The sequence below is a fragment of the Balaenoptera acutorostrata genome, chromosome 11 (genome assembly GCF_949987535.1).
Source record: "Balaenoptera acutorostrata chromosome 11, mBalAcu1.1, whole genome shotgun sequence".
NCBI lineage: Eukaryota > Metazoa > Chordata > Mammalia > Artiodactyla > Balaenopteridae > Balaenoptera > Balaenoptera acutorostrata.
In genome coordinates this window covers 96,702,967-96,771,260 of record NC_080074.1, presented here as the reverse complement: position 1 = coordinate 96,771,260, position 68,294 = coordinate 96,702,967, and the positions used below count along the sequence as shown (strand labels likewise).

Below are 68,294 nucleotides of genomic sequence, written 5' to 3'. Positions count from 1 at the left end.
CTTAATCCATTCCCTGGCTGGTAGTTGTATTTTACAGAACCTTTCTTAATAGCCTTGCTTTAGAATGGAAGGTGCCTTGTGAATAGAGTCTGTGCTATATTTAATTTTGCATTACTGTGGACATGATGATGATGATGTAGAATCCTTTGCAACGATACTTGAACTTTATAAAAACCAGTGTGCCCCTACCCCTTGCCTCGGGTACATGCACTCCATGCCTGAAATATTGCCTGATTTAGTTCTTTACTCAAAAGCTACTATGTCTTAAGTCCAAAAACTACTAGTCCCTGTTGTTCTTCAAGTGTGATTCATGGCATAAGAACGCTATGATTTGTATTGCTCAGCAAAATCAAAAAGGCTTGTGGGTTGCACTTGGACAGCATGAGCTTAGTCCTCTGAGTCATGAGCCCATGAAGTCTGTGAACACTTGGGAACCAGGATGAGGGTCAGAGGCAGCATCTGATTGTACTTAGCTAGTCGAGAGAGAGAGACAGAGACAGAGACAGAGAGACAGGGAGAGAGGAGAAGAAGAAGAAGAAGAAGAAGGAGAAGGAGAAGGAGAAGGAGGAGAAGGAGAAGGAGAAGGAGAAGAAGGAGGGGGAGGGGGAGGGGGAGGAGGAGGAGGAGAAGAAGAAGAAGAAGGAGAAGAAGAAGAAGGAGGGGGAGGGGGAGGAGGAGGGGAGGAGGAGGGGAGGGGAGGGGAGGGGGAGGGGAAGGGAGGGGTGGGGGAGGGGAGGGGAGGGGGAGGGGGAGGAGAAGGAGGAGGAGGAGAAGAAGAAGAAGAAGGAAGAAGGAGAAGAAGAAGAAGAGGAGGAGGAAGGGGGAGGAGAGGGGAGGGGGAGGACCAGGGCTGTGGAGAGGGGAGAAAGTGTGGAAGTGGGGGTGAGGAGATGGGGAGAGAGGGTTGAAAGGCAGGAGGAAGGGTTGTAACATCAACCAAATAATGGCAAAATAATGAAGAAAAAAGCATTGTAAGGTGAAATAAAAGTTAAGGACTTAAGAATCAGAAATTCAGGAAAACATTAAGCTCCAGTTCCCAGAGTGTCATGAACTGTCTGTGATATGGGGCAGATGGGTTTGACCTCATCGCAGAACGTCCTATGAAGAATGGCTATTTTTCCCTCTAAGTTCCCAGAAGTTCCCTGAATCATGGAAGAGGGGGATGGTGTGAGGAGAAGCAGCCTCTGAAGGCACAGACCCTGGCATGTGGTTCTTCTGATTGCCTTGACCCTCCCCTCCCTCCCCCCCTCTCCTCCCCACCCCCTTCAAAGGCACTGGCTGGGGCCTCTGTCCCCTCCTTTTCCTGACACACCACACCTGGAGGCAGTGACACACCAAACCAGAACCCGTTTATTTTCCCCAGGTCACTGGGGTGTATGCGTGCGTGCGTGTGTGTGAGTTTTGCATTTAATTCTAGGAGAAAACAAGAGGATAGGGGGAAAAAGAGTTCTTGGGAATACCCTGGGGGTCCAGTGGTTAGGATGGTTAGGACTTTCACCAAGGCCTGGGTTTGATCCCTGGTCGGGGAACTAAGATCCCGCAAGCCACATGGCATGGCAAAAAAAAAAAAAAAAAAAAAAAAAAAAAATTGGCCTTGGTTTAAAAAGAAAAAAAAATTGTTCTTTATCAAGTCCACATAAGGGATAAACGGAAGAGTTTTCATGCTCTGCAAATACGTTTTCCAGCGGCCTGTGGGAGTCTCTGAAATCCCAGTACGTGTGTGAGGTGTCCGCCTGTGTAAGCACATGTGCACTGCAGCCCCCAGCCCTCCCCCCGGCAATACACGTATCTACCCTTGCCTATAGCCACAGATCAGATGGAACCGTAAGGTACGGAGAGCCTTTCCCACAAGCGTGACGAAACGATTATCCTTGATCCCGGTCGCTGCCTGTATGCATACATATTATCACGCCAAAGAAAACATATTTCCATTCAAATCAGTAGCAGATCAGAAGGTTGCTGAGTGCGTAGCTGAGAAGGGATGCATGCCAACCACTGTCCCTTACTCAGGGTGCATGACCCATCCCTGGGACCTTGGTCTCCACAATCTCACGTACCCTAAGGGTTGGGTCACAACCAGACAGCATTACCCCACTTTCTCCAGCTTCCCAGACCCCTGCTTTTCTCAGAGTGTCCCATCAGCCAGAAATGCATTCCAGTCTGAAAAAACCTTTCCATATACAGCGAAGAAATTTGAGCATATAACCTAAATACCTAGCCGAGGTTAATCCCAAGTAGGTTTTCACGAGATGGTTCGGTTTGGGCCTAAAGCCTTAAGTAGGGCCTTCTAATCAGTTCACCTATTGGGGCACTTAGAAGTGGTGCAAATAATTTAAGGCACACAGGGGTAAATGGACACTGCTGTGCATTGTCCCACATAGCCAGTCTGGGTCTCTGGCCTCCCCAAACCCTGCCTGCTGCCCCAGTGCCTAGGGAATCAACATTTTGCCACCCTTGTCATCCATTCCACTCAATGCCTCTCTCTCCTGTCTGGTTCTGACCCTTCCGGGTAGAGTTCTTTTTTTTTTTTTCTGACTTGGAAATAAGTTGTTTTTTTTTAACATCTTTATTGGAGTATAATTGCTTTACAATGGTGTGTTCGTTTCTGCTTTATAACAAAGTGAATCAGTTATACATATACTGATATGTTCCCATATCTCTTCCCTCTTGCATCTCCCTCCCTCCCACTCTCCCTATCCCACCCCTCTAGGTGGTCACAAAGCACCGAGCTGATCTCCCTGTGCTATGCGGCTGCTTCCCACTAGCTATTTTACGTTTGGTAGTGTATATATGTCCATGCCACTCTCTCACTTCGGCCCAGCTTCCCCTTCCCCCTCCCCATATCCTCAAGTCCATTCTCTAGTAGGTCTGTGTCTTTATTCCCGGCCGTGCCGCGCAGCATGCGGGATCTTAGTTCCCCGACCAGGGATCGAACCCGTGCCCCCTGCAGTGGAGGCGTGGAGTCTTAACCACTGGACCGCCAGGGAAGTCCCCGAGTTCTTAATGTTTCAATCACTCATTTCTGAGACAAGTTTCTCCATCAGTTCTTCCCTCGAGGGGGCCCAGCTCTACACGCCTCTCACTGGAGTCTCCCTGCCCCCGCCGCTGCAGCTCTTCCCCTTCACAACATTTGCATCTCAGCTCAAATGTCACCTCCTTAATGAGGCCTCCCACCTCCAGTCTATTTAATGCTGGTCTCCCCTAGCAGCTGGTCTTCCGAGTCATCAGTCTGTTTGCTTCAGAGCGCTTATAATTTGCAATTACATTTCTGTGTTGGTTTACTTGCGTTTCTCCCACTATTCTGAATGTTTTAGAAAGACAGAAAATTGTTTTGTTTCCTCCTGTAGCCCCAGGGCCTAGCACAGTGCCCGCGCAGGTAGGAGAATTTATTGCAGGAACCAATAAATTTGGGGGGAGAAAGGAAATTCTTTTGTTTGTCACAGGCTAATTAGGATTACGGCACCTCCCACAGAGAGCACCACAGTCAGATTCCCTCTTGTTTGCTCTGGTGTCTTCCGGTGTCATTTATCTTTAAATAATTGTGATGAATTTCAGCTGATCAACCATCCGATTTTTTTTGTTTGTTTCCGTACAAGAACACTTAACTCCAATGTGATACAAGCTATTCACAAGCCTGAGCCTCGGAGGAAGGAAAGGAAATTCTTTACTTTTTGGGCTGAGTGCATTTCATCACGTCCACGTTTTATTTCCCTGAGGCTTTTCTTTGTCAAGCTTGGGAAAGTGCTGTTTCCTAGGAGAACTACATAAGAACAAACTTCAAATATGAGAAAAGAGAAAAGCAGCCCCCAAGGCAAAAGTCAAAGAAGCATTTTAGATTGATTCCCCCCTCCCCAGCCCCGCCAAGATCGATGGCAATCTTTTTTGTTTCAAGTGCATTCCTTTTCTAAACTGACTTGAACAAAATGGATGAACAAGGACCTTTCAGACTGTATAAACCAAACTGGAAATAGATGAGAGTGTCAGCAAAGAGGCTCGGAAAGGATTTATCTTCCTAAATCTCAAGGCAGTAAGCTGCTTCTGGCAACATTTTCTCTTAGGAAAACTGGGTGAGTGTGTCCTGGGTTGGGACTGGATGGGAGTGGGTGAGGGTCAGCAGGGATGCGGCAGGCGTGGGGTCAGAGTGAGCTGAACATTACACGGGACAAGGGGAGAGAAGAAGATGCAACCTGGATGCTGAATGTTCCTAGGGACAGGACTGACTCATAAAATCTTTCCATTGATTATGCCATATCAAGCCAATCACTTTCTGCCTTCTCGGGCCAAATTGGAAAAGCCCAGGCAGACTTTGCTCCAAACCAGAGCAAAGAGGAAGCCGTCTCTTGTCAGCAAAGCAGCACTTCCCAAACTCATGCTATCTTAAGAGTCACATGGGAACTTGTTAAAAAGGCAGAGTCCCAGGGCCCTCTCTGGAGGTTCTGATTTAATAGGTCCGGATCCAGGTATGAGAAGTTATATTTGTAACAAGTATCCCAGATGATTCTTCTGATTGGGCAGGTTTGGGGAAAGGCGTTGGAGAGTTAGCTACGTTTGTCCTCATTTTCTAATCCACCAATCTTCCAGGCAAGCCCCAGCAGCTGCCTTCCCCACCTTTGAACTCAAATCCAGAGGAAGACTCTCCGTCTGCTCTCTTGTTTTGGAGCTATAGTGTGATTCTGCAAACAGGGCTCCGGTTCCGTCCCTGGAGGGATCTTGGTGGAGACCTCCCAGCGTTAAAGGTGGAAGTGGCAATGGAAGCAACTGGAAGCAACGGCATCAGGAGGGAATCCCCTTAGGGATGGAGTAGGCTTCTCCACCACTAGGCATTCTGGGGCCCTTTCCTCATGCTCCCCGTAAAAGCACATCTCCTCTCACAACACCCGCCTCCACCTCTAAGCTCATCCCCGAAACTCTCTGTTTCTGGTGGCGCTCCACAGCCTTGGATTCAGATGACTGTGCATTTCCACTTCCAACTCAACCGGTTCAACACAACTCATCTGCTGCCCTCTCCATTTCCAGATCTGTTTCTCCTCCTGGACCCTCCACCTGGGGTCACCTCTTTTACAAACTCCTCCGCCGAGTTACCCAGGTCAGGATCCTGGCAACTTCCTCTTCCTCATTCTGTACATCGAAACCTAAATATCTGTTTAACCGCAGTGGTTTGCAAGCCTGGCTGCAAAACAGAAACATCTGGAAAGATTTAAGCACATACCCATGCCTGGGCTCCACTCCCAGAAATTCTGATTTAAATTGGTCTGTGGTGAGGTCAGGCCATGGAGAGCTCTTAAAACTTCCTAAGTAATTCTAACATCAGCCAGGGTTCCCTCTCCAGCCGCCGTCCCACCCTTTCCCACCAGGCAAATCTGATCCATCCACAGGGCTGGGGCCAGGGTGGGGAGAGCGGAGCTCTTACCTCCGGCACAAAATTCAAGGGAGCGCCAAAACCCTCAGTCATCAAGACAAATTACAATATTTAAAAGAACCAAAATTAGTGCAAAAAGTCCATGATCAACAACACAGAGACATTTTATAAAAAACAGGCTGTCACGGTTTGTTTGTTTCACGACCCTGCGTTATTTCGCAACAGAAACAATTTTTTCCAATCAGGCTGCGGTTCCCGGGCTGGTGTGCCTGTCAGGTCCCTCCCAGGGGGTTTATGAGGGTTGACAAAGGCGTGTAAACAGATTGTGCAATGAAGGGCTCTAGATATTTTTTGACTGGAGAGCTTTTGTTAACTTTTTCCATTAGGTTCAAAATGTGGGAGGATTTGTTGATAAGCATGCTCAGGGGTACACATGCCTCTGCCCCAGCTTCCAGGCTGAACGGCCGCTCCTTTCCGTGTCCTTTACACCCACATCCAGATTCCTGCTTTTGGGATATAAGCCCGGTGTGAGCCGAGGAAGCCCAGTTCTCCAGCCTCATCTCTTACTGCTTTCCGCTTTGTGTGTTTCTGCTCTGGCAATAATGAATGCCTTGCAGTTCTCCAATACGCCTTGGTTTTCTTTGCAGCTATGCCTTTGCACTGACATGTTTTCTGCCCTGCAAATCTGGGTCATTGCAGTCAGTTGCATAGTTGTTGTTGATTTCTGCACTGCGCCAAGACACCTGGCTGAGATGGTGAGTGGGGTTGGAATTCAGCCTTGCTCTGCTTACCAAGCTCCGTGCCCTTAGCATAGGCTGCATCCCTGGGGGCTGCGGGCATGTTTTCTGATTCATCCACCAAGAGGGGGCACGTTTTTCTAACTTAAACAAAGACGCCCTGTTAGCGGCTGCTCAGAGTATCATTCCCAACGTCATCTGCCCCATGAATTCCTACCTACCTCCCATGTAAGACAGAGCTCAAGCTTTGACCTCTATTGGGAAGTCTTTCTTGCCCTCGGTCTCTGAGACAGAGTGACTCTAAGTTACCACCTTGCCCTCTGCATGCTTTTATGACGGCAGCTGTCCCAGTGAAGTGTAATTATGTGAACAGCTGTAAAGCCACATGCCTGGCAGAGAGGTCTGGCCTATATCAGTTAAATTCAGGATGGTTTTTCTTTAATCTAAGGATGCCTTTGTAGAACACTGGAAGAACAAGTGGTAAAGTAAAATATTCAGACAAGTACCTCCTTGTTTTACGTTAAGGTACCAGACAATTTGTTCAGTGGCTACGACAGTCAGTCAGGCTGGGCTGGGCAGGCGGAGGTAACAACCCCAAATCTGGGCAGCTTACAATAAGAAAGTTCTATTTCTTGCTCACACCGTATGTTCATCATGGAACCCAGATGGGTGCAGCAGCCACTGTTTGAAGCTCTGCTTGCCACATGGTGGAGGAAAAAAGTTCTTGACCTTGTTGGACCAACAATTAATTGCTTCTGCCTGGAATCAGCTTTGGAAATGACATCATTTCTGCTCCGACTTATTGGCCAGAATTAATGTCGTGGTCCCACCCAACCTCAAAAGGGACAAAAAGTGCCATCCTACCATGGGCCTGGACGGCAGGAGAGTTTGGAAACATTTGGCAAATAGCACTGCTGACTCCCAGAGCTGACATTTTCCATAAAATGGACTGACTTTTCTTATTTCCTAAATAGCCATTTCTACCAGTTGTTTTGGCCTTCACAAAAATGCATTATCAACAGCAGGACATGGCAATAACAACTATAGCTAAAGCACAGTCTTTTTTGGAAAACCTTCAGTGACATCTCGGTCCATAAATAAGGATTCTTTGGAGGTATGTGTCTATTTTATTTTATAGTTCAGATTGTATTGTACAAAACAGCCGAGTGATGGTGGCCCAAGGGCAGTTTTAGATTCTTAGTATCTTAAGAATAAATAAATAAATAAATAGTCTAATCCATCCAATAGATCAAATGAGATAGACAGTGGATGTGAAAACCATCTGTAAATTGTAAGATGCTAAAAAATAAAAACGCATTATTATTAGCCTAATGCACCAGTCAACCCAAATCTTTATGTTCTAAGATCTCCTCCTGCTATAGGTATCTTCTCATTTCTTTTCCATAGATTTTCATTTGCTTTTAAAACAAACCCCTAATAAGAACAGAACCACAGAAAACATTCTTTCAGTCTGAATCAGCTATATATTCAAAACAAAAATTGGAAAGCTCAGTTTTTCCAGAAACAAATTGCCCTGGGAATGATGCCACTGAATTAGACATTAAGGAATTTAAAGATGAGTTGAAGATGAAGTCTATACAAGTTTCTTCTGCATGCAGATAAAGTCCAGGTGGAAACTACATCCAAACGTTCCCTTTGTAGCATATATTTTAAAAAGCCCAGCCCCCCTCCTTATACGCAGGTGGAAGACGTACAAAGCCTTCAACTCCTAATAACAATAATTAAGGGGTGAATTTCAAAAAGGAATTTTAAAAGCACAATGTGCTCCCTTAGTGTGTTTATATCATATAAAGAACATGTAACAGTTAAGAAGTGTCAGTTCTATAAATTGAAATATATATGCAATACCATAATTTGTATCTTTTCTTTGTCTGTGTTTTACACCTTTTTAAATGGATAGCTTCTTCTCTTCTGCTTCACAGCATGGACTCCATTATCCTACAGTTAGTGGACAGTAATGGATGGCAACTGAAATTCCTACCAGTTTAGTTTATCTTGAATCCTGTGATGACAAAGAACTTGTGACTCCAGAATTTGTGACTGTAATCATGTGAAAATCCTGTTGAAATGAAAAATTACGTTAACCTCCAATTAAAGAATTTATGTGTAAAAATGTGAATAAATCTCAGATCAAAAATCAAACATTTAGATGTGAATTGGGTTTCTCTAAGAACGTAGAAAAGTCAATATAATCCTCTAAATTTTCACATTAAAAAAAAGTCTGCCCAGAGGACTCTTTTCCAAACCCAGACTTGATTTAACCACATCCTAAATATGGTTCAAGTTCTAATAGTTTCACTATCTTTAGAAAAATCCAGGGACTTCCCTGGCAGTCCAGTGGTTAAGACTCCACGCTCCCAGTGCAGGGGGCCCGGGTTTGATCCCTGGTTGGGGAACTAGATCCCACATGCTGCGTGGCGTGGCCAGAATTGGGTTCTTACTATCTAAAACCTTGGTCAAGTGGCTTAATCTCCCTGATCCTCAATTTCTTCATCTGCAAAATGACAACATGCCTTGCAAGTGTGTACCTTGCCTATGCATAAATATTAAACAAAAAAATCCAGAAAGATAGCAGATGGTATTTCCAAAGTGTACTTGGTAGTTCTTTGAGTGATGGATGAGATCAGTAGTAGAAATTCATCCTTGAACTCACCTCTCTGATCTGACAGTTTGACCATCCTAGCAACCCAATCCCTCTGATTTTCCTGAGACATTCTTTTTTTTAAAAATAAATTTATTTATTTATTATTTATTTATTGGTTGCACTGGGTCTTTGTTGCTGCACGCCGGCTTTCTCTAGTTGCGGCGAGCGGGGGCTACTCTTCATTGTGGTGCATGGGCTTCTCACTGTGGTGGCTTCTCTTGTTGTGGAGCACAGGCTCTAGGCTTGTGGGCTTCAGTAGTTGTGGTTCGCGGGCTCAGTAGTTGTGGCTCGTGGGCTCTAGCGCGCAGGCTCAGTAGTTGTGGCGCACGGGCTTAGTTGCTCCGCGGCATGTGGGATCTTCCTGGACCAGGACTCGAACCCATGTCCTCTGCATTGGCAGGCGGATTCGTAACCAACCACTGCACCAGCAGGGAAGCCCCCTGAGACATTCTTGAAGGCAGTCCAGGAAAGGCATTCTAATAATGCTTTAAGTAATGGTGATCTTTATGCCTCCTGAGGTAGTCACTTTGAAGTCCTTTGAATAAATAAGTTCTGATATATGTTAAAATGCAAACATAATTCTAACTAATCTATCTTTGAAGAGTAGCAAACATGATCTCTCACTGGAGACCAGAGGCTTAAAACTGGTCTTAGCCATTTAGACATTTTAAACAACTCCCAGGGACTTCCCTGGTGGTCTAGTGGTTGAGAATCTGTCTTGTAATGCAGGGGATGCTGGTTTGATCCCTGGTTGGGAAACTAGGATCCCACATGCCATGGGGCAACTAAGCCTGCGTGCCACAAGTAGAAGCTCGTGTATCGCAACAAAGTTAAGAGCCCTCGTGCCACAACAAAAGATCCCGCGTGCCGCAACTAAGACCCAACACAGCCAAAATAAGTAAATAAATAAATATTTTTTAAAAAAAGACATTTTAAACAACTCCAAGAAAAAGTCTTTCTTTACTCAGATGTCAAGCTTGACTTCTCAGAAGTTAAGGATGTTCACTCCCATTTAATGTTAACTGAGAAGCACTTCTTTCAGACGCAAAATACAGAGGCTTTTGTACCAAGGAAGAAAAAACAAGATTTTCTAGTTTATGTCTCATGAATTGTGTACTTTTGAAATAGATGATTAGGCTTATTCAGAGAAAGATGCTACAGAGGTATCTTGTTTACCATCTGAGTTTGAAAAAAAAAAAGAGACTTTTATTCTGCCATAAGTTAAGTAAGGCTTGGTGTGTGACAGCCCTATGTCTCCATGTCATCAGAGAAAGTTTCTGGGAAAAGGTAGATTCGGAACTGATTGCGGAAGGAGGAAAAGAAGGATAAGAAGGCATGAATCTGGCCAATGTGAAGTAGATATAATCCTAGGAAAAGCGAGCATTTCTTTAAAGGAAGAAAGAAGAAGGAATAATGGGTAGAGAGAATGAGGAAACTTGAACCTGACCAGACCACAGGTTGAAATAAAGCATAAGTAAAAGACCCTTTAAGCTTATGGAGAGATCATGGAATTTAATGTAGAGAGAAACAAATCTTTGATCCTCTGGATCAGGAAAAAAATTCATCAAGATGAAGGATATATTAATTCCACCTGGGCAGGTATTTCATTAGCACCATGCTCTACTGAGCAAACCAGCCATGCTCTACCAGGAAGGCGTTTTATTTTATTTTATCTTATTTTATTTATTTATTTAATTTATTTTTTTGGCCACACCGCGTGGCATGCAGGATCTTAGTTCCCTGACCAGAGATTGAACCCGGGCCCCCTGCAGTGGAAGCGTGGAGTTCTAACTATTGGACCACCAGGGAATTCCCTCCAGCAGGAAGGTATTTTGTAATGAATTTTTTCATTGATACCCTTTCTTTTGGTAAATGAATAAAATCAGAAAAATAAAATCAGAAGAGGATGATCTAAAATACTTAAGTGAATAAACAGCTTTTGCATTCAGTAAATGAGTTTAGATCTTCAGATACTCCATGTTGAATTGAGTAATTGAGTAATTGAGTATAATATGCATATCATAAATAGTTTTCTTAAAATTTATTTATTTTATTTACTTACTTTTGGCTGAGTTTGGTCTTCACCGCTGTGCATGGGCTCTCTCCAGTTGCAGCGAGTGGGGGCTACTCTTTGTTGCAGTGTGCGGGCTTCTCATTGCGGTGGCTTCTCTTGTTGCAGAGCACGGGCCCCAGGTGCATGGGCTTCAGTAGTTGTGCTTCGCGGGCTCAGCAGCTGTGGCACATGGGCTTAGTTGCTCCGTGGCATGTGGGATCTTCCCAGACCAGGGCTTGAACCAATGCCCCCCGCATTGGCAGGTGGATTCGCAACCACTGTGCCACCAGGAAAGCCCCATAGTTTTGTCTATTTTTTTAAGTGGTTCCTCATGGATCCCAACTTAGAAGACTATTGAGGTTTTTAGCTTTACATGAATTGCTGCATAAACTCAAAAGAAATGAATTGGTATTTTCACTAAAATATTCTATAATTTCATAAAATTATGTTTTCCTGGATTAATCTCTCCGAGTAGGTCACTCATCGTGCATGCTATACCTTCCCTAGCTGCCCAGAGGATAATTCCCTGCCCACAGCATCTCACTGAGGGAGCAGACATATACAATCAAGTCTGCACCGCAAGACCAAGCCGCACATAGCTGAATGGACCAATGGTGGGTACTGGATCCAAGGGCAGCCAATCCACAGGCTAAATGTAAATGAAGAGGCTGGCCAAGGCAAAGGAGTACCCAATCAGAGACAATGGTGATCAGCTGGACCAAGCAGACTCCCTCTCAGGAATCTGAATTATGACATATGGGGAGAGAATAAGTCAGCGGCTAGTGGGTGGATGGACGTGTGAAGATACCACAAAAGGAAATAGTGAGGAAAGTATCAAAGTGGCTGAGGGGGATTGTGGGGCTGGGGCAGGAGACAACAGGGTCCACCCAACACCTGACAGTATTCCATCTCCACGAAGCCGGCTGCTGTTGTGGGTTCCCGGAGAGAGTTTTCGCTCCCTCCTCCCACATGTAACCTTACAACTCCATTCCTGAAACAGCCTGAATGAGATACTTTGCAACCTTACAATCCCCCAAATCTAACTAGTATTAATGCACGGTCCAAAATTTGATAAAATTGTGCTGTAAACCTCGGAGGCAATTTGGTACAAAGAGGTTCGATTTTACCTTTACTGATTTTAGGGAAAACATTTTGGGAAACAATATTAGCCATCCTATATGACTTTAATAGGTTTATTGACATTTGTCAGCTGACTTAAACACCTCTCACCTACAAAACTGAACAAAACAAAATTATGTTGAATGTGTCATTGTCATCATTTTGGGGATAAAAACTAGGAGATCAGTGATGATGTTTTCCCTCCAGAGAAGATGGAAGCTTGCATGGCTTGCTGTTCTCTCTCACATTAGGTTTCTTATGTGGTTTGTTGAATAGTATGCCACCTAATCAGTAGGTCAGAGTCTTAATGTTTAAACATTTTCTATTTTTTTATTACCAATAAGGGCAGAAGGTCAAACTCTTTGGTCGTTCACCTAGGTGCTTGCTTGTGCTGAGAACATTGCTCAGGGCACAGATTTGAAAAAGGAGCAGGTAATCTGAGTGCAGCAGAAAAATATATGAAATTGCTGGAACATTGTGTAGAGGGTGAGCCCTTGAACAGCAGCTGGGAACCTGGATTCTAGTCGGTTCTGCCCCTAACAAGCCATATTATCCTGGGCAAGTCCCTTTCCTTGTCTGTAAAAGGAGGTGTAACAGAGGAAGAACAGAACTAACACCATGTTGAAACTGCCTCTCTCATTCTTTAGCCTGTGTATTCCATTACTTTAGCCTTGCACATCAAGAGTTAAACATTAGAAATGTTGCTTGTACCCAAATAGTTCATTACACTCCTGAAGAAAGTTTCTATCCCACGGACTGGATCTGGATTAGTTATGGCTATTACTTATAGATAAGTTACCTTTCAGCCTAGAAACCTTGTAACTAAGCAGAGATAAGAATGGGAAAGTAAAAATAACTGCTAACAACTTGAAGTTTTGCAGAAGCCTCGTGATCCAGCCTACGTGAGCAAGCAGAAGAACAAAGTTATGCTTGCCTTGAAGGCCAGGTGGCTCCAAGAAGCCTGCAATCCACCTTTATCCTTTAATCTTGAACCCTCTTGCTTCCCCTTTTCCCTTAGCATAAAAGAAGCCTGAATTCTATTCTGAGTTAAGATGGTCTTTAGGACATTAGCCCTCCATCTTCTTGGTTTTTTGACTTTCCGAATAAAGTTGCCGTTCTTTGCCCCAACACTTTGTCTCTGGACTGATTGGCCTGTTGTGCTGTGAGCAGTATGTGTCTGGACTTGATAACAGAGGAAGTGGTGTTCCTGAAATTCTCTGCATTGTGTTATCTCCCCCACCAAAAACGTAAGCCCCGTCAGAGCAGCGTTGTGTGCCTTGTCTGCCTAGGACTGAGTCCGAGAACAATTCCTGGTACCTTGCAGGTGCTCGGGAAATACTCATCCATGCTGTGCACTGGTCATTAAAAGGGCTTTTTTTCAATATATGGAATCTTAGTTTCTTTTCAAAGTGTTTTCACATAGCAGGCGCTCAACACTCACTGGTCTGAAATATCACATTTGATTCTCAAGGGTGCACGCCTTACTTGTTAATACAGAAATACAGGCATGGAGAAGCCTCGTAGGGTGAGAGAGGAGTGGCCTGAGAGTCAGAAGACCTGGCCCAACACAAACTACCGTGTGACTTTGGACAAGTCATTCCATTTCTCCGAGGCTCTGTTTTCTCATCTGCGAGGTGGGAGGCTGAATTAGACTCTAAAAATCCTTAGGGCAACACGCCTCTGACTCTGGTCCTGTTATACCTGTTATATCTAACAAATGGGTCTTAAAGATGTATATATCCACTGGGAAGGATGGGAAGCTGCATGAGGGATGAAGGAAAAGTAATTAGGGCAGAGGCATCAGTGCATTAGAAACATCAAGACAGGTGGACTCTCCTTTTCATGTACACCTGAAATCCTTTACGAGCATCAACTCGGGTGGCTCTCCCTTTGCTGTTTTTAGTTCATCAAAGCAGGTCATTGACCTCAGTCACATCTGCTGCCGTACTCACTGTCATGAGGGTGCTAACATCATGGGAGAAACCTGCCAGATTGCGAGCCCATGAGATGCACAATTGTGGGGATCCTGAGGGTTCTGCTATAACTTTTATTGCAAATTCTGGGTCAATCATATTTAGGGGCCCTTTATAAAAATGACTAGAGGGGTAATCCAGTACTAAGTTGCTACTGACATCTATAATTTGTCATATTAGCATGACCATAATTTCATCAAACTGAGGTCTTTTGGTCCCATTAGTAAGAGATGCCAATTTGTCCTAGCATTACTGGGGAAGGGAATCTTTCAGTTACATGAATGAAGAAAGAGGGACTCCCCTGGTAGTCCAGTGGTTAAGAACCCGCCTTCCAATGCAGGGGAGGCGGGTTCGATCCCTGGTCGGGGAACTAAGATCCCACATGCCATGGGGCAACTAAGCCTGTGTGCCACAACTACTGAGCTCCAGCGCTGGAACAAAGATCCCACGTGCTGGAACAAAGATCCTGCGTGCAACTAGGACCCAATGCAGCCAAAAAAAAAAAAAAAAAAAAAAAAAGAAAAAGAATGAAGAAAGAGACACATAGTCACGGTAGGGTGGCCAGCAAGATTGTAATTCTGCTTGAAAAGGCAGTCTCCTGATGAAGGGTCCAGATGGATGGAGAGGACTAGGTGTCAGGGAAGGAAGGACGAGCCGATGTTTTGTTGACAGGTGGGCTTCCCAGTGGCCCATCAGGGCTACAGTAGGATGATCTTCTGGGTTTTCACTACTCATGTTTCCTGCGGACTTTATCATTCTGCATCTTGCTGAGGGCTTCCTTTAGCCCAAGGGATGAAATCCTCCTGTGTGGGATCAACAGTCTGCAAAAGAAGAAATGCCATCATCAGCTTTCTGAGGCAACATAGGGGATAATACTCTCCAAAACTATGCTTGAAATATTATCATTTCACCATCATTTAATCTTTTGATAATAAAAAAAAGGAAAAAAATGTTGAGCCTATCCATATCACAACTACTTTACCATCTTCCCTCTTAGCCATTAACAAGAATCTTTTTGCAGGATTACTGGAAATTGAAAGTAATCCGAGAAATTCTTGGCGGGGATAGTAAAGATTTTCTCATCGTGTAAAGGCCCTCTGGAGGATTAATTACAGCAGATGATAGAGCTGTGTCCTGGTCTGTGTGTCATTCCAGGAAAAGGCAAATTCTCAGATAACAGACCAGAGGGTTTAACCTAGTTAGAGTTGCCTAGTACAGTTCCTTGAACAAACAGTCTGAGCATGGCTTTCCCTCTTGGATCTTAGTGACTTCTGATCCTCATAATAAAACAATTGTGTCCCAAAGTGGTATTTTTAGCTGTTCGGATTTGTGTGTCTTCAAGTCGTCACGGCACAAACGCAAGTTACTTCCAGTCCGACTCAGCAGTGTCCCTCTGTTTTCGCAGGCAAGGATTAAAATTGGTACACCCATCTGGGCGTCCAGCTGATGCTGACAGACCCAGCCCAGTTCTCGGGGCAGCCTGGGCTGCTGGAGCTAGACAGTGACTCAGAGAGGCAGCCAGCGTGGCCCAGAGGATACATTTAGACAACTGATAATAAGAACAGATCTGACACTCATACATATTTATAATCCCCTGTTGTCCCCAAGGCAACAAGCCAGTGAGCTTGCATCTCTTCACCCTCACACAAACCCTTCAAGCTGCCTTTTCCTTCAGGGACATTCACCTGCACCAGAATATACTGTCGATGGCAGTGGCGGAGGGGATTGGGAGGGGCTCGGGAGGGGCTCCTGCAGAGGCAAAGGCATGATTTAGCTTTATTGCACTGCCCTGGTGTGGATTCAGTCTGGATGGCTCAAGCTCCACATGCCTGGAGGGAAGACCCTGCCCTGCCTCTCCTCTCTCAGGTCAGTACAGCCACTGGAGATGAAGACTGGCTGCTCTCCTAGGGAAGGAGTGAGTTGCTCTGTCCTTCCCTGGAGAATGCAGATGGGCACATTTACCTGCTGCTGAGTTGGGGTTACCATATTCAGTTAATGCTACATCCTCCTCAGCTCCATCACCGTCTTGGGCTGAAAGTCAAAGGAGAGAAGGGCTGGCTTAGTGTCACGGATTCACCTGGAAACAGCACCTGAGGACTATGAGACTCAATGGCTTGCAAAGAGGCTTCTGACCCTTTAAAAAAGGAATTCTCCGCGGAGGCTGTGTGTGTGTGTGTGTGTGTGTGTGTGTGTGTGTGTGGTTTTAATCTGTGATTTTAAAAAGAGTGTTTTTAAAGCTTCTGAGGAAGGTTGCATAGGGGTCACATCTGTGTGCTCAGGAGAAGCACATCTGTGTTTAGTAACTGAAGAGGCCGAAGGCTCATCATCGCTTTCTACAGAAAGAGCCCTGGCACGGGGTCAGGGTCTTCGTACCTTCATGACCTTGGGCATCTCACTGTCTTCAGCAGTAAAATAAAAGGCCTTCACTACGTCATCTCTAAAGTCCCTTTAGGCTTGATACTCTGCAAGCTTTGGTTCAATTTTAAAAACTGGACATAGGGAATTCCCTGACGGTCCAGTTGTTTGGGCTCTGCACTTCCACTGCAGGGGGCATGGGTTCGACCCCTGATCTGGGAATTAAGATCCCGCAGGCCGTGCCGTGCGGCCAAAAAAAAAAAAAGAAAAGAAAAAAACTGGACATAATTTTTAAAATCCCTAAAGACCATTTTATACTGTCGTAGAATAATCACACATGGTTGTTTAATATCTGTCTCCTCAACAAGCCTGTAAGCTCTGTGAAGACAGGAGTTGTGTCTGTCTCTTAGACCAGGTCCTTGCTCGATACATAGTTGTCATTTGATGGTCTGGGACGTAGCCGTGTCATTTTGTTCCTGCTTAGTGGCTGCAGCGCTGAGCGCACGGACTGTTCTGCCCTCTCACTTGTTAGCTGTGTTACCTGCGGCCAAGTTCCTTAACGTTTTGTTGCCTCTGTTTCCTGATGGGAGTAAAAGAGGAATCATGATGATCATAATAGTCAATCTATCTCATACGGTTGCTTTGAAGATTAAATCTGTCAATATCTAGAAAGCCCTTGGAATAGGACATGAAATATAGAAAGCACCGTAGTGCTTCCCTTTGTATATTGTTATTGGTGGTGGTGTTGGTGGTATAGTTATAATTGATGCTCTGACATCCTCCTCCTACTGGTGTGTTTTAGAGGGATTGAATCCTGTGAAAATAAAACATTCTTCTTTCAGCAGAAATGAAGTGAATCCTTGGTTTAACTTTGTTCCTTGCAGCATAACAAGACTCCTTCCCACTCAGCCCCTTGGTAACCCGTGTTCCTCCAATAGTCTCATCAGACCAGATCATGAATTAGAGAAGCCTAATTCTCCAGCTTCAGTTATTGTTCATGAATTTACCAAAAAGTCGAGTGTTTCTCTCTAGTAATCCTGCCACCATCTCCTGGTATGGATCCAAGTTGAGTAGGTAAGACCTTACATTGATACCTGGAGGGGCCAGGGACACTATGACCATCATTTCACTACAAGGAGCCTGAGCTCCCAGAGGTTGGGGAGCTTGGTTGGGTCTCAATGTTGGTAAGAAGCAGAGCTGAGCCTCGAAGCCAGGGCATGTGAGGACAGGGTCTGCACCCATTTTGCTGCCCCATTATCCTTGTCACCCAAGTATAATGACAAAGAGAATGTCATCATCCTTGCCTGGTCTGTCCTCACACCAAGCAAATCCTGCCCAGACTCACGTCTTCTTCTGTACTTTATGCCAGTTCACTCTTTGTGACCTGTAGCTCTAGAGGGTAACAAAGAGAGGTTTTCAGGCTTGTCCCCCTGAAAGAACAAACAAAAATGACACTGCCTGGGACCATCCAAATTTGGTTTCTCCTAGTAAGGTGGGCACCTTGAAGCAAAAAATGTTGAGAATTGTCCAAAAAAAGGCTATGCTTGCCAAAAGTTGGTATGCCTGGTACTTGCTGTAAGGAAAACAATCTGAAGGACCTCTGTTTGCAAGAACATTTTTCTCTCGTTTTACATCATTTGATATTCATTGACCCGTTTTTACATTTCATAGCCTCATTATTTCTGTCTTAATAATACCTTCAAAAAAATCGTACTAGATTTGTCTGTAGATATTTAAACACAGGATAGAAAAAATGCCCACAATTATGTGATCCTTTAAAATATACAGGGGTCTTGCTTTTAGCAAACTTGATATAACAATATTCTAATTCCTCTAAAACAGATAAAGCAGGCAATAATTAGAACAGGAGCTTTCCCTTCATAAACAACGATTCATGGCTGATATTCTATATTTAAGGTCTTTGCAAATTATATCACATTTAAAATTCTCAGTTAAAAGAGCAATTGATTTTAAAAGTTCAATCAGTCTACAGTTTTTAAGGAACACGTTTATAACATGGGGCAAAGAATATTTATACCCATTTGTTTGGTGTTTTGTAGTAATATGCCTGATTGCATTTTCATTCTCCATCAAGATGTTTTTATATCTTCAAACTAAGTCCCTAAGCCACTTCTGAGAGATAAAGACTAATCTTTTGAAAGACTTCCAAGGAAATGAAGTCCTTAATCCGCTTTGCTGATCTATTTCAGTGTGTACCAACTCTTAGTTTTGTATTTAATCTAAATGCTTTGTGCTTCGATTTGAGTCTATTTCTACCCTTCGTCTTTAGCTGGAGACAGAAAGCAGGACAACAACCTCTTGGAGAGAGGTATTCATACGTGTGAAATTCTCTGCTAATCCCCTCTTGTCTGACTCTTCTTTCAACTGAATAATTCTGGTCTCACAACCCAGCGGTAAATCAAATAATTATGTGACTGGAGTCATAGCTATAAATTAGAAGAGTCACATGACAAATGCACGCCTCATGGACTGGTACAAAATGTTGTGTTTCAGTACAGAATTTAGAGAGAACCTGAATGTCCATGAGAAAGGCACATAAAGCTTAAGAACTACCATCTCAGTTTCACTGTCCTAACCTTTCCATGTAGGTCTGACGTTATAACCCCTTCATCATCTCTGTGGTTTTCCACCCAGCCTCTCCCACACTTCTCATCAGTGGATCTCAGAGCTGGAATGGGTATTCTTGTCAGAGACTGACAGATGCTGAGAACAACGGCCGGATTGTTCCAGCTGACCACTTGTCTGTTTACACAGCACTACGATTGTTTCTTGAGCAAACAAAAACAGACAGCCGTGGGCTGCGCTCCCACCGTCAGCTCATGACCTACAGCAACACTTAGGATTTTTTGAGTTATTGTTATTATACTGTACTGGTCTGACTCTTATTTATTTTGTATCTCTTTGTACGTTTTTCTTAGGTAGGTGTCATCTTGTACTTTTTCTTGCATTTTAATCATCCTTCTAATTTTTGATATTTATACTTTTTCTAGGTGACCTAAATTCTGATTTCCTTTTCTAAGCTTAAGTCTCTGGTTATTCTGCCTAGTTTTGGAGAGCAGTCTATATGTTCTTTTCTACACTATCGATTTTTTTTTCTGCCACAAAATATTGAGCTACGTTGACAATGACTTTCGCTGGCAGAAATGGATTTTCTACCCATGCTCCAGAAATACGGATAGTTATAAGGAAACATTGTGCTTTTGAAAGCTCTTGCTTTTCCACTAAGACACTTCTTAGAACACTTTAAACACCTGCCTAGTCTTTTGGGCGTATGGAAAATTGATCATTACAAGTCCCAGTGGGTTTTGGGTATTATGAAACTCTAAGAACTTTCTCTCTCTCTCTCTGACTTTTGTTTCCTGGAAACATAACAGCAACAAAGCAAACAGAAGAAGTTTTATCCTATTTTTTGGTGAGAACTATGAGAAGTAGTTTCAAGAAAGATCGACTCTGCAATTCTGCCCCAAACCTCACATCATCAAAAGCAATGAAAAACTCTTAAAAGAAGGATGTGTAGTGTCAATTTCCAACTCGTGGTCAACTGAACTGAAAAGAATTAATAGATGCTTCCATCTGCACAGGATTGAATTTGAATATGTAATTAGCCATAGATTACAGCTCAAAAAAGTGTATGACTTAAAAGGAAAGCTTCTATTAATTTTTTTGAGCCTGGTAAGCATAATGTGTGCTCTACAATATATAAAATAACATCATCTTCGCACATTAGAAATACACTGTGAGAAATCAGATGCCTATTAAGACACAAAATTTGATGTAGAACTGTGATACTGGGTTATGAATAATAGGCCAGATATTTCAGAAAGGGATTAATGAGTTTTGACACATTTCCAGATAACTGAAATTAGCCACTAATCCCCCCAGGTTATTGGGGTCCAAGCCTCCTTGTTATCATGGATAATATATTTTATTCTTTAACAGTATATAGTCAGGTGGCTTGGTCTTATATAAGGATACAAATCCGACCCAGAAATTTTTATGAAAATGTCACATAAGCAAGTTCTTTATTTTTATTAATGATTACACATCTGAGACTCTGCTCAGAATTCTGACTTCATGGCTCATCCTGTCACTTTTTGTAAACCTCGAAGGCTTTCAAGGAGTGAATGGTTTACAAAGTAGGAATCCAGCAGTTATTGGGCTTTGAGACTCTAATGAGGGGATGAGTCATACAAATCAGTCTGTTATGATATTTGGGCAAGTTGGCTTTGAGACTTAAATTTGAAAAATGTCAGTCACTGGTGCCAGGGTTGCTTTTGCACTTGATGGCCAAAACATCTGCACTTAGCATAGTATGTCATGCAATGGCATGGGCCAAGCCTAATTTGGGGCTGGTTAACTCATTTTATAGGGGGTGCCTTTCTTTATCCAGCATGAATACTCAGAGCCACACCCTTTCTATTTAGGGCCTTTGAGTCATTTCTGTCTTGGCCTCTCCCCATAAATCTCTGTATTTCGGAGGAACTGAATTTTCAGAAAAGTTTAACCTTGACTTTGAGTGTCCCCATCTCCAGGCTTGAGGTATGTAGTCACCCACCTAAATTCTGACCATTCCCTTTTCTTTCTCTCTTGGTTCATCCTCTTGCCCTGTTTTTTCTCCTGCTTCTCTTACGGGAGAGCCTCCCCAAGCTCCCCAGGAAAGTACCTCCTGAGAGTTGCTGATTCTCCGCTCTGAAGCTGCGTTCATAAACTGGGAGTGGGCAGGCATTGCCTTGCAGAGGGCAATCCTGCTGACACGATCTATAGAGAAAGCACAGCTCCGGTATGATGTACAGCAGCAGGAAAACCCACGCGTTGGTGACCAGGGCGATGCAGAGGACAGGGTCGTCCCACTCGGGCTGCCGCTGGAGCTGCGGGTTGCCTCTCATGAGCATGGAGATCCACGCCACCCAGATGATGATGGAGATGAGCACGGTGACGAAGATGAGCCTTCCGTGCTGCTTCCAGTTCTCACACGGCCCACAGAAGGTGGCCTTGGAGACGAAGAACGTGAGGGCCATCAGGAAGAGGACGTAAACCAGGAGGACCACGAAGTCCACGTTGAGTTGATAGGGTGTCATATCCATAAATATCGTACCTCTGGTCATGATGAGAGTCACATACTCGGTGGCGATGATCGTCTGCAACAGGCTGACACCAATAGCAATGCACAGAATTGTCGTCCAAGAGGAGGACACTTGACCCCGGACCAGCTTCACCAGGTTGGAGGCATGAGCCAAGAGGCACGAGAAACAGAGAGCAAAGAGGACCCCAAAGAAAAAGTAGCGGATGGGGGCGGTCTGCTGATTGAGCTGGATGATGAAGGCAAAAGCAAGGCTGAAGAGCCCCAGCACACCCAGGAGGAAGAGGAACTGCGTGGGGAGGACATTCCACTGGCTGCAGTCTTGAACCCTTCTCATGAGGAAGAGAAATGCCAGGAGCAGCAAAACTGTAACTGCTATGCCAGTGGCTGCCAGGGACTCCAGAACAGTGCTCCATGCTCCCATGGTGTCACAGAGGAAGTAATAGTCCCCAGTGGGCTCTCTGCAGTCCTCATACATGGTGACTTGTAGGTGGACCTCACAAGAATGGTCTTTTGTTCCCGTGCAAAAAAAAAAAAAAAAAAAGTAAAAGACAAAGGAACAAACATAACTTCATAACTTGACCTGCACCCTCAAGAACCCCTGTTGGGTAGTCTTGGGCAGGACACTATAATATCTCTGATTCCCACATGAAGATACCTGGACCTACTGAATGAAATAGCTCAAAACTATCAACCCCTCAAAACGATCCTAGCTCTATCCTGCTGGGAAAGCAGAACCATCTTCACTTAGGGGCTCCAGAAAACTCATGAATTTTCACGTCATAATTTCCACCAAGGCTTTTTGAGGGCTAAGGCAGAATCTTTTTCATAAAAATCAGGCATGTGACCATGTTTGCATGATGGTTAGGACTCCAGTTATAGCAGGCTCCAGAACAAGCGTTGTCAACATTAATGGGCCATTTGATCATTCAAGACATGAGGCACTGCTCGAAGGAGACAGGCAGATGATTTTTCCCAGTCATTTTAATGACTCTTCCTTCTTTTAATTCAAGTCAATCCAAGGCAGCGCATTACAGTTAAATACCCACTGTTTTAGTCTGTCAAAGAATTTTACAAAAAGGTCTCTGCCTTCAATTAACTTTTTGGAGAGTTTAGCACCAAACTCTATGTCTTGCCTGGGGTTGTCTAGAAAAACATCACACATATTCATTTGGAAACAAGTACCTTGCAGCTGAATACCCCTAGCTCTACTCCCCTTCAGCTATTCCCAAGCCAGCTGGCTGGAGTGACCCAGGCTGACAGCTGAGGGCATGGCCCCTTCAGTCCCACTTACCTCCTCTGTGTGCATGCTGGAGGCCAAGACTGTAGTGGCTGCGAGGTTGTAACTGCCAATGAGTAAGAAGGAGACAACCTCAGTGTCTTTAATCTCTCCCCAAACGGGCGGAAGGATGGAGGCCCGCACTCGGGTTCCTGCAGGGCCTATAAAGGGGTGTGGCTTTAGGAAAGACCGCCTCCTCCCCACAGCCTCCGATGTGGTCTGGAGGCTGCGAGAGGCCCTCTGTTGGGCTCACGCGAGGACACTTTGTTCTTCTTCTGACCTATTCCCTAAAAAGCCGTCTCCAGTCTTCCCCACATCTTGATCATAAGATCCAAAAGAGCATCCATCCCAGAGGAATAAGAGGTTTACTGGGCCATAAAGAAGGGTTATGCACATTAAAAGGGCCAGTGGTTGGCATCAGTGTGATTAGGGGAAATTTGTCTTCTCTGCTCTGCCCATTTCTTTTCCTCTCCTGTGGAGGTCCTTCCTCAGGCTTTTTTTTTTTTTTTTTTTTAGTATTTTGTTTACTTATTTATTTATGGCTGTGTTGGGTCTTTGTTTCTGTGCAAGGGCTTTCTCTAGTTGCGGCGAGCGGGGGCCTCTCTTCATCACGGTGCGCGGGCCTCTCACTATCGCGGCCCCTCCCGTTGCGGGGCACAGGCTCCAGACGCGCAGGCTCAGTAGTTGTGGCTCACGGGCCCAGCTGCTCCGCGGCATGTGGGATCTTCCCAGACCAGGGCTCGAACCCGCGTGCCCTGCATTGGCAGGCAGATTCTCAACCACCGCGCTACCAGGGAAGCCCCTTCCTCAGGCTTTGGCTGCCCATCAAGTGGGGTCCCTACCTGGACCAGCTCTTCCGGGATTGCCAAAGCCTTTGGTATAATTTCCCTCTCTCCTTGCTCTCCTCATGCCCTTCAGAACGTACTCTTTCTGGGTCTCATTCCGTCGTGGCTTTCCCAGGGCCCAAGATAGAAGAACTTGCAGTTAAAAGTTCCAGCTGATATTGGTATAACATATTCTTTTTCTCTGTGGTGACGTATAATAGAACACGCAGTACAGGGTCCAAGCTATACTGACCTCAGGCCACCCCCCAAGCCCCCCTTCAAATTTACTTAACTCCTTGGTTCTTTTCCTGGATATTTGCCTTTTTAAAAAATGTTTGGAGGTTTTCCTTGCTTTCATTTTTTTAATGAATTATTATTTTTATTTTATTTTTAAAAATTTTTTATCGGGGTATAGTTGGTTTACAATGTTGTGTTAGTTTGTGCTGTACGGCAAAGTGAATCAGTTATGCATATACATATATCCACTCTTTTTTTAGATTCCTTTCCCGTATAGGCCATTACAGAGTATTGAGTAGAGTTCCCTATGCTAGACATTAGGTCCCTATTAGTTATCTGCAATTAATTTTTTAAAATAGAATTACAGTTGATTTACAATGTTATGTTAGATTCTGGTGTACAGCAAAGTGGTTCAGAGATATATATATCTTTGCTGTTGATATATATTCTTTTTCATATTCTTTTCTGTTATGATTTATTACAGGATATTGAATATATGGATATTTGCATTTGACAGAGGACTTCTGAAGACCCCAATCAGTGCTTGTTAGTGTGGTTTCAAGTGTCCCTGTGATCTGGCCCCTCCCTCCCCCATCCAACCATATTTCCTTCAGGTCTCCTGACCCTGTGTTTTATTCAGGTTGGTTTTCTCACTCCCATCTGCTTGCCTTCTCTTAGAGGTTGTCCCTGTCCTGAACTGCCTTTTGCTTTATTCCCACTTATCCTCTGTGCTCAATTCCCATTGATCCTGCTTCCTACCCAAATACACTTTCCCTGCCTCTGAGGTCTAGTTCATCTTCTCTCGTCTGTGAGCTTCCCTGATCACTCTGGCCCTCACTGATCACTCCTGCCGGAAACTCTACAACATGTAGGGTCTATGCTGTCCAAAACTATGGAAATAATATTTTCTGTCATTTTATTTGTATTAATCAATTTATTCATAACTATAAGCAACAAATGACTTTAAATAATACATCTATTAATTACTTTTATTTGTAATGGTCTCATCCCCTTGATTAGACTTGTAGTTGCTTGGGGGTTAGGCTCCACAGTTTATGTCCCCACAGCACCTGGCCCTGTGGGGAGCACCTCCTAGGTGATGGATGGGTTGATTAATTGAAGGATTCTAATGATAGAATTCCAGGCCATGTGAAGGTACTTTTTAGCAGTGTGGTTTTCCAGCCAATGCTTTTAAATGGAAACCACCTGCAAATAAATCAGAATCTTAACAAACCCTGGACAAATTCATTCTGCAGTTGTGTTTTATCATATAAAGGCTCTTTAACTTTATTTTTTAGTTTTAAAAATTTATTTATTTATTTATTTATGACTGCATTGGGTCTTTGTTGCTGTGCGCGGGCTTTCTCTAGTTGAGGTGAGCGGGGGCTACTCTTCTTTGTGGTGTGCGGGCTTCTCATTGCGGTGGCTTCTCTTGTGTGGAGCACGGGCTCTAGGCGCGCGGGCTTCAGTAGTTGTGGCACGTGGGCTCAGTAGTTGTGGCTCGTGGGCTTTAGAGCGCAGGCTCAGTAGTTGTGGCGCACGGGCTTAGTTGCTCCACAGCATGTGGGATCTTTCCAGACCAGGGCTCGAACCCGTGTCCCTGCATTGGCAGGCAGATTCTTAACCACTGCGCCACCAGGGAAGTCCCAAGACGCCTTAACTTTAAAAAGCTTTTTTTTTTTCCTCTGAGAGAAGATGATTCTAGGGAGAAGAGTCCTCCCCTTTACTTGCTTTGGGCATAAGCACGGTCTGTCTGAAGCTGTAAAAGCTAATCTGAAGTTTATGTTAAGCATAAAGGAATTTTCCAGATGCTAAAATGTGACATCCAGGAGGATTCACTCAAAGACCCTTGTGAGCTGTGAAATTGCTGTTAGTAGACCAACAGGAAGATTTCCCATTTAATTCTTCCAAGAGGACTATTTTGGTGGCCCTGTCTCTCCTCCAGCCCAGTTCTGGCTGGCCTTTAGTCATGGCATTCCTCACTGTTGTGAGGTTTGAGCTCCTGGTGTGCTGGTCTTCTAAGGAGATTCCTCCTGACCCCCTGATGGCTTGAGGCAGGTGAATTAATGGGTTAATGACCACAAAGCCCTTTGAGCACCTTAGATAAAAGAACTGTCACAGGTACTAATTATTGTTATTTTAAAATCTGGAGTCATAGGATTAGCCTATCTGCTCTGGGCCCTAAGGAAATGAGGGCTTCCTTTGCTTACTCACACCTCCTTACTTTTGTCTTTTATGTGGTGACAACATCACACCAAACAGCTCAGATATGGCTTTGATAAGTCAAATTATACTGATTACAACGAGTCCATTGAAAATGGAGATAAAACAGTCAAGAGGCTAAACGCCTTTTGCCAAACATCTATTTGCATTGTTTCCTTCTCCCAGAAACAGAGCTGGAGGGAATGTTAGAGGTGACCTAGTCTAACCTTTTCATTAATAATAATAAGGAAGCCACCATTATAACATGAAGAATTTAGCAATAAGGAAGCAGAGGCCCAGAGAGACGAAGGGACGTGCCCAAGGTGTGGAATGTTAGAGGGAGACAACCAGCGTTGTCTGACTCCTGGTCCCATTCTTGCTGCTGTACGAGGTTGCTTTCCTGACACTTCTCACCTCGTGAGGACAGGCCCTAAGAGAGATAAGCCCTTAGATGTGATAAGTCGGTCAAGACGTGAAAGAAAAAAAAAAGATTAGGAGAGTGCATCACATACCCTTCATCCCCAAACAGCTGTCATGGCAACCATGTGAGGACCAGCTAGCTGTGTGAGATGGGGTGAGTTAGCTGGGAACATCATTCACTCTTTTGCTCACTGCCCTCTCCAGGGCTGGCTTCATGGGGGTGCCACCAGTGCCCTTGTTCAGGGCCCAACACACAGAAGTGTCCTGTACTTGGAATCTAATGCTTTGCTGTCACTGTTTTGAAATTCTTATTAATTTAATCTTTAAATTTGTGTTGTTGTTTTTTTTTAAATTAATTAATTAATTTATTTATTTTTGGCTGTGTTGGGTCTTCGTTTTCTGTGCGAGGGCTTTCTCTAGCTGTGGCAAGCGGGGGTCACTCTTCATCGCGGTGCGCGGGCCTCTCACTATCGCGGCCTCTCTTGTTGCGGAGCACAGGCTCCAGACGCGCAGGCTCAGTAGTTGTGGCTCACGGGCCCAGCTGCTCCGCGGCATGTGGGATCTTCCCGGACTGGGGCACGAACCCATGTCCCCTGCATTGGCAGGCAGATTCCCAACCACTGCGCCACCAGGGAAGCCCTGAATTTGTGTTTTATCAGTGAAGTCAGATGGGACAATGGAGCAGGCACTGGGGGCTTGGAGCCTCGGCTCACGCATGACCTGCCTTCCATGGTGTCTATGTCTCATCGCCCCCCCCGTCTCTCTGGGACAGGTTCCCAGCCACCCCTCCATGCCACCCCAGGTGCACTGGGTCACCTGGTTTCCCCATTTCTGCCCCTGTCTCTCGACTGCTGCCACGTTCCACCTGGGCTCACCTGTCTGACGTGGGTTGGGGTGATGGGCCCTTGGAAACGGGGGATTGACTCATGTCCAAGCAGGGTCCTACATTTTCATTTTGCACTGGGCCCTGCAAATTATGTAGCTGGCCCTGGGCATCTCCTTCAGTTTTCTGGTATATGATGGCTAACTTGATCAATTTCCTATCAGGATGTTAATGTTGTACAGTTTAATTGTATATTATAATGTGCAGTTAGTTGTGAAGAACCGCAGTGTTTTATTTGGGTCAGGAAATTGTGAAGACTCTCAACTGAGTATTATTTAATTAGTATTCAGAGTATTTGGGGGGAAGGAAATTATCTGACATTTTTTCCCCAGTTGGTGGCTATTATAAATTTTTTTTTTTTTTTTTTTTTGGCTACATTGGGTCTTCATTGCTGTGCGCAGGCTTCCTCTAGTTGCGGAGAGCAGGGGTTACTCTTCGTTGTGGTGCGCGGGCTTCTCATTGCGGTGGCTTCTCTTGTTGTGAAGCACGGGCTCTAGGGCACACGGGCTCAGTAGTTGTGGCTTGCAGACTCTAGAGCGCAGGCTCAGTAGTTGTGGCGCACGGGCTTAGTTGCTCCACAGCATGTGGGATCTTCCCAGACCAGGGACCGAACCCGTGTCTCCAGCATTGGCAGGCAAATTCTTAACCCCTGCACCACCACGGAAGTCCCTATTATAACATTTTAATTGAACTAATATACATTGCTCTTATACTGGGTTGTTTTATCATTATTAGTAGAAAGAAGATGATGGGAAAATGTAGAGGTATGTTCAAGTTCAACTTCTCGATCTGGAAGTGTAAACATGACAATATTGAGAAAAATGCTGACCAATAAAAATTTTTATTTTATTTGAGCTGCATTCTGAAAAGGAAGAAGTAGATGCAAAATCTTATAATGAAGATTATTTAAGTGTGATTTAATAAAATATGCAAAGCTTAACAAAAATGAGAGACAACATATAATTTGTGATGAAACTTTTACAAATGAAAACTTAAAATCTTCAAAATTAAAAACACACCCGAGAAAATAACATGGTAACCTGTCAATAAGTCCCTCACGTTTCCAAAGGGAAAATACATAAATTTATCAATGATTTCTAAGTTGTCATCTACTATTAATGAAAGAGACTTCTAATAATCTATTTAACAACATATTAAGTGGCAAAAAGGAAAACGGGTCACACAGCTGCTAAAAATTATTCTTCCAGTATGTATGGAATAGTACATATGACTTTTGAGGGTAAAATGATAAATCAGCTGACAAATTAAAAATTAAACCTCTTAGTATCTCATAATATCTCACCAAATCTGTACTACTGCAGAACACAGGGAAGCAATGCTTTAATGCAATTATAGTCTGATATAGAGTTTGTGATTCAGCTTGATAAAAGCACTGATATAAATTTCCAACACTTTCGATTAGATCGGAAATGAGTGACAAAAGGATTTTTTTCTTTTTTTAAAAATATCTTTATTGGCGTATAATTGCTTTACAATGTTGTGTTAATTTCTGCTGTACAACAAAGTGAATCAGCTATACGTATACATATATCCCTATATCCCCTCCCTCTTGAACCTCCCTCCCACCCTCTCTATTCCACCCCTCTGCCACAAAGTATCCAGCTGATCTCCCTGTGCTATGCGGCTGCTTCCCACTAGCTATCTATTTTACATTTGGTAGTGTATATATGTCAGCGCTACTCTCTCACTTCGTCCCAGCTTACCCTTCCTCCTCCCCGTGTCCTCAAGTCCGTTCTCTACGTCTGAGTCTTTATTTCTGCCTTGCCACTAGGTTCATCAGTACCGTTTTTTTAGATTCCATATATGCACTTTAGCATATGGTATTTGTTTTTCTCTTTCTGACTTACTTCACTCCGTATGACAGACTCTAGGTCCATCCACCTCATTACAAATAACACAATTTTGTTCCTACAAAAGGATTTTTATAGGGGATTTTTTGTGGTGTTTAATTTCACTCACAACTGGATTAGATATGATCTCTGAGTTGGAAAAAATATATATATATTTAAAATAAATTTATTTATTTATTTATTTATGGCTGCGTTGGGTCTTCATTGCTGTGTGCGGGCTTTCTCTAGTTGCAGCGAGCGGGGGCTACTCTTCGTTGCAGTGCGCGGGCTTCTCATTGTGGTGGCTTCTCTTATTGCGGAGCATGGGCTCTAGGCACGTGGGCTTCAGTAGTTGTGGCTCACGGGCTTCAGTAATAGCGGCGCGCGGGCTCTAGAGCACAGGCTTGGTAGTTGTGGCGCACGGGCTTAGTTGCTCTGTGGCATGTGCGATCTTCCCGGACCAGGGATCGGACCCGTGTCCCCTGCATTGGCAGGCAGATTCTTAACCACTGCGCCACCAGGAAAGCCTGAAAGTATATTGTTAATTCAGCTGTTTAAACTGGAAAACTGTAGAGGAATTATAAGCTTAGACAACAAATATGACCAGAAAAAATGACTAACAACCATGGTTTATTCATCATGAAGCTTTGGCACCTAAAGAAATTTTACTTGAACCTCACAAATTTATTGAAATCAAATGAAAAGCCAGTGAGCAAAACCTTTAGACATATTTTGTTCAGATGTTGGAGCTGGCTATATCCATTTACGTACACGGTGGAATTCCTGGTTGCCAGAAGGTAAAATACTAAGCTAAGCATAATACATACACTCAGAAATAAGATGTAGATTTCTCGAATTGAAAAACTATCTCATTTGGCAGATATTTTTGGACATGGTATTCGGATAATAAAAGTGCACGTTTAACTGATTTTGGGACATTCTTAAGTACAATTTTGGAAGAAAATCGTGATATATTTTAACATGTCAAACACATTCAAGGATTCCAAGAGATGTGGTGGTTTTAAAAGATGGCTGTAATTCATCAAGAGATGGGGTCAAATTCCCCTCCGCTTGAAGCCCTGGCTGGCCTTAGTGATTCTCTTGTAACCAATAAAATGGGGTGGAGGTGATGTTGTGCACATTCTACCAAGGCTAGGTCAAAAGATGCCTTGCAGCTTCAGTTTTGGTCCCTTGGAATGCTTGGTCTCTGGCTGCTTTCTCCTGAGACACAGTTGCTTTGTTCTTAGAATCCCAAGCCACACAAGAGACCACATGTAGGTTCTCTGGTCAACAGCACCAGCTGAGTCCAGCCTTCCAGCCATCGTGGCCAAAGCACCAGACATGGAAATGGAAAAGCCAGTTGGGAAATGGATCCTCTTGTTCCAGCGGTTCAATTAAACCTTCGCTAAACAGGATTTATGTACATGTCAAATGCAAGACTTACTTGCATTGCTATGAGTTTTCTACAAGTTAACGTTTATTTCTATAGAGTTCTAAAATAGCCTACTCGAAGCCAAAGGCACACATCTTTATAGGATCAGGTAATCTCAGAGGCACCAGCGTTCCATCGAAAGGATGTTCATTCCAAAGTCTTTAAATTTTCCTTATAAAAAAGGTAATTCTAGCTGCTGTATGTTCCCAACATAATTGTAACACATAGAATGGAAGGTTATAAAGTCAGTTTGAATGAAATAAAGTTAGGGATACGCATTGTTACATTTTGCTTTTCTCTCAAGGTCACAATCATTACTTTTGCAAGGAAAATATGAAGTTTGAAAGAAAAATGTTCGAATAAAAGATCCATTTGAGGGACTTCCCTGGTGGTGCAGTGGTTAAGACTCCGCACTCCCAATGCAGGGGGCCCAGGTTCGATCCCTGGCCAGGGAACTAGATCCCACATGCATGTCGCAACTAAGAGTTTGCATGCCACAACTAAGGAGCCTGAATACTGCAACTAAGGCCTGGACCAGGGCTCGAACCCACATCCCCTGCATTGGCAGGTGGATTCCTAACCACTGCGCCACCAGGGAAGTCCTTTCTAATGACTTTTTATGAGCATCTATTTCGTGCCAGCCACCGTGCCTGTGCTTGAGCTATTGTTACCAGGTCCAAGCTCATACTGCTCGCTGCATGACAGGCCAATAAATTGAGAGACGAGCTGTTGGGGCAAGTAATAGCGACTTTACTTGGAAACCAGCAGACCAAGAAGATGGTGGACAAGTGTCCCAAAGAACCGTCTTCCCCGAGTTAGAATCAGGCTTCTTTTATACAGAAGGGGCGGAGGTAAAGTCCTGGTGCCTGCCAGACTCTTCCTGCAGCCGTTCAGATGTGGGCCTGGTTAGGATGTTTCTTGCAAGCTAAACAAAGGTATTTTAGCTTAAAGTTCATTGCCTGGGAGGCAGGGTTCCAAGAGATGGGCCATTTTATGTAATTTAGTGATTAACTTGTAATTGTGATTAACTTGTAATAGAATATAAAGGTTCTTCCCTATTACAATATCACATCACACGAGGCTTAGGGCCCATCACCTGTATTCAAGTTGCTTACAGACTGGAGGTGAGTAGAGGGTAAGCAGGTAATGAAAACAGCAAATATTCTGTGTGTACACCAGCGAGGGGGTCCGAGAAGACGTTTCAAGAGGGAGAGATGTCTAAGCTGAGGGAAGCTTTGTGAAATGATGGGTAAGAGAGCTCCAGACAGAGGAAACAGCCCCCATGATGACCAGCGTGAGCCATGGCGAGTAGGTGAGTGTGGACGAAGCACCAACGGGTGAGAGAGAAGGCGGCAGAGGGTCCCAGGCCTTGTATTTTAAGGAGTACAGATGCTATTCGGAGAGTAATTTTATGTATTGTGTTTAAGCTTTATATTGCATTGCATTTAATATAATTCATTTATTTACTTCTCCAGCACATCATTATGGAGCATCTCTATTTCTTTTGCCAAATCCTGTGGCTATAGTGATGAACAAAAGAGACATGTGTCTCGTGCTCAGTGAGCTTACAGTTTGGTGGGAGAGCAGCCAATAAAACAGCAAAAAAAAAAAAAAAGTATATATATGTATATATTTATATATAAATATTTACTGATTGTGGAAAGTACTCTAAAAGATGCTGTGATGGGGAACAATGGAGTGGGGTGCCTCTGTTAGGGTGGGTTGGGGGGGCCTCTCTGAGAAGCAGAGACCTGGAGGATGGGGAAGAGCCAGCCACGCCCATGCAGAGTGGGAGAAAGAGCGTTCCAGGCAGAGAGGTCAAGATGGGCAGGAGCCTGAAGGTGCCAAAGAGCGTGGAAATTTGAGAAATTGCAAGAAGCCCATTGTCTGCATCACGGAGGGTTTAGCAAAGGAGGAGAGTGGAGATGGAAGTGGGCATCAGGTGGTACAGGCACTTGCGACCCAGGGAATGGAGTCTGATGTCACAGGAAACCACTAAAGGGCATTAAGTAGGGAAGATGAATTGGATTGTGGAAAAATCACTCTGGCTGCAGACTGTCTAACCTCATAAGAAACATGAGGCATTTGAGAATGGATGAGAGGACCAGGATAGGAAGCAGGAGGCTGTCTCGAGAGTCCAGGTGAGCCGTGATGGTGGCTATGAGTTTCCTAGGGTTGGGTGGGGCTGACAGAGAGAGCCAGTAAGGTTCAAGAGACCCTTTGGAAGTGGACTCTCTGTCTGACTGGTGGTTGGGAGAGAATGAAGGAAAACTGGGCTCCTGGTACCCACAAACCTGTTCCACCAGCAGCCTTCCAGCGTTTATTGGAAATCCATCCTTCCAGTTGCTCAAATCAGAAGTCTTGGACTCATCTTGACTTTTCTCTTTCATGCCGCATGTATAGATCCTGTTGGTTCTATCTGGAAAATATATACAGACTCTGATCACTCCTCACCACTTTGATGTCACCAGCCGGGCCTGAGTCACTGCCATCTCTTGTCTGATGGCTGCAGTGGCCTCCTCACTGGCCGTCTGCTTCCACTTTTGTCTCCCAACCGCAACCCTGATCCTACACCTCTTCCACTGTATAATCAATACAGCAGCCAGAGGGGTTCTTTAAAAAGTTGAGTTTGATTATGTCAGCCCTCTGCTTAAAATCCGGCAGCAGGCTTCTCTATTTTATAAGAGGAAAAGCCAGTCTTTAAAGTGGCCTTTAAGGGAGTTCTCTGGCGGGTCCAGTGGTTAGGATTCAGCGCTCTCATTGCCATGGGCCTGGGTTCAATCCCTGGTCTGGGAACTAAGATCCCGCAAGCTGCACGGTGCAGCCAGAAAAAAAAAAAAAAAAAGAAGAAGAAAAAGAAGTAGCCTTTTAAGGCCTTAAATGACCAGGCCCTTCTCATTACCTCTCTGACCTTAGCCTTTTGCTTATGCCATTTCAGCCTCTCTGACCTGTTCCATAATCACACAGGCTTGCCTTTCTTAGCGTCTTTGCACTGGCTGTTTCCTCTGCCTAGAATGTACTTCCTTCCCCCAGACAACCAACCACAGGGCTGCCTTCAAGGCTTTGTTCCCTAAGGTGCCTCCCCTGACCATACCCGTCAAAGTTTCACACACCCCTCTCCATCCCGTACTCTCTAACGCTGCCCAATTTCTTATCCCACTCTACTTTTTAATTTTCCACAGCCTTTATCACTTTCTAAAATATAATGTAACAAAGAATTGTTCACTCTCTCTATTCCCTACCCTACAAGGGCAAGGGTCTTTGTCTGTTTTGTTCACTGATAAATCTAATTGCCCAGAACAGTGCTTGGCATATGGCAGGGGCTCGGGAAATACCTGCGAAATGAATGAATGATGAGAAGGAATTCAGAATGTGTTTAGCCAGAGGGCGGAGCCAAATATCACAAACAATAAGCACAGGCTAAAGCAGGGCTAAGGGGGAAGACTTAGAGGCGGAGTCAGCAAAAGGTGTGTGGTCTCCCGGACTCCCACTCCTGACCGGGCACGGCTGGAGGCACCGCGGCTGACTTCATGCCGCGGGAGAGGGTCCCCACCCTCCCCACCCTCCCCTCCCTCCCCTCCCTCCCCTCCATCTCCTCCATCTTCTGTAAGAGACATTGGGAGGCCAAGCCATCGAGTTGCAATGGGGGCTTTCCCGGGGAGGGGCGAGGAATGGCCCTGATGGCAGGAGGAATGCTCTGACCTCAGATGATAGCTGTGTGGGGAGGGGAAACTGCCTGAGGACCATCCAGCAAATAAGGAAGATTCGTCTCTTAGGATGAGTTCCGGTTTTTTTTTTTTACTTATTTTTTGGCTGCGTTGGGTCTTCGTTGCTGCGCGCGGGCTTTTCTCTAGCTGCGGGGAGCGGGGGCTACTCTTCCTTGCGGTGCTCGGGCTTCTCATTGTGGTGGCTTCTCTTGTTGCAGAGCACGCGCTGTAGGCGCGTGGGCTCAGTAGCTGTGGCTCGTGGGCTCTAGAGCACGGGCTCAGTAGTTGTGGCGCATGGACCTAGTTGCTCCGCGGCATGTGGGATCTTCCCGGACCAGGGCTCGAACCCACGTCCCCTGCATTGGCAGGCGGATTCTTAACCACTGCGCCACCAGGGAAGCCCTGATTTCTGGTTTTTTGACTTGAGCAAGTTCTTGAATGGTGGTGCTATTTAGAGAGTCGAGGAAGATGGAGGGAGGAAAAGGTTTGGGGGGACGGAAGAGTCTGAACCAAGACTTCTGTTCTGGGCGTGTCGAGTCTGAGAAATCTGTGAATTACTTGTGTGGATATGTCAAGCAGGTCACTGGATCTGTGTATCTGGAGCTTATAGATTTATTTCTGCCTTTTTGTACTTTTTTTATGTCCAACTTGCTGTTGGCATCGTAGATACACACCAAGCTGGATGCCACACAGGTGGGCTGGCTATCTCTCTCCATCCTCATTTCCCAGCTTGCCTTCAGCAGTTGCAAGAATTGGGAAAAACAATCATTCATTTATTCATCCCACAATCATACACTGAGGTTTTGCTGGGAGCTGAGAGTACAAAAACGAATATTACTAAATATCAGCACTCAGGAAAATCATATTTAGTTGGTGAGACATGCTGACAAATACTTGAGATTTACGTACTCTGAGATGTGTGTAACTTAAAGAATAAATTAATACTTCCACCTCCTGCCAGAAAGAGACCCTCAAAAGAGAATGGATCTTAGCAGTGCCTTATGAGACCTTACAAGTGGTTATCTCAAAGTGTTTATGCTTTTTGTCGCAAAACATGCAGGACAAAACTTGAGGGACAGTTCAGAGTATGTCTCAGCAATGAACCCGTTTCTTACTTCTGCATGCCTGAGGGTCACATTTTGAAAGGAGATGGGATGCATAAAAAAATCAAGTCAGGAAAAGGGATGGGCTGGAAATGCACGCTTGGGCGTCACCAGGACGTGGATGGTCAGAGAACCGGTGGGCGTGATCTGCCTCGTCACAGATGGGCTCATCTGGGGAGAGGGTGCAGAGTGATGTGATGCGGTAATAAGGGGACAGAGTGTGTCATCCTCCCTTCCCCCACCTTGGAGAACGCCAACATTTAAGGGCTGGGCGGGAGACAGAAGCCAATGAAGGAAGTAGGGAAGTGGTCAGAGGTGGGTGCACCTGGAGATTGACAGGCTACAGGTGCCAAAGGAGGAACTCAAGGGGGAAGGAGAGGTGTCAGTGTCAGCTGGTATAGAGGAGCATCCAACCCAGTAGGGACTAAAATGTGCCTGCTGGACTTTGTGGATGAAGGTCAGTTTCAGAGGAAGCACCTGTCTACGAACGGAGCGAAGGAGACGAACACTTTGTGCGTGGAGTGACTTGTTAGGCAATTTGTGGGGGAAATGAGAGCCCTGACATGGTGCCTGGAAAGCCAGATGGGACTGAGGCAAGGTTTTCGTCTGTTCACATTGGACCGTGCGAGTGAGCATGATTATGTGGTAGGAGGAAAGCGCCACGGAAGAGGGAGAGACTGAAGTCATAAGGACAGAGTAAAACAGACGGGAGTTCTGAGGGAAGGGAGAGACCTGGCTTCCAGCACAAGTGACAGGATTTGCCTTGGCTGGCAGGTGGGACACCTCATTCTCGAGAGAGAGGCAAGGAGGCAAGGAAGGCGTACTCCACTGCGTTGCAAGCTGCTTCTCCTAAGAATGAAACGGACTCCCCAAACCCTCCTTCCTCCACGGAGCCCTTGCAGATGCATCCAAGTGCTGAAGAAGGGTCCTCCTGATTCTTAGAGTAGCTGAGGCTTGGCTGGGCTCTGCCTCTGGTTTAGGAGACCCCATTCATTTGTGGCAAATACCCTGCGTGGGTCCACAGTGTGGCAGCCCGGAGGAAAGGACTCTGGGAGTGGAGACAACATGATTACATACACGCATTATATGTTCAGAGGCACATATGCCGGGGGGTGGGGGGACAGGGAATTGGATGAAGGTGGCCAAAAGGTAGAAACTTCCAGTTATAAGATAAGTAAGTCCCAGGGATGTCATGCACAACAGGATAAATATAATTCTCACTGATGTCTGTTACACAGGAGAGATGTTAAGAGAGTAAACCTGAAGTTTTCTCATCACAAGGAAAAAATATTTTTTTAAATTTCTTCAACGTTGGTTCTTTTTTTTTGGCTGTGCCACATGGCTTGTGGGATGTTCCCCGACCAGGGATTGAACCTGGGCCCCGGAGGTGAAAGCCCAGAGTCCTAACCACTAGGCCACCAGGGAGCGCCCACTTAATGTTGTTTCTATATAAGATGCTGGATGTTTACTAAACTTACTGTAATAATCATTTCATGATGTATGGAAGTCATTATGCTGTACATTTTAAAGTTCTACAGTGCTGTATATTAATTATATCTCACTGAAACCTGAAGAAAAAAAAGTCCATATTTTGTAGACATTATTTAAGGTGGGACAATGGTCCTGTGTTAGTACACCAGAGCTTCTTTTAGCTCACTTTTAATCTATAGAGGGAGAGAAGACAGACAGGGCTGCTGATGTGACAGGGGGCAAATAGGTTGCTGCTGGGTCTCTGTGCTGTTTCTGGAGTTATAAGTTCATGGAGTTTGTTTATCTACCTTCCAGGCAGCGGCATATGCCCTAGGGACATAGGGATGATATCACTGCCACTGTGACTGAGCCTCAGAATGAATGATACAGGGAAGAGGGTGTATCCACCCGGTACACTCACTTGTACAGTCACATTCTGCCTCATCTCCTATCTTGCCAGACAAGGAAAACAGACATTGAACTGAGTGTTCAGCAGTATTTGGTCTTGGAGTTAAACTGCCTGCATTTCAATTCTGGCTCAGCTGGGTACCATCTGTGCAGCCTGGAGCGTGTTAATGAACCTCTCTGAGCTGCTCCAGTTCATCTGTAAATGGGGAGAGAGGACAGTGCCTGTGACTGCCTCATAGGACTGTGGTGTCTAATAAATAAGGTAATTCGTGTAATGAGTTTGCACAGTGAATGCTTAATAAATGTTAGCTATCAATAACTCTTATTTTTAAAAATTCAAACGCATCTACATTAAGAAGACTGAGCGTCTACTGTACACATACCCTTACGCTAGGGGGTGACGTGGGGACTATAAATCACTAGGAAGAGGCGTGTAGCTGGAGAGATCAGGGAAGAATTCAAAGACTCTTGAGCTGGGACTCGAGGGATGGGTAGAGGATGGATAGGGAGACGTGGGGGGGGGGGGATTCTAGGTGTGGGAACAGAGTGAGTAAAGTGGGGGACAGTGTAGGGGAACCCCACGGAGCGCTGTTGACAGGGCTGGCCCTGCGCACCCTGGGACGATGGCATGCCCTCCCAGTGCTGTGACCCACTGGCTCTCATCCTTACTGGCTCACCCAGGCACTTGGTTCCAGCTTAGCTACTTTCCCCACCGCCCCTCACAGCCTCGAGTCCCCTTTCCTTCTCTGCTGGCCAAGATGCACATTGATTCTTTCACTTCTATCCTCTTCAGTTAATGAAACTGGACCCCAGCTTTTCTAACGTCATCTCACCATCCTGCATAAACCCTCTGGGCAGGTCTTCCTGTCTCCACGGTTATGCATCTGGGGTAGTGATTTTTCTTCTTGGTCTATCTTTGTGGTCCCTGGAACCCTCTGTGGCCCACAGCTGCAAACAGTTTCCTCAACTTCAGAGCATGGAATCACTGTGACAGTCACGGTAAATGTCTGTGGGTTAGAGACGATCAAGCATGTGGTGCATGTTCTCTTTCCCTGGGATCTTTGGGCTTCTATTCTGAAGGGCTTTGGAACTGTAAACACAGGATTCCTACGACAGTAAACACCATCAGTAGTATCTATACACCTGTGGAATCTTGGAAAATAACTACACTTCGGATTCGTCTCAGCTGTTTAAGTCAAAGATCTTTATTTCCAGTTTCTTTTTAAAGAAAGCTCTTATAAGAATCAGAGATGAAAGATCACACGTAAATCACACTTCTTCCTCAATAACAAAAATACGGTTTCAATAATTTTTAAAAATCAGTTTTTAGGGATCCAGAGAGCTGGGAAAATGCTGCCGGGTTTTTCTGGTCTACCACGGAATTTTCCAAGTCATTTAGAAGGACGCATATGTATCGTGGGTGCCTTATTTCCCTCCACGAGAACAAGAGCCTCAGGATCTGGAACGTGCTTATTTCAGGAAATTGGCAGTGACTGATTGGCTCTGAAGGAAAGTCGGCCCTGCTGGAGCTGCACAGGGAACTTCATTTCCTCCTGGAGGAAGTGGGCACAGACGCAAGCATCCAGGGAGCTCTGGTTCAGCCAGTTATTCATTGCTCTTCACCAGCCAGACCTCGTTGCGGCGTCCGTAGGGCTTCATGGGAGGGTCATACCCAGTGCAGAAGTAGAAGTCACTCCGGCAGGTGGCTGTACCCTCCAGGGTGGTGCGCAGCTGGGCGGCACGAGCTACGTAGTCAGTTGCCTTGGCATAACCGCCAAACTGCCTGAGGACACAGAGCAAGTCACTGGTTCAGAAAGGACAGGGTCTCTGAGAGAGGGGGGGATTTCAAAAGAGTCACTCACTACTCTTATTACGACAAGCATGCTCTAGTTGTTAAGATTTCAGATCTGCCCCTTCCTACAGGGGTGGACTGAATCTCACTGAGCGTGAGCCTCGTTTGTAAAACTGGGATATGTTTCCTTTTTCTTCCAATCGGTTATGAGCATTAACTACAATCACGGATGTAAAAAACTCTAATGCAGGGCCTGAAACACAGTACATTCGGCCCTCTGCATCGGGGGGGTCTGTACCCGCAGATTCAACCAACTGCAGATTGAAAATATTTGGGGGAAAAAAAAACATTCCAGAAAGTTCCGAAAAGCAAAACTTTAAATTTGCCACGTGCCATCAACTATTTACATAGCATTTACAGTAATAGGTATTATAAGTAATCTAGAGAAGGTTTAAAGTAGATGCAAGGACGTATGTAGATTATATGCAAATACTATACCACTTTAGATAACGGACTCGAGCATTCTTGGATTTTGGTATCTGTGAGGGTCCTGGGACCAGTCTGGAACCAGTACTGTAGTCGGTACTAAAGGCGAGCTTCCCTTCCCTTTCTGAAATTTCCTGAAGAGATGGGAGGCTGACTTTTCCCAAAGCCATGCCTTTACCCTTTTCTCTAGCTCTCTCTGCTGCCCCAGTCGCCTCTCTTCCCTGCCTCTCTGTCGCCAGCTGTCGGGGAGGAGAACCAAGGGAGTTAGGGTGGAGCTGGAGCTCATGTTTCTCCCACTGCAGAGCAGTTCTAAGGACAAGTAGCAGCTTTGTTAAAAAACAGAGCTACCTTGTGACCACCTAGAGGGGTGGGATAGGGAGGGTGGGAGGGAGACTCAAGAGGGAGGAGATATGGAGATATATGTATATGTATAGCTGATTCACTTTGTTATACAGCAGAAACTAACACACCATTGTAAAGCAATTATACTCCAATAAAGATGTTAAAAAACAAACAAACAAACAAAAAAAACAGAGCTACCAAAGGCAGGGCCCCGAGGCAAGCTTTAAGCATGCCCCAAATAAAGAAATCACTTCTAATAAATCCTTTCTCCTGATCAAATCAGGAAAGCCTTCTTTTTCTAGAAAGTAAAGATGATTTTTCCTAAATCAGGCTTTTCTCTTGATGGCAGAAGGTGGAGACAGAGAAGCAATAAAGTTTGTCTTTTCACAACTATTATTCTCTCCTTACGTCACCTGCCTTCTCTCCAAAATTCATCCCGTGACCTACCCTAAATATACCACTCTAAATCTGGGGCTGCATTAAAATCTTTACTAGCGTCAAGCACATCCCCATTTCTAACGAGCTTTACGACTCAAAGGTCCGAATCTGCACCAAGCCAAGATTCGGCCAAATGCATTATTTTGGGTGGGGTTCTCTGACTCACGCTTTACTCTTTTATAAGCGGTTAGTCATACTCACTAAGCATTCAGCACATTGATTACAGGGTTACTGTTTTGAAAACACCCAGGATTTCATCTCTAAGGAGTTGGTTATTCTAATGTCTAGACAACAGCTACAGAACATGGACAGGGCTGAGACCAATTTGGGAGACAGGAGGCTTGGTCCTTCAAGTTTATTGAAGGAAGATTATAAGGCAGATGGAGAAAGGTGAGTTCTAGCTTCATGGAGGCTCAAATGAGATAAAACTGGATTAGGAGGCAGAGGATGAATATTAAGGAAGGACTGTACTGACAATAAAAGCCTGTAAGACACTGGGCTTATTTTCGAAGAATGGCTATAGATTGAGGACCACCTGTCTGAAACGAATCAGATGCTGGATGGGGGTGGGGTGGTCAGGTGTTAAATGCCTCTGCAGCCCCCTCTCACGCTGTGATACTAAGCTGTTTTCTGTGCAAATCGATGATGTCGGCTCTTTAAGCTACTGGGTTCTACAAACATCCAAAGGAGTGGTCCTCAAATATCTTCATTCATCAGCTGAGAGGCAAAATGGCTAGTTGTGTGCTCACATCCTACCTCTGCCACCGTCTAGCTCATGGTCTTGGGCAAATGCTTGCATTTCCCTAACCTTCAGGTCCGTCATCTGTTCAGTAGGAGTGAGGGCGTCAATTTCAGAAGGCTGTCGTAAAGATTGAGAAAGAGAAAACCATGCAAACTCCTTAGCCTCCTGCCCATCACGTGGGAAACGCACAGCAAACAGTAGCTACTGTGGTTACTTCGCAGTTTGCTCAGAACAGTCGTTCAGTTCCCTGATGCCCGAGGTGAGAGACATAATGGTGACGTAAAGTAAGATCCTGAACCGAGCGAGAGAGCTTAATGATGAAGAACTGGCTCAATTAACAACCTCAACTTCTCAGTGAGGCCTCCTCTCAAAATGCTTTCAATCTTGTAACCCCACTCCCCTTCCCCATTCTTCCTTTCCCCTCCCTTCTTTCCTTCCTCCCTCCCTCCCTTCCTTCCTTCCTCCCTCCCTCCCTTCCTTCCTTCTTTCCTCCCTCCGTCCTTTCCTATCCTTTTCTTTCTTCAGAACTTCTCACCTTCTAACATACTATATAATTTATTCTAACATACTATATAAGTTATTCATTGTTTACGGTCTGAGGCCCCTGGTAGAATACAGGCCCCATGAGGGCAGGGATCTTTGTCACTCTTTGTCCACTGGTGTATTCTGAGCACCTAACACACATATTAGACCTCTTGGCTAAATGAACAGTCTGGGATAAATGACAGAAGTTGCTGTCTTCAGGTTGATAGACCTAAAGATGAGGGCACTTAAGTCTGTTGGCCTCCATCGTCACTCACTCATAGAATAAAATCTGAAGCACCTACTAAGGGCACAGTGGTGGGAATTCAAACAAACAAAGTGGAGGGACTGGGGCCATGTTGGAAAGGGCCTTGAAGGTCACGCTAAGGACTCTGAGCCTGACCTTAGATGCAAAGATGGACTCAGGAAGGGGTTTTAAAGTTAAGGGACTGCCGTGATCAGACTGTATTTTGGAGAGACCCCTCTGGGGTGGGGGGGTGGGAAAATGAGGGGAAGGGAGTCACGGGAGGCCAGGAACAGCTGACGGAGAGATGAGGAAGGCCTGGACAAAGGCAAATGTGGGAGGTGAGCGTGGGGCGGGGAGAGGCCAGGGCGGGGGTGGGGTGGAGGGAGTCAAGGATTCTCCAGGGCTTCCAGTTAAGTCTCTGAATGGAAACCGACACCGCCAACCAGAAGAGGGATTCGGGGCTGAAGAGTCCCTTTGGAGAGGAGGGGTGGGTGGGTTTCTCATCTGGTTTGGGGCATATTTCTGCGAAGGTGCCTCGATGAAACGAATTCGTGCAACAATTATTGAGCCCCTAAGTGTGTGCTGGGCACTGTGAAATCTCCCTAGACTTGGGCAGGAACTGGAGTCAGAGATACGACCGGGGAAAGAGACAGGTCTAGCGACAGAAACTTGGGCGTTCCCCGTGAGTAGGTGCTGGCTATGGTCACAGCGAAGAGGGGGATGAGGCCCAGGTGGTGAGCATACAGAAAGGCAGCAGGCTGTTCTCAGAAATCCTGGTCCCCCGGTGCTGGGAGGAGGACGAGGGCTCGACAAAGGCCACTGAGAAGGACCCACCTGAGACCAAGGAGAACCGGCAGAGAGTGATGCGGAGAATGTCATCATTCAGGGATTCTTAAATTCATTACCAGAAAAAAAAAAAAAAAACCCTTGACTTTTTATAGTTTTTCCCAGGCTGACTAAGATGCTCAGAACGAGGATGAAAATTTCCCTATTGCTTCATCAAGGAAGCATTCTACTGGGAAATGAGCAAAGCTGGATGAGCTGCGGAACAGATCCACGTGTGCTCCCCGCTGCCAGTCTAACCAACTGACTCGAACCCCCATCACAGAACCGCATGAACAAGCCAGAAAACCAAACCCTCCCAGGCGCAGAGCCCTAGGATGTGAAGGAGGCCCAGCTCTGGCTGCCTCGTTCCCCGGGCTCAGCTTCCACGCTGCACCCCCAGCTCTCCAAGTCCACGGGCGCATCTGAGTGTGAGTTAAGGAATGCTCGTAAAGCGCTTTGAGCTTCTCAAAGGAAAGAAACAGGAAGTCTATACATCATTTCTGCAAGCCTGTTAACAAGTGTCTAAGTCTCCCTCTTCAAAGCTGCTCACCACCAGGGCTCTGTAGTGGGAGCTCAGTATTCCCAAGAATTTGGTTACCATGGGAACCGAGGAAGGACACACATGCCCTGGATTCCAGAAATACAAAAGGAACTGCCTAAAAAGGTCTGGAAGAGTTGGGGTGGGGGGATGATGCAGGCTTCATTGAGGCGGGTTAACAGACAGAGACTTTGGTCCAAGGTCCGAAAAATCAGAACGTGTTACCTTTCAGGGAGTGCCTGGAGCCGGCATGCAGCGAGGAAGAGGAGAAATGGAATGACTCTGAGCCTGACCATCCGACGTGGCCTAGAACTTTCACAACCAACAGGTCAGCACAGATTTGTGGAGAGTCTGTCACGCACATAGCCCTGTGCTAAGCAGGAGAAGCATAAGACGAAGAGCTGATAATTCCAGATCAACAGGAAAGAAGCTTAACACCGTATGGCATTTCATACAATCAGATTGAACCAGGCTTATCGAGTTGAGCATCGCTCAAGCAGGAAACACAGGCTCGAGAGCACAGAGCCGCAAAGACGATGGGGAAGACTTTCTACCCCGGCGAGGTCTAACTGCAGTGGTCAGGACAGAGACACACATACAGATTAGGCAGGGCAGGAGAAAACACCAGAACGGAGGTACACACAGAGCGCTCTGCGGGCAGGGAACAGGGAAGCGTTGGCTCTGACTTAGAACATGAAGGGGAGGGTGCTACGGACGTGATATCAAGCTGCTATCTCTTGAGCGTCTCTTCTGATGCCGGCAATGAACAACATGACAAAAATTCCTGCCCTCACAGAGCTGCCAATGAGCAGAGGTTGGGGAAGGGCTGAGAGGAGCTGGGTGAGTGAGTGAAGGTCTGGGAGTGGATATTGTATGTGTGTGTGTTTGAGGCGGGGCTTGGGAGGTGTGGGTGGCATGCTCTGAGGCTAGGCGGACCCCCGGAGTGGGGCTGTGTTGTGGAGGACAGTACACGCCACAACAAGGCATTTTACTAGGCTTCACTGCCTGGCCAAACATCTGGGGACCCAACCCAAAGCCCACCCATCCCCCTTCTTACTTTATTACTATCTTGGGCTTGGTCCCAGACCTCGGACATGCCTCGGGCAGAGTCAGGCGAGGCCCACAGCCAGAGCCAAACAGCAGGGGGAAGTAGTGCCATCGGTCCTGTGCCTCAGGGCTGGCGGTGACAAAAGGACATCTCAGAAGAGGCACAGGTGGAGGAACTAGAGACACTGAGGAGGCCTCGGCAACGGTTCGGGCAAGAGGTGATGAAGACCGTGGCCGTGCGTTTGGAGGGGAAGGCACAGCCAGGAGGTGACTAGGACTCGGCCAACACTGATGTGGAAGATGAAGGAGTCGGGATGGATGTGAACGGGATGGGTAGGACGGAGGGGACCTCTAGGAAGACAGAACACTGGGGGTCAGAGGTGGGAAGCAATGTGAGTTCCAATCGGACATGCTGATTTGGGAGTCACCCGAGGAGGTTTACACGGCGATGCTGCCCAGGGAGCTTGGGATGAAAGGCGGCGGCACCAGCCATGTTGATCTGGGTTCATCCCCCTGGAATAGTGACGGAAGCCCCTTCCAAGTACTAGACTAAAGGGACAACTGAGCAGCTGTGGGGGGGAGTGAACGGTGATGGATTAGGTTTTAGATACAGAATCTTATCACTGGCGGGGCGCTCAGAGGGGACGGGGCTTAAATAGCAGAGGTACCCAATAAACATTTGTCAAACGCAACCAAACTTGCCACTTGGGACAAACGTTGCGTGCATAACTGTCGCACATCTGTTCAGATGGTATTTGAATTCCTCCAGGGCAAGGGCTTCAGTGTCTCATCATCTGTCCATTTTACTCTGAGACAGATTATGCCGGAACGTATGTATACATGTATTTATTTATTTATTTTATTCTATTTTTTGTTTTGGTTGTGCCGCGTGGCATGTGGGATCTTAGCTCCCCGACCAGGGATCAAACCTGAGCCCCCTGCATGGGAAGTGTGGAGTCTTAACCACTGGACTGCCAGGGAAGTCCTGAATGTATTTATTTTTGAGTAGAAATAGGCTTCCCTATAGTTTCAGCTCGGATACCACTTCTTATCTCTGGAACGACACTGTCCTGAAATATCTCGAGACGTTTGCTTTTTGTCTGTTTTCCCCACTACAATGTTTCTCCCACCTCAAGGGGCAGACGCTTTGCTCGTCCCCTGCTATATTTTCAGCACCTAAAACGCTTCCTGGCACAGAGTAAGTGAATGATGAAGATGTGATTTTTTTTTGACTGAATGAATGAATGTGTAAGTGGCCTCGCCTTTGTCTTCACATTGAGTCTGAGGAATGGTTAAGACATTTAAGGGAGCTGGATGGAGGTCAGGTAGGAGAGTTACTGATGGAAGGGTGATAGCTGAAGCTGAAGCTATTGGGAGGGGCCGAGCTCTTGAGGGAGGACAGCAGGAGGCAAGGTCCAAGACTTTCATTCATTTACTTATTCACCAGCTTTTCTGTTTTTAATTAAAAAAATTTTTTTAAAGAGCCTTCAAATCCCCCTTTTTGTTTTGTTTTATTTTATTTTTACTTTGTTTGGCCGCGTGGCTTGTGGAATCTTAGTTCCCAGACGAGGGCTTGAACCCGCGCCCTTGGCAGTGAAAGCGCAGAGTCCCAACCAGTGGATCGCCAGGGAATTCCCCTTATTCACCAACTTTTAACTGAGCACTTAGAAACCAGCCAAAGGCCCTGCCCGCAAGAACATTCTAGTGAGGGAGAGGACAGTAAATAAATGAACTAATAGGTATATAAAGCAGGTGACAGTAGGTGATGTGAAGAGAACTAAAGTTGAGTAAGGGGGTAGAAAAGGAAGGGGAGCTATTTTCGATAGGATGGTCAGGTGAGGCCCCTGGAAGTTGACACGAGAGCGCTTGGGTGTTGAGCAGGCCAAGTAGGGAAGGCTGTGTCGTGCCACCCGTGGCCCAAACCTCCTGTGATACAGAAGAACGCTGGAACCCTCTAGGAGCTTGGCCTACACTGGTCTGTAACTCTCCTAGGCAGTAATATGGGAACACCCTAGAGGCTTAGCAGTTGGACCCTTTCTTCCAAACTCCTCTTCGTCTAGGCCGAACTTCCCAAGCTGCTGGTGGCCTTGGTTAAGGCCTGGTCATTCAGAGAGAGAAGCAACATCGGCAGCCGTAGAGGTGTTGCCTCAGGGCCGACAAAGTGCTGTCACATGCACACCCTCACTGGACCCTCCCGACACTGCGGCCTACGTTCTATTTTATAAATGAGAAAACTGAAGCTCAGAAACCCGAAGTTAAAAAACTCATAATTATTAGAGTTCAGGTTTGAACTCCAGTGTATCGGTAGTAGCTTGACTTTTTTGTTAATTCTAGTAAAACGTGACCTAATTCTCAGAGGGCGGTGAAGTCAGGAAGAGAACAGGCTGGCATTCACTGAGTGTTTCCCTAACGTCCAGCAACATGCAGGCACTTGCAGATATTATATTTCATCCTCACAACAACCCCGTGGGGTGCTACTCTTACCCCCATCTCACGGATGAAGACACTGAGTCACAGAGAGGCTCGGTGAGATGCCAAAGGTCCTCTGGCCATTAAGCGGTAGAGCTGAGCTTGGAGCACAGGTCACCCCGACAATGAGCTCCTTGTTTCCAACTCTTTTCTTTATACCCAGACATTTCATTAAGATCATGAAAGTCTTGTTAACACCATCGAACCTCTCCTGCTGTTGGTCTCTGTTGAATTGCACTGAGGAGGCTGAGCTCTAACCTAAGTGGCCTTTATAGAACACAGAGGGAGGACAGTGGTCTGGAGTGAGGTCACTCATCGAAGTGTGAAGGACAACTCCGTTGCCTCTTGTGAATACTGAAAAAACTCTGATCACGTTAATTTTTCATAGCCTTCTATTCATTTAAACAGTATTTGTAATATATACTGTTAATCAATGTACATCCCTTCACAAGGTCATAAAAAAGGAAGACTGAGTTAAGGATGCACTATGTATTTGAAACAGTACTTGTGTTCTATTATGTCATCAACTCTGCCTTCCACAGAAACGTACTTTTAAACGCACACTTGACTGTGCAGTGACACCTAGTGGCTAGTTGAGGAATGAACAGATGCTAACTTAGGATCCGATGCTAACAGGTTAAAAAAAATTCATTGAGCCAGGCTAGATGCCGCCTTTGTCACTTTCCTCTCTGTTTAGGTTGCAGTAAAGGAAACTTCGACAGACCTGGCTTGAATAGCACCTTTTAAAGAGATTCCCTTTCCCACCATAAGGAACCAGGGTTCGTTGGAGAAATGGCTAATTCCAGCTCTAGAGCAAGAAATGTCAAGATGTGCTTGAAATATCCTGTCCTACCAGAAACCAAGGAAGTTACTGAAGATTACCAGGGTCATGTCAAAAGGACCAAGAAACCAACTTGAAGAGGTTCCCACTGGCCAAAGATGGGACAGTTTGAGCATCAGTGAGAATAATAACTGCAAAGAACTGAAATATCAATTATGTTTGAATTCATATGTTTATATCGGTACTCAAAAACCAGAGATCAACACTGCCTCCCCTTTGGAGGATGTTAAGAAATGAAATCATTATTCTGAAAACTGATAAAGAGAAGGCATCAAGCTAAAGAGAAGGTACCTGGCCTTTTTTCTACAACTCTATCTCAGGGAAACCAAATAGTAGATGAAGGGAAGTTTCTCTTTACCAAAGTACTCCGGCTAATAAATGAAGAAGGAAAAATAGAGAATATTATCATTTGACAACCTGTAAGGAAACATGGCATCTGGGAAATGGTGATCTAGGGTCACTAATATCACAAAAACAGAGGCAAGCAAACATCATGAGCCCCTGATGGAGGTACACAACACCATCTTTGAAATAACCTTGCCCAAAACTCAAACTTGAATCTGATTATGCCTCTAGTTCTGACTACTAATTTCAGGCAATACAAGGGCAGAGAAACATGTTAAAATGCCACAGTAAGGAAACCAGCAAAATTCAGACTGTGGGAAACACTAGGATAAATGATCCATAAACGGCAAGGAAAAATGAAAACGTGTGGTGGTGAGAAAATCAACAGATCAATAAAAGCTTAAAAGATGTACCAACCAATTGCAATGGATGCATCTTATTTGGACCCAGATTCAGACAAACTGTAGGAACAAATTATGAGCTAGTAGGAGAAAACTGAACACTGGATATTTAAAATTATTATAACAGTAATGAATTGTTAAAATTTTAGGAATAATAAGATATTATTTTTGTATTTTTAAAAAGTCTTCAGTAGTCACAATGAAATATTTATGAATGAAATAATGTAATGCCTGGAATTTGCCTAAAAATAATTTAGGGTCGGGACCAGGTTGAAGTTGTGAGGACACACATGACACAAAATTGGCCTTGAGTTAATTATCATTAAAGATGAGTGATGGGTACGTAGGGTTTCATTTTCTTATTCTATCTTTCTATAAGTTTGAAGATTTCCCTACTAAAAAGTTAAAGGCAAAAGAAAAAAATTGGACCAAGTTATTATCCTGGGTTTGGAAAAAGAAATGATTAGAAACTAGTCCGTTCTGCTTGAAGTCTTATGTGACCTGACTTAATCATGTCAACCTCATTTCTTACGAAATAAGAAGGGGCAAAGAGAAAGAATAATTACTGAAACCTACTACAGGTCATAAACATTAAGCAGTTTATAAATAGCATCTCAGTGAATACTGAAAGGTAGTCTCTAACAAAAATACTATGAGGTAGATTATGTTATCAGCACTTACAAGATGGGAAAACAAAGTCTTACAGAGGCTGAGTAACTTCCCAAGCATCATCCAGGATTCAAACTAAAATATACTTGTTCATCATATTACACCAGGCTGCTTCCCAAGACGCAGGAAAGAGGATGGAGAGGACAGAGTGGGAACTAGGAGAGGACAGAGTGGGAACTAGGATGAGACAGCTGAGACACCTGGGGCTCAAGATTTAAGGAGGTGCTCACTCTCAGGGCCAACCCTACATACACTTGGACAACTGTGAGACTGAGTGTATCCTTAAATTTTGCACAACAGGTGCGCCCGCTTCCTCACCCTAGTCCCAGCCCTGGGAAAAGATAGTCTAGGTATTCTTTAAATAGACTTTGCTTTCTCTGCAGCCTCTGCAGTGAAGGCTGGAAAGTCTGAATGAGGGCTGGAGCAGAAGAGGTGGAGGCTCCTGTCACACAGGAGGATTTTAACAACTGGGGAGTCACTGATTATCTAGAAGAGACCTGGCTTCTGAAGGGAGGTTGAGGCCTAAAGAATAAAATCATGCAACCACTTGCACCTGTTATTCTCTAAAGTCAAGGGAACTGGACCCCAAGTTCCCCAAAGCCCTGGAAACGACTAGAATAATAGGAGGCACATGTGCTCTGCTGAAAGGCCCACAGACCATGAATAACGAAGGCGGTAGCAGTCCGGCTCTGGCAAACGCTCCCTGCCCTTCTGGCATTCAAGGGGAGTGTGGGGTAAAAACGAAGTATCTCTAGCTCTTTATGCTCCCCAGATATTCATGACCCCACACTACAGATTGACTTAGATATTCCCTGAATCTCCCAGAACCCTGCTGTGGTTAATGTAGATGTTCAGCTTAAGCTGAGGGGATATTCTCTGTATCCAAATCAGTCTGGCAACTGGCAAAGGTGTTTACTTAGACACAATGCAAATGTTTGTGTGCTGTAGGCTGAAGAAATTCAAGAAGAAAGTCAGTATTCAGAATTTCTTAATTCATCAATAATATGAATTTAGAAAGAGAAATTAAGAAATAATCCCATTTACAATTGCATCAGAAAGAACAAAATACCTACGAATAAATTTAACCAAGGAGGTGAAAGATCTTTACACCGAAAACTATTAAGACAGTAATGGAAAATCTGGAGAAGACACAAATAAATGGAAAGCTATTCCATGCTCATGGATTAGAAGAATTAATATTGTTCAAATGTTCATATTACCCAAAGCAATCTACAGATTTAATGCAATCCTTATTAAAATTTCAATGGAATTTTTTACAGAAATAGAAAAACAATGTTAAAATTTGTATGGAACCACAAAAGACCCTGAATAGCCAAAGACATCTGGAGAAAGAAGAACAAAGCTGATGGCATCACATTTCCTGATTTCAAACTATATTACAAAGCTATCATAATCAAAACAGTATGGTATTGGCATAAAAACAGATACAAAGATCCATGGAACAGAACAGAAAGTCCAGAAATAAACCCAGGCATACATGGTCAACTAATTTACAACAAAGAAGCCAAGAATGTACCATAGGGAAAGGACAGTCTCTTCAATAGATGGTGCTGGGAAAACTGGACAGCCACATGCAAAAGATTGAAACTGGACTACTATCTTACACCATACACAAAAGTCAACTCAAAATGGATGAAAGACTTGAACATAAGACCTGAAACTGTAAAATCCCTAGAAGAAACCATAGAGGGTAACCTCCCTGACATCGGTCTTGGCAATGATTTTTTTTGTATTTGACTCTGAAAACACAGGCAACAGAAGCAAAAATAAACAAGTGGGACTACATCAAGCTAAAAACCATCTGCACAGAAAAAGGAAACCATCCACAAAATAAAAAGGCAACATATTAAATGGGAGAAATTATTTGCAAATCATATATATGTAATGGGTTAATATCCAAAATATATAAAAAACTAATATAACTTGAGAGTAAAAAAACCCAGACAATCAGATTAAAAAGTGGGCAGAGGATCTGAATAGACATTTTTCCAAAAAAGATATACAAATGGCCAAGAGGTACATGAAAAGGTGCTCAACATCACTAATCAGCAGGGAAATGAAAATCAAAGCCACAGTGAGATGTCACCTCACACTTGTTAGAATGGCTATTATGAAAAAGACAAGAAGTAACAAGTGTTGGCAAGGATGAGGAGAAAACGGAATCCTTATGCACTGCTGCTGGGAATGTATATTGGTGCAGCCACTATGGAAAACATTATGGAAGTTCCTCACAAAATTAAAAATAGAACTACCATATGATCTAGCAATTCCACTTATGAGTATATACCTGAAGGAAATGAAATCACTAGTTTGAACAGATATCAGCACTCCTATGTTCACTGCAGCATTATTTACCATAGCCAAGGTGTAGAAATGATGTAAGGGTCCATAGACAGATGAATGGATAAAGAAGATGTGGTACATACATACAATGGAGTATCATTTAGCCACATAAAGAAGGAAATCTTGCCATTTGCAACAACATGGTTGGACTGTGAAGGCATCATGCTAAATGAAATAAGTCAGACAGAGAAAGGGAAATATTGTATAATCTCACTCATATGTGGAATTAAAATAAAACAACTGAACTCACAGATACAGAGAACAGATTGGTGATTGCCAGAGGGTGAGGAGGTGGAGGGTGGGAGAACTAGGTGAAGGTGGTCAAAAGGTAGAAACATCCAGCTATAAGATAAATTAGTTCTGGGGATGTAATATACAGCAGTGACTACAGTTAACAATATTGTACATTGTATCGTATATTTTAAAGTTACTAAGAGAGTGGTTCTTAAAATTTCTCATGGGGACTTCCCTGGTAGCGCAGTGGTTAAGAATCCACCTGCCAATGCAGGGGACACGGGTTCAAGCCCTGGTCCGGGAAGATCCCACACGCCGGGGAGCAACTAAGCCCGTGCACCACAACTACTGAGCCTGTGCTCTAGAGCCCATGCTCCGCAACAAGAGAAGCCACCGCAATGAGAAGCCCGCACATCGTAATGAAGAGTAGCCCCTGCTCGCCGCAACTAGAGAAAGCCAGCGTGCAGCAAGGAAGACCTAATGCAGCCAAATAAATAAATAAATTTGTAAAAAAAAAAAGTTTCTCATCTCAGGAAAAAAACGTGTAACTTTGTTTAATGAAGGATGTTAACTAAAGGGTGGTAATCATTTCATAAGATAAACATATATCAAAGCATTATGTTGTATTTTAAACTAATGCAATATTATATGTCAATTCCATCTCAAAACTGGAAAAAAAAATGCAAATGCTCACTGCAGATGATTCAAGTGCTACCCGTGTATGCCTAAAGAATCGTTTCCTTACGTGGAATAGACAGTGATGCCTTCCCTGTCTTCGATCTTAATGCTGTCATCGCTGGGAGCTGGTGGGTTGCTTTGAAACTCATTTGGAATCCGGAACCAGACTTTTAATTTCTTCTGTAGGGACCCATCGGCACTGGGGAACACGGCAAAGGAAATAGGAACTGTCATCCCCATCCCGATTCCTGAAAACACAAAACCCCACAGAGGGACGTGGGTGTTAGAGACAGAACCTGCTCAGGCCCATGGACCATCTGCTGGTCTCATTCTTCTTCCGAGACAATATTTGTTGTTCTTGAAATTTATAGTAAGTATTTCAGGCATTAAAACATATCATCAGACACAGACAAAACACCTCTTATTTGTATATACTGGAGGTAAGAGCATAGTGATTCAACTCGTCTGGAAAAAATTATTTGGTAATATATATTTAAGACTGTAAATAGGGCTTCCCTGGTGGCGCAGTGGTTGAGAATCTGCCTGCCAATGCAGGGGACACGGGTTCGAGCCCTGGTCTGGGAAGATCCCACATGCCGCGGAGCGACTGAGCCCGTGAGCCACAATTACTGAGCCTGCGCGTCTGGAGCCTGTGCTCCGCAACAAGAGAGGCCGCGAAAGTGAGAGGCCCGCGCACCGCGATGAAGAGTGGTCTCCACTTGCCGCAACTGGAGAAAGCCCTCGCAGAGAAACGAAGGCCCAACACAGCCATAAATAAATAAATAAATAAATAAAATATTAAAAAAAAAAAAAAAAAAAAGACTGTAGGGCTTCCCTGGTGGCGCAGTGGTTGAGAGTCTGCCTGCTAATGCAGGGGACACGGGTTCGAGCCCTGGTCTGGGAAGATCCCGCATGCCGCGGAGCGGCTGGGCCCGTGAGCCACAATTGCTGGGCCTGCGCGTCTGGAGCCTGTGCCCCGCGACGGGAGGGGCCGCGGTGGAGAGGGGCCCGCGCACCGCGATGAGGAGTGGCCCCCGCTTGCCGCAACTGGAGAAAGCCCTCGCACGAACCGAAGACCCAACACAGCCAAAAATAAATAAATAAATAAATAAATAAATAAATAAGAAAATCCTTTAAAAAAAAAAAAAAGACTGTAAATATATCAGTATCTAATTACTTCCTATCTAATTGTTGATTTTAATGAAATAATCCAAAATACGGAAAGGGCTATAGGTAATAGGATTTTCCTTGCAGCAGAATTTATAATGGTGAAAAATTGGGATTCATATAAATGTTCAAAATAGGAATATGTCTAAGTAAATTATAGGCACATGATGCAATTCGATTTAGCTATTAATAGTTATGCTTAGGACTATTTAGCTAGAGTGTAAAATAATTATGAAATAAGTGACAGAAGCAGGATGTATTGCACAAACACTATGATTACATTTTAAAAAGCTATTAAAAAGCCCTAAAAAAATACATTCGAAGACGACAATGATTATATTAGAAAAGATGGATTAAGGGTGCTCTTTTGTTATTTTCAAAAATTTTTAATGAGTTTATAATTTTTACACATATTTTCTTCTAAAGAAAATGTTATGACAGGGCTAAGAAGGAAAAGATTTCTTCTTGACCTCTTACTGGTCAACTTATGTCCAAAGCCTGATTACTTTGGTCCTAGTAAATGTTACTAAGGTTAATACTAGTTTCTAACTTTCTCAATTATCAACTTGAGATACATCCTAAAAATTCAACACGTTGTCTCTTTTTTCACCTTGTGTTCTGACCCATTTTGGGTTTGCACTGATTCCAAAGTGCAGGACAAATTAGAGAGCTAAAGAGTTAAATTCGTATTTAAATACGGTTTACATGCTAATAGGCACACTGAAACTTCAGGCCTCTCATTTTAAAAATAGGGAGGCAGCCAGCACAGACTGCCAAGTCTTTTTATTTATTTATTTGTTTGTTTGTTTATTATTTTTAGGCCATGCCACGCGGCTTGTAGGATCTTAGTTCCCCGACCAGGGATGAAACCTGGGCCCCCGGCAGTGAGAGCGCTGAGTCCTAACCACTGGACCGCCAGGGAATTCCCATGGACTGCCAAGACTTTAAGAGGGGAGCAGCCTAAGAATTCTCAGGCTCCTTATTTGCCAGAACAGAGCCAGGGACCCTCCATAATCATCACTCCCTGACCCTCAGTATCCCCACACAATCTGAGCTACCAGGGGGCTGACTCTGGAGATTTCCAGCCTGGGGGCAGAGGTCTCATGTCAGAAGTTGGCCTTGTTCTGTGGCCTGGCTTCTCGTGGGCACACCTTACCCAGTCCACCAATCCAAAGACATGATAAGCAGTGTAGGGTTAAAAAATAACAAATAAACAAACAAAGACACAAACAAACAGCGTCGTGTCTCCACACCTGGGAGAGAAGCATGAACTCAGTGCTACTGAGTGGGGATCCCACAAAGTCGGGGGAGGCCGGCATGAAGTCAGTGGGTCTCCCCAGAGCCTCCCTGCCCACGGAGCACAGCAAGTTCACGTGCCACTGAAACAGGTAGTGACAGGTGCCTTGTGGTCCCTCCCTGTGTTTTCCATCGAGGACGTGAGACTATGCAGCCCTGGCCTATGAGACCAGAGCCAATCCTTCAGGGATACTCACCCTTGTCATTGGTGCCTCCGACGTACTTCATGACTTTGGGCATTGCTTCCCGTAGAGCCTCATCCACAGGCTTATCAGTCACTTCCACTGTGGCAAACTTCCCACCTTCACAGGCCCTCTCCTCATAGGAGACCTCTCCCTAGAGGCAGAGAATACGCAGGGCTTAAGAGATATAAAGTAGCAACCTGTGATGACTCTAGAAACAGTGCAAGTCCAGTTACCAGATGCACACACTGCTAGGGAACTTTCCATAAAGAGCCCAGCTATGGTGACAGGGAAGAGACAGGCCAGAGTATGAAGGGCCATGACAAACAGATGCTGAGATTTCTTACAGATGTAGAGACAGCAGAAAAAGCTTCATATAATCAATATTCACAGAGAAATAATAGAAGATATTATAACCCAAACCACCCAGAACATCCCCAGAATGCTATAAAAATAGACTGTTCTGAGATCAAAGAGCTCTGGGAAATTAAAAATATAACAGACAGGAAAAATTCAGTGGAAAGGCTAGAAGAGAAAATTGAAGGAAATATTCTAGAAAGTCAAGTAAAAAGGCAAAGAAGTAGAAAATAGAAAAGAAAATCAAAGGATCAAGCCAAGAGATCCAACCTCTGAATAATAGGAAACCCAAGAAAAGAGAAGAGAAAATTGCAAAGGAGGAAACAAAGAAATACAGCAACAATCCCACAAAACTCTATGGCCCCGAGATTAGCCTCAATCTCGTAGAAGGGCTGCAATTCAAGAAGAATCAGAGTAGTTCTTTTCACACTGAACTCCCAGATGCAATTCCTCTTCCCAATCTGTCTCACTAAGTCACACCCCCCATGCCCCTCCATGACCAGCCACACTGTCACCTCCCCCCCAAACCCTTCCTCCTTGGCAGTGATCCCCTCTCTGTGTTGAGTCTCTGACCTAAGGTCGTTACCCTTTCCCTATAGACCCACACAGCCCTCTTTCACCCCTCTTCCTCCTCCTCACCGTTTGATGTCTCATATGAAATAGTTTTGTATTCCTGAACATGCTGTAAGGCAGTGCTTTCAAACTTTAAAAGAAACCACAATCCATAACAAGAAAAACATGTTTACACCACACCCTATCATGAACATACAGGTTTGAAGCAAAGTTTCACAAAATAACACTTTACCCTTATGGACTGGATGCATTATGATACGTCTTTTCTTTTTTTTTTTTAAATTGAAGTATAGTTGATTTACAATGTGTTACTTTCAGGTGTACAGCAAAGTGATTCAGATATATATATATATTCTTTTTCAGATTCTCTTCCCTTATAAGTTATTACAAAATATTGGGTATAGTTCCCTGTGCTATACAGTAGGTCCTTGTTGGTTATCTATTTAATACATATAGTAGTGTGTATATGTTAATCCCAAACTCCTAATTTATCCCTTCCCCCACCTTACCCTTTGGTAATCATAAGTTTGTTTTCCATCCTGTGGATCTATTTCTGTTTTGTAGATAAGTTCATTTGTATCATTTTTTTAAAGATTCCTCATATAAGTGATACCATATGATATATATCTTTGTCTGACTTACTTCACTTAGCATGATAATCACTAGGTCCATTCATATTGCTGCAAAAGGCATTGTTTCATTCTTTTTTATGGCTGAGTAATGTTCCATTGTGTATATACACTACACCTTATTTATCCATTCAACTGTCGATGGATATTTAGGTTGCTTACATGTCTTGGCTATTGTAAATAGTGCTGCAGTGAACATTGGGGTGCATGTATCTTTTCGAATTATGGTTTTTTCTGGATATATGCCCAGCAGTAGGATTTCAGGATCACATAGTAGCTCTATCTTTAGTTTTTAAAGGAACCTCCATACTGTTCTCCATAGCCACATGTCTTTTCTTTCTATCTTGTTTATTTCTATTCTGCTCTACTCAAGTGAATTTTAGTCTAGTCCACTAAAAGAAAAAAAACCCTTGATCTATATTGATTTTACTCTCTGGTAATGGAACACCAGTACAGTCTGAAAAATCTGCTAGAAGGTCTTTGTGAACAGAAACTATACCCCAGAGCTTTACATGTTAGATGCTCAAAAGATATTTATTTATTGATTAAGGAGGTGCCTCTGTTACTAATGATCATAAAAAATAGACACATGATAGAGAACATGGCTGCCCCAGGCTGGTCAAACAGGCCTTCCTACGACATCTTAGACTGAAGATTCAACTTCCAAGGGGATATAATGAATCTCTAGAGGAGGGTAGGACTGTGAGTGGCCTATACAGTCTGAAAAAGTACACTTAATATTATAATCTTATACCTAGAATGCAAAAACACCTATTGTTTTTGCAATGCAAAATTGAAGGAGACTAGTGAGAAAGGGGTCAGGGAAATCTGAACATAAACCCTGAGTGCCAATTTCATATACTTCCCTCCACATGGGGCAGGGGAAATTGCACCAGACCAAGAATCGAGAGGCCACAAATTGGCCTTGACTTTGGGGCACTGTGCCTACTAATTCCGAGGACTGCTATGAGGCCCTCCCCTTAGTGAGTCTGACACTTCCAAAGAGCCTTCAGTAGCAAATTGTGTTACGTAAACTTGGGGTATTTTGCTCTTTCTGGCTCCATCTGTCACAGCAGAGACCAGACCCAGCCTTCATTTGAGGTCCCACTGAGTCTTGCCACTTAAAATGTTTTAAATTCCAGAAATGTCACTCTGTGAGTCACAGAATTTCAGCCTGAAAGAGGTTTCAAGGTTCACCCAATCAAACTAATTTTACCAAAGAGGAAATGAACCAGAGACACTGAGTTGCCCAAGACCACACAGCTGCTGAGTGGTGAAGCCGGAACCAGAATTCAAATCCCCAAACTCTGGTCTAATGCTTGCCACAAGGCTCTATGCTCCACAGGGGATGAATTGGGTGTTTTTTTAACCTCTTTCTGTAGCTACTGAGGTAGTTATTTCTGACAGACATTTGTAGGTTCGTGTCACACTCAGAACAGGGCCATCAAAAGTCATTCAATGCAGCTCCTTCTCTTACAAATGAAGAAACCAGTGACCAATTCTCACCGGAGAAAGAGCTGGCTGGCTCTCTCCTTTGTTTTCTTTCCTTCTTTTATTCATTCAACCAACAACTAAAGAGATGAAAGACATGGTCCCTGACATCAGGAGGCATGGTCTAACATAAGTAGCCAGGAAAACAGGATATAATCTGATGATATGTTTAAGGGGAGAGGCGCTCCAGGGCAGTGTGGGAGCATGGAAGAGGACCACCTAGGTTAGTTTGGGGGACATGGGTGTCTGTTTACAAGTTTGGGTAGGCCAAGCTGAATTTGAGGTGCTTACAGATCATCCAACTGGACATTCAGTCACCGATGCATTGATTCATCGAATAAACATCTACTGAAAACCTCTGCCAGGTGCTACAGATTTGGAGATTAACATGATACGGGAAGTCTAGTTGGATGGTGAGAAGAACTACGTAATTATTATATGATGTAGTAAATGCTCTGATAGTTTAGGGAGGGCAATTTCAGGTAGCGGGTACCCTAGGGGTAAAAGCAAAGAGCTGAATAACATTATGATGACGGTGAAAAATATAAGTAGTTCACTGCCACTGGAGCAAGAACTGTCCAGCAGGGCATGGCAAGAAAGGAGGCCAGAGACTCTGGCAGGGGCCAGACTTCCGAAGATCTGAAGGCTCTCACAGGGAGTTGGATTTTGGAACCACTAGTCCAATGACGGTGATCTGACAGCAAGCCCATTTCATCTACCCCAAATTAGTTCAACCTACTTTTGTGATCTAAATATAGGGTTTTGCAGGTGTGTCTGAGTCTTGAGTGAGCATGTTCTCAGCTTGTTCCCCGAGGCAGGAAAGTCCACGGCCAGAAAGGAACGGCTGCCGAGAAAGGAATCCAGTTTGATTCAGGGAGCCCAGCCCCCATGATAACTCTACCATCCTTTAAGGCTGAGCTTAACTCTACCTCTTCTTCCTGAATGATCCTGCCTTCCCATGAACTTCAAAGACAGGTGACACTAGAGCTGGAAGGGCGCTTACAGATCCATTGGTTCATCTGTCTCTTGTTACAGATGAGCAAACCGTCCATTGTACAGTTGGACACATGGGTCTGGACTCAGCAGGGGCCTGGCTCAGTTAGGATGCATCGCATAAGGGGCAACCAAAGCTGGGAATGAGGCTGTGTTGCCCAGGGAAAATACACAGAGCATTCTATACAAATTAATCACGTTAATTAATCCCCCTCCTAAAAGCTGTCATTCACCAAGTTCTTAACTTATCTGTGATGGCCCAGGCACCACTGAGCTTCTTCTACTTTGCTGGCCATACCCTGAGCACCTCCTCACTGGCCTTCTGCTATTTCCTTCAATGCCACGGTCATTCCTGCCTCAGGGCCTCCGTACCTGCCTCTTCCTCTGCCTGGGGGATTCCTTTCCTGTCTCTGCCCAATGAATCCCCACTCACCCAACAGGTCCCAACCTAAAAAGTCACTTCCTCAGAGAGGATCCCAGTTTAAAACAGGTTCCCCATGATATTTTTATAGGCCCTTGTATTTTCACAACATAGTATATTGTAATTATAATTACAATGGAACGATAATGGAAGATAATTACAATGGAAATTGTGATGGAATAATAGTGTGTTTAATCTCCAACTGCAATCGTAAGCCCCATGGGGTCAGGGACTGTCTGTATTGTGTACCGCTGTATCTCCCAGCGTCTAAGACCACGTCTTACACATATATATAGTAGGCCCTCTATAAGGATTTGTGGGAAAGGAGGCCGTGGAGTGAAGCCTGGCTTTACTCTAATGAAAAGGAATATGGTAGCCATAGCTGGCTGGAGAGATGAGAACCTAGCCTAACTATTTATATCCATCCTGGAGGAAGGTTGCGCCACATTGTCTGAACGTGGTTCTCCAACAGGTACTGCCTGTTTTCACAGCATCTATGTCTGTAACTTCTCATTTGAACCACTGGATCACTTTGAAAATTTAGCTTTGAGAGATGGATATTATCCAACTATTCTGATTTTCCAGGGAGCTGAATTTAAATAGAGTTCTATTTCTGCAGAAAATAAAGCACCTAAGTTAACACTGTTAGCACATGTGATTCTTCAAATTTAACATCTTGAGTGCATTTCCTTGTTACGTGTAACAAAATAATGGCCTTCCCTCACCCCACATTCAGCTAGCTTGTGCTCCCACGTCAGTAACTAGATGAGGATTTCAGCCAGTGGCCACAAATAGCAGTTTTCAACATTCAGTGGGAACCCTGGTCAAGTTCAAGTCCCAGACAGAGATGTTGCAAGAATGCCTCTTGCTATGAGATTTGCAAGGTCCTCTGCAAGGCTGTTTTTTTTTCTCTTGCCACCTGCTGTGGTTGGTATACATGCTGATTTTGGAAGCCAGCTTTCTCACTATAAGAAAACAACAATAATTATTATAATAATGATCAACCTAACCGAGTACTTTCTATGTGTCACGTATTATTTTAAACAACCCTGTGAAGAAGTAAGTGTTTTTATCTTCATTTTCGGATGAAAACAAGAGGTTAAGTAACGTGCCCAAGATACAGTGGCAAGAGGTGGGGTAAGGATTCCAAGCCAGGCAGTGGGGTCCTCATCAACGTGCACAGGCTGGAAACAAATCCCATAAAGATGTCCATTACTAATATCAGTCCTGCTCTCAGCACCCACAAGACCCACCCAACCCCACACAGAGAGCTGTGTGTCCTCCTCCCTCCCCAAGCAATGCAGAAGGACCTGATAAGGTCCGCAGCAGCCTGGGCCTCGCCACCAGGTGCCTGGAATCAGCCCTGAACATCTGGTTGAGTCTGACTTTGAGCTACATGGGGCACCCTGTGTAATATATGCATTCACCCAGGAAAGTGAACAATGGTTTCTGACCCAGACTCTTTCCAGGAAGAGAGAGATCATTTCAGAAAGAGGCTCTCTTCACAATAACAACACCCTGAATTTGTATATTTTTTTTTAAAAAAGATTACAAGAATCTTCGACTGTTTAATTCATTGTCACATAAGGCATTGTCATTCTCATCTTACAGCTGAGGAATTTCAGGGTTCAGAGTGGTTGAGAGGTTAAGTAACTTAACCCAAATTACCTGGAAAACTAAGGGAAAGCTAACAATCAAGTGCTAGGTATTTTGTTGAACAATTTATAATTGGTTTTCTCCTTTAAATTTCAGAACAATGTTATAAGACGTGGACTATTATTTTCTCTCATGATTAGCATCAGAGAGGTTAAATGGGCCATGACCACAAAGCTAGTAAGAGTGGAGCTGAAGTGAGTTCCAACATAACGATATTACTACATTTGTAGGGTGTATTAGTCTACAAATCATTTTCAAGTTTCTTAAACAATTTAATATTTCTAGCAACTCTGGGAGTGGATGGGGAAGATATTTTGATACCCTTTCTACAGCTGCAGGCACTGAGGTTCATTCAGGTTAAATGATTTGCTTCAGCCTGGTAACAATATCCCGTATGGCTCCACATTCTTATCAAATGTTGAGGGAAGACGCTTATCAGGGAGCTGCATTTATCCCTGGAGACACCAAATCAGTGGCAGGTGACACTGTACTATAAGGGGCTAACAGAAAACCAAATGACTGGAGTGTTCTGAACAGAGGCACCTTGATTCAGAGAATTGATTTCACAGATCATAAAAGAGCTGAGATGCCCAACAGGGACAGTAAAGGAACCCTGAGGTTAGTAAGCGCCCTGCAGAGGTAGAGGGAGGGTGATCTTTAACCTGAGCTCAGATACCTGGATCACTTGGTGAGAACCAGAACCATGGTAGCCTGGCTAGCAAGAGCTGGAGCCCCAGAGAAGCTCCTGCTTCCAGAGACCTGATAGGGAGGAGAAGGAGTGGGAGAAATACCCTGGCCTCTCCCTTCTTCCTGCCCTCCTATTTCCCTCTAGTGCTTCCCACTGGGAGCCCAGACCCTCAGCCTGCATTGCAAATAACTGTTAACACCAAAGACAAAGTGAGCCCAATTCTACTACAGAAAGGAAAGTTCTCTGAAAGCTGTGGGTAACACGTGGATTCCTCAAGTGTCAGGGCCAACGAGGACCCTAGAGATCATTGGGCCGAGTCCACAGACTGGTATGCACACAGGCGACACCCCACCACAGACAGATCCTCCTGCCTACCTGACCCGCAGGGTTTACAAACATTTGTAACAGTTAAAACTGACACACTTGTCCTACTTAAAACCATAGCCTCACCCCTAACACTCTGTAGTCCCTCCTCCCCTTCCCTGCTTTATTTTTGATCACAGCACTCATCACCACCTGATACATGAAATATGTGACTTACTTGTTCATTAGTCACTAAAAGAGAAGTTCCATGAGGACAGGGATTTTTGCCAGTTTTGTCCACTGCTTTATCCCCGTTGCCTATAAGAGTACCTGGCCCACTCAACAGTTATTTGTTGAATGAATAAATTTTAACTTTAGAGATTTCACTTGAAGAGTCTGGATTGCTGGTTTTCCTGAAAAACCCAGCAACCCTGGTTCACATCACTGCATGACAACTGCCTGGAATTACCCTTTGCAGATGGGGACTTGAGTTCTCTGTCTCCAACTTGCCTCAGTTCGCACCCTGCCTTATAGTTTGTCACTCATTTTCATTATGCGCCTGGCTGCTTGTAGGCACCTGAATAGGTCACCTTTGATCAGGGCTAAAGTGCTTATTCTACGTATGGCTAAGGAAACAGATAGAGACAGATGAAGTAACAGGCCTCTGGCTATAGCTGCTTGAAGAGTCCAGACTCTAGTTGAGGGCTTTTGTGTGATGGATGATCAATGTAATGGGTACCTGACTTTGGCCCCCCAGACAACACGGTCCTTTAACAGATGAAGCACTGGGCAGGGAGCTGAGTGTACAGCCGCGAGGTGCGCAAGGTACCCGTCCACAAGGAGGTTATCATCTAGTGGCAGATTTCTTGTTTTCAGGGGGCAGTCCAATTTGCCTGGGTGAGCACTAATGTTAGTTTGGGGGAAAAGTGCAATGATGCCCTCTTCACTCATCCTGTATTCTAGGCGTCCAACTCCCATAGGCCAACAAGCCATTTGACAGCTCTGGGCCTTTGCACGGGCTCTTCTTGTTTCTGTGCATTCCTGCACATCCTTGAGGCCTAGCTGACAGGCACTTCCTCTGCGCAGGCCCCACTATCACCCGCTGGCAGAACGGACTGCTCCTTCCCCTGCGCTCCCGGCCTTGAACAGTTACCTCCTTCGCAGCGCAGATCTTGTTCTTTTATATTCAGTTCGCCACCAAGGACAGTTTGGGAGTTTCTTAAGGACAAGCACTTTTTCAGTCTTTCCTGCAACCGAAGGCCTCTCAGCGAACAAATATTCATAAAGTTTGGAATGTTTAAATGGACGAATGCATTCAAGAGGCGCAGTCCATCTCGGTAAGCTGGGATTCTCCCCTCAAACCCATCCTGCCTCTTTGGCTCCCCTCCTCGCAGCAGAGCCCTTCGCCCCGCTGCACCCGACCTCCTACTCCCCTCCTTCTCAGTCCAAGCGCTGGGCATCGGAGGGCCGTGCCCACGGCAGACTCCAGAACGCACAAGCCCGGGCACGTTCCTGCCCCACCTAACCACGCTCCAGCCGCGAACAGGGTGCGGTGGGCGCGGCCCCCCTTCCGGTCCCCGGCAGCCCTGTGGGCCTACCTTGTCCCCTTTGCTCAGGATCTGCCAAGGCCAAGTCTCTACGCTCCCAAACAGCGAGTTCTTGATCATGCCCAACATGGTGTGGCCGCGGCACTCTGGATGCGCGGGTACACGCTGTGTGGCCGCTGCGGCTGGCGTCAGCTGGGCTACCCGGAGGGACGGGGGGAGGGAGGGGCGTGGCGAGCGGGGAGGGCGTAGCGTGACGAATGGGCGAGGCGAGCGGGGGGTGGGCGGGGCGCCTCGGGCTCCGCCCCTCGGAACGCGCTCGGGGAGGTGGGACTCGGCGGGAGGGGCGGAGCAGGGGTCGCGCTCTGACACCTGCCGGCCGCCCGCCAGGGGCGCGGGGCGGTGGGTAAGCAGGTCGTCTTCTGCTCGCCCTGCCTCCTGTACTGGCTCTGACCTCTTCCCTGGGGGCCTGAAACAGATGCGCCCCGGTGTGGGATTTAGGCAGCGGTGGTGAACACCCCGCTCCCCACCCTCCCAGACTGTCCCGCGCCGTGTCCTCTCTCAGGTACCTGGGCGCTAAACTGCAGAACTTTCGGATTCCTCGCGTGCTTTGCCGGGCCTCCACCCTCAGGCCCTGTCCCCAGGCAGGTGCTATATCAGGTTCACAGTCTTTGTAGCCTCCGCCCTTAGGGACCCCTGGCTGCTGGATCTCCACCGACAGATGTCCTATTTTGCCCTCCGCCCCTGCCACCTCTCATCCAGACGATTGAAAAAGCATCTTAACTAGTTTTCTACTTAGCACTTTCTTTCTCCAGCCCGTTTTAATCACAGATTCTACGTTAATTTCCCAAATCACAGCTTTGCTCATTCACTTCTTCCGTTCAAAACCTTCTAACCAATTTTATTACCATTTATTGAGTGTCTGCTCTCCCCGCCAAATACTTTACAAATATTCCCTCTCCTCCTCACAGCACTAAATGTGTTTTATAGTCATTTTACAAAGGAGGAACCGAAACTCAAAATAATTATGACTTTCCCAGTAAAGTGACTTTAAAAGAATAAAGTGACTTTCCCAAGGTCAAAAACCAGTGTGAGGTTTGGTCAGGATTTGAATCTGTGACTGTGGTTCAGTGTCCATCATGCTTTTGTTGCACCCCTGTCACCCAGACTTTCACAGATCTCCATACACCCTCTGAATTCTGCCACTGTGCCACGCTGACGCCTCCATCAGGACGTCCTCCCCTTCTAACTCACCCCCTGAAATTCGACTTCTCTGAAAATACAACTTTCACTGTGTTTCCAGGAACAATGTGCTCTTTCTGCCTGAACTCATGGTACCATTTTGTTTATTCAAAGGTTCTGTCCACATGAGGGTTCTTCTTGCACAGTTCCCCACTGGTTACACTGTCATCTGAATTTATTAAACTAATTGTTAGCCTGATTTGTGCAGGCTGCTCTGACCCAACGCTGAGGAACCTCTTGCTGTGCCTGCCTCTTGGGAAAGAAGACCTTGAACCTGAGCCAGACAGTAGGAATCAATAATGGTGTTCCTGATGACCTCCAGTTTTGTCGTAACAGATATTAACTTTATTACCTACGGATAAAATGATTTACCTTTTGGCAAATATTTGTTGATTGCTATTAAAGAAATGGCCATTTAATTATTTTATATTTTCTTGGCTCTTATATAAGAGGCTATTGATTATAAGAGGCATGCTATTTTATGTGCTATTAAGATAGAAAACAACTGCTAACAAGTAAACTGTGATGTTCAATTGATTTTACAGCATCCAGAGATATTAAAGTATGAGGTAGCATGCAGCTTACAATTCATGAGAAACTATGTTGCTTTGTAAGCGTCCCTGAGTATTTTTGCTGCTCATAGGTATGTCCCTTTATTACAGATGAAGCTCTTAAAGGGCAAAGATCTATTTTTCTTTAGCCTTTTCCTCTCTCACCACACCCAGGGGTTGCTTAATAACTGTCAAATGATTAACAAAACTGTTCTTGATATTAGAGCTAATCATCTATTTTCGTTACTAAACTAGGTACAATGAAATGGGGCCTAATTCTCCCTTGGGTCACGTAGCAAAAGCATTTGGAAATCAGAAGACATCTGGTCAGAAGATTACAGGCCTCAGTTTCTACATCTGCAAAGTTGGGGTAATAATGTCACCTCGCAGTGCTGCAGAGTGGATTAAAAGAGCCTGTCAGGCACTTAAAAGCACTGTGTACACTGTTAAGGGCTAGACTCTCTCCCGCCCCTGGTTGAGTTGGTTCTGCTACCAAGAACTGAACCCAGCTACTTCAAGAGCATGGCATAAATGCATCATTTTAAAGCACAGATTATTAGGTATTTTCCTTTATCTAAAGACTTTGATGTGGTATGAGACACTTTCCTTTGCAATTTATTAGGTATTATGATTGAATAATGTTCAGTGTGTGTGTGTGTGTGTGTGCGTGCACGTGTGTGCTGTAGGTAAAAGATGTATGTATTTTTGCAATAGTTTTAATAAAAATATTATTACGATGAAGCAGAATTTGGTAGGAGAGAAATAATAATAACTTACACTTATTGAGGGCTGGTTATGAGCTGGTAAGCATCATAAGTGCTCTATTTGCTTTATCACATTTAACCTTCACAGTAACTCTAGGAGGAAGGTACTATTATTTCCCCAACATTGCAGATTAGGAAATTGGGGCTTGGAGAGGGTAGGTTATCCACCTAAGAGCTAGTAACAAGCCTGTGCTTTTTTTTTTTTATATACCAAATCTGCTCACATTTATTTATTTATTTATTTTTGGCTGTGTTGGGTCCTCGTTTCTGTGCGAGGGCTTTCTCCAGTTGTGGCAAGCGGGGGCCACTCTTCATTGCGGTGCGCGGGCCTCTCACTATCGCGGCCTCTCTTGTTGCGGAGCACAGGCTCCAGACGCGCAGGCTCAGTAGTTGTGGCTCACGGGCCTAGTTGCTCCGCCGCATGTGGGATCCTCCCAGACCAGGGCTTGAACCCGTGTCCCCTGCATTAGCAGGCAGACTCTCAACCACTGCGCCACCAGGGAAGCCCCAAGCCTGTGCTTTTACTCAACACTTCTCTCACTGCCTATGGCTATCAGGGCAGGAAGTTGAACTCCAACTTTCAAATCACCAAGTGCTGAAAATGGTGGGAAAAAAGACACCAGAGGACTTTACAGTTAATCAGAGCAGTTGCTGCAGCTCTTGTATTTGTTTCCTTGGAAATGATACCCAGGGAAAGAGATTAGTTCAAAAGATCAGGGTTGAACGAAATAGTGCCATTTGCAGAGATGTGGATGGACCTAGAGATTGTCATACAGAGTGAAATAAGTCAGAAAGAGAAAAACAAGTATCGTATAATATCGCTTATATGTGAATTCTAGAAAAATGGTACAGGTGGACTTATTTGCAAAGCAGAAATAGAGTCACAGATGTAGAGAACAAACTTATGGTTACCAAAGTGGGCAGGGAGGGATGGGATGAATTGGGAGATTGGGATTGACATATATACACTACTGTGTATAAAATAGATGACTACAGAGAACCTAAAAAAAAAAAAAAAAGACCAGGGTTGATGTCTGCAACAGAACCCACTCCAAATATGGAGCTTGAAGGGAGGAACTTTCAGAAGCAGAGCTTACCTAGCCTGAGAGTGAAGTCACAGAAGTCGTAATATTTATGTGTAAAGCAGAATAAAGCAGAACTCTGTCCATAAAGCTGCATGCATGTTAGTTGTCTACGAAAATTTTACAAGGGGAAGAAAGCAAGACAGTGATGATCTTCCCATGGGAAGAGATGCTCAAGGGTGAATGTCGTAAGGAGAGAGAGGGAATTCAGCTGCTGAGGAGAGAGGAAGATTTTGAGGCAAGAGACTCGAAAGGGGAGCTTTCCTTTCTGATACACAAGACAGTTGCCTCCTCTGTCTCTGCGGGAAATGTTCATCAAACCGACCTACTTTCTCAAGTCAGTGGGGTTGTATGGGGCCATGTTGAGACTGGCCTTAAGAGGAGCTAAAATGAGTAAAGAAGATTCAACCACCTTGGGGTGACATTTCGTTGACCTTGATTTTTACCTTGATTCTTCCTTTGAGTTGAAACTCAAAAACAGGCTATCTACTGAGGTGGTACCATTTTATACAATCTTTCCCCCTAAAGAAGACGGAGTAACGAGACCTTGTTCTTCCACTTTTGTCTGTTATTGCGATCAGGCCTGATGAGCCGTTTCCCTTTTGGTCTCCCCCCTTTCAGAATGGGTTTTAATTCACTGTTTTAAAAATCGCTCACACATTAAAAAATTGGCATTTTAGTTGCCAATTTTTATTCATGATGGGTGGGATGAATTGGGAGATTGGGATTGACATATACACACTATTGATACTACGTATAAAATAGATAACTAATGAGAACCTACTGTATAGCACAAGGAACTCTATTCGGTGCTCTGTGGTGACCTAGATGGGAAGGAGATCCAAAAAAGAGCGGATATATGTATAAGTATGGCTGATTCACTTTACTGTACAGCAGAAACTGACACAGCAGTGTAAAGCAACTATAATAAAAAAGAAAAACACCCAAAAATACCCAAAAAATTTCACGATGAATATGCTAACAATACCACCAGTAACATCAATGCAATGAAAGTAGACCCTAACCTTTGGCGTCTTTACTATGTGACAATTATAACTTAGTTTTTCCCCAAGAGGAAATGTGCTGCCGCTCTGAATGTGCTGGTAAACCAAGTTTCTGAGCCGCAAGAGCTGAGGCTGAGAATTAGGCTCAGGACTGTGGTGTCCCAGGAGAGAGATGTAGGTTGGAGAAATCGGTA

The 68,294-nt window shown here is 44.8% G+C and overlaps 2 protein-coding genes across 4 annotated transcripts; both read right to left on the bottom strand.

The window, feature by feature from the left end:
* Positions 1 to 14,658: 14,658 nt before the first annotated feature.
* Positions 14,659 to 21,840, bottom strand: GPRC5D (G protein-coupled receptor class C group 5 member D). Its single transcript, XM_007196160.1, has 3 exons — positions 20,946 to 21,840; positions 15,881 to 15,937; positions 14,659 to 14,738 (listed from the first exon to the last, which is right to left on the bottom strand). The coding sequence occupies exons 1-3, from the start codon at positions 21,838 to 21,840 to the stop codon at positions 14,659 to 14,661; spliced, it is 1,032 nt and encodes a 343-aa protein (XP_007196222.1).
* Positions 21,841 to 38,361: 16,521 nt separating this feature from the next.
* On the bottom strand, positions 38,362 to 63,679 carry HEBP1 (heme binding protein 1). 3 transcript variants are annotated; one of them, XM_057557257.1, is made up of 5 exons: positions 63,512 to 63,678; positions 54,818 to 54,956; positions 52,225 to 52,405; positions 44,167 to 44,286; positions 38,362 to 38,960 (listed from the first exon to the last, which is right to left on the bottom strand). In XM_057557257.1, exons 1-5 carry the CDS (start codon positions 63,587 to 63,589, stop codon positions 38,783 to 38,785), a joined length of 696 nt encoding a protein of 231 aa, XP_057413240.1. In that variant the 5' UTR covers positions 63,590 to 63,678; the 3' UTR covers positions 38,362 to 38,782. The 3 variants fall into 3 exon arrangements, with proteins under 3 accessions (XP_057413240.1, XP_007196109.1, XP_057413241.1); XM_057557258.1 differs by lacking the exon at positions 38,362 to 38,960 and adding an exon at positions 43,316 to 43,421 and having other exon boundaries at positions 63,512 to 63,679; XM_007196047.3 differs by lacking the exon at positions 44,167 to 44,286 and having other exon boundaries at positions 63,512 to 63,672.
* Positions 63,680 to 68,294: the final 4,615 nt, after the last annotated feature.

Excerpts from the sequence above, each read along its gene's own strand:
- HEBP1 (XM_057557257.1), bottom strand. The coding sequence starts at position 63,589 with ATGTTGGGCATGATCAAGAACTCGCTGTTTGGGAGCGTAGAGACTTGG. Across the intron at positions 52,406-54,817 it reads CGGAGGCACCAATGACAAGG|GAATCGGGATGGGGATGACA; the intron begins GTGAGTATCCCT and ends TTGTGTTTTCAG. Across the intron at positions 38,961-44,166 it reads AAGCCCAAGATAGTAATAAA|GCAGTTTGGCGGTTATGCCA; the intron begins GTAAGAAGGGGG and ends CTGTGTCCTCAG.
- GPRC5D (XM_007196160.1), bottom strand. The coding sequence starts at position 21,840 with ATGTATGAGGACTGCAGAGAGCCCACTGGGGACTATTACTTCCTCTGT. Across the intron at positions 15,938-20,945 it reads GAATCAGCAACTCTCAGGAG|CCCAAGACGGTGATGGAGCT; the intron begins GTACTTTCCTGG and ends TTTGACTTTCAG. Across the intron at positions 14,739-15,880 it reads AACTGAATATGGTAACCCCA|TTCTTTTGCAGACTGTTGAT; the intron begins ACTCAGCAGCAG and ends TGATGGCATTTC.